General features: G+C 40.1%; 1 protein-coding gene across 4 annotated transcripts; it reads left to right on the forward strand.

The window, feature by feature from the left end:
• The first annotated feature begins 6,137 nt into the window (after positions 1 to 6,137).
• ANKRD55 (ankyrin repeat domain 55) lies at positions 6,138 to 53,030 on the forward strand. Of its 4 annotated transcripts, none has more exons than XM_019283502.3 (12): positions 6,138 to 6,604; positions 13,596 to 13,718; positions 15,581 to 15,711; positions 17,787 to 17,896; positions 21,553 to 21,613; positions 25,176 to 25,304; positions 37,788 to 37,972; positions 39,646 to 39,813; positions 41,137 to 41,801; positions 47,322 to 47,423; positions 50,079 to 50,186; positions 52,293 to 53,030. In XM_019283502.3, exons 1-12 carry the CDS (start codon positions 6,565 to 6,567, stop codon positions 52,544 to 52,546), a joined length of 2,076 nt encoding a protein of 691 aa, XP_019139047.1. In that variant the 5' UTR covers positions 6,138 to 6,564; the 3' UTR covers positions 52,547 to 53,030. The 4 variants fall into 4 exon arrangements, with proteins under 4 accessions (XP_019139047.1, XP_010393585.1, XP_019139046.1 ...); XM_019283501.3 differs by lacking the exon at positions 6,138 to 6,604 and adding an exon at positions 9,609 to 10,845; XM_010395283.4 differs by lacking the exon at positions 50,079 to 50,186 and having other exon boundaries at positions 6,140 to 6,604.
• Positions 53,031 to 72,089: the final 19,059 nt, after the last annotated feature.

The following is a 72,089-nucleotide window of genomic DNA, read 5'->3' on the forward strand; positions in this document are numbered from 1 at the left end:
TATCAGTTCTGTGTATAAGCCTTTTGCTTTCTACGAATAACCAATGAATATTATTACAATATTATTTCCAGTAAACTGGAACAGCAGAGCCTGTGCAAGCAGACTGCAGAAAAGCAGAACAGTCTCCCAGTTCAGTGTTTAACCAGTAATGCCACCTTGCTCCCACAGCTAGGATATCAAGGGACCGAGCACTCACCTGGCACAGCCATTTGGAAGACCTCTGCTAGTCCCAGAACTGCTAGTCAGGTGTGTGACCCTGCTATGGCTTTCCAAGTGACCTCTATATTGTACTTGACCTTGGCCACTTTTCCAGACCTCTGTATGTCTTCTCTAGGTGGACTGGAAAATCTTGGAACCTCAAGAGTTTCAGGCTGGGTTTCAGTCCTGCATGTCACCACACAGGAGCACAATGCCTGCTTGGGCCTCCCAGTACCACCAAAATTTCACCATAACTATAGAAGTAATTGTTCAGGTGAGGGGGGGTCCATAAAGAGGTCTTGTAAGTCTCAGAACTATCATGACTACCTCAAAGCAATAAATGCTTCTGCAATCTAGATTCCTAACGGGTTGCAAATCTGATGCCCCTTGGTCATAGTATGAGTCTTCTAAAGGATCAGGTTGTTTAGCCCAGTGTACTTGGCTTTCTCTGGAACCTGCCTTTGCCTCCTGAGCTGCTTGACTTCAGCTTCTGACACTGAGTGCACTACATATAGCAAGATACCAGTTAAGTGCTGGCGTTTTTGTTTGAGTTTCATTGGCACATGATTAAATTGCCACTTCTGTGTAAGTGCAACAATGCCAAACCACAGACTTGCATGCTAACGCACTTGTCACCTTGCAAGCCTGAAGTAAAGCTCATGATCTTGGGTAAGGTATCCGTAGGAGTCCCAGGTATGCAGGGAATGCAGGACTAAATACTTTGTGTCATAATTTACAGTTTGCATGTTACGGACACCTTTTTTCTGTTTGTTTCTCGTATCTTGGGCTCTGGCATAACTTGACAGTGAAATGTAAAATATTCCTAATCAAATACTTTAATGGCCACATACCTTTAATTATCCCAAACACAAAGAAGTAAAAACACGTTAAGCTTTTCCTGTATTTTACCAGTGCAAATCTGCTATCACAATTTTCAGCAAGGCTCTCAAAGCTTACCATTCATAGATGATTAGTCATGCTCTATGCTGTTATTTGATACCTGGAATGGGACTTCATTAATTTTCAGGCATTCTTAATGCACTGCATAATGTCAGAGATTACTGGTTCCTCATACATGAACTTTTCTTCCTCCATTTATTTAATGGATTTAATGGATTTAATGGAAAGTAATATAAATGTTTCTACTTAAGAGCTGCTCCTACTGGTTCGTGAAGCCAAGTGCTGATGCCAGCCCACCACCTTCTGGAACTCTGCAGAATCACAGCATTGCCTCAGAAACTGCTCTGCAGGAGTCTGAAAAGGACTGGAGACCAGGGGAAATGCTCAAACGAAATGTCATTCACTGCACACTCGTCCTGCAGATTGCCAGACAGCTGCTGGTGAGTGCCATTCAGACACTGGTTACCTGACTAGGAGAACCTTTGATCTGACCTGGAACAGACACTGAATTTTTTCCTTATGTTATCTTGTAGAATAAACAATAAGAGAATTTAAAAATAAATAAATATAAAAGTGAGGATTTGCACAGAAATTTCTCTTTGTCAGTGTAACACCACGAAAGTGATATGCCCCATCTCCAGCTCCCTGGTGTCACAGACATGGTGTGTACCCGGGAGAGACACACCAGCACCCTGACTCAAGGTCGCCACACCCACCCCATCTGCTCCTCCACAGGCATGTCTGGCTCAAGCACTCTGACAGGCTCATTAAACCAGCCTCACACCATGCCAGAGGCACTGAAGGCAGCTTTACACCTGGAATATCACGAGGAAGTTTTTGGAGGGTAAGAAGACAAAGCTAGAGTATGGTTAAGAGTATGATAAGCTCAGTGAGAGACTCCCCACTCCTTCTGAAGTGGGCACAAAAATCACTCTTAGATAAAAGCTTTAATTTGGTTTAGTTAATTATAAGCAGATTATCATTTAGGAAAACAATACCCGTCAACCCAGTTACTGTTTAACAGTCCATAGAGTAGATTTTCAAGTGTACTAGCTTGTTAGTAAATTTGTTTTACAGGGTGCTACTGATATGCCAATAAGTCACACCATAAGAGATGCCCTGATCCCACCGAAGTCAAGGGCAAAAAGTCATATTGACTGAGCAGAGGATGTATTTGGCCTTATAAAACCAGGAGCAAAGCAGACTAGGTCCTCACTCTGTCTTCCATTCCATGTGGGTACCTCTAAGACAGCGCTGTGACTTTATGCTTCTTTCTCTAGTCTCTGTTAATGTGCTGACATTTCAAGGGAGGTTTTGTTCATTTAGAGCATCCCAGTACCGTTCCCACCAGTGAGCACAGCTGACTCCTTCTCCCTGGTTAGTGATCTGACTTCTCCACACGTCTGAGCCTGGTGCTAACCTTCCAGACCTTGCAGATGGAGTCCAAAATTATATGAGGAGTTAGTATTGTACTTTAAATAGTACATAGTACTTAAAAGCTTAATAATCAAATTATTACTAGTGGATTTCAAATAGAAACTGGAAATGAAGGTTGCTGGTATCCCTGTGTTAATTTTGGCTTCCATTCCCTGGATTGCATGCTTACCAAGCAATACTGAGGGTGTGAACATTCAGGTTTGTGATACACCCGTGAAGAAAGCAGGGAAGAACAATTTACAGCAGGAGCTGCTGCCTCTGCAGTGCTGGCTGCTGGCAGAGCTCCTTACAGCCGGGGGCACTGCTGCTCCAGGCACTTTGCAAGAGGAGAGGCTCGTCCTTCCTCCAAAGCACGCAAAGTGTGATTGCATCAAATTGCAACAAAACCCCTGCCCACTTGCCAGTGTCCTCTCCAGGGGCAAGAGAAGATCTGCAAGCTGAGTGAATGTCTGCTCGTGATGGCATTGTGGCACAGAACAGGAGCTGCCAGCTGTAAGCACCGATGAGCTCTCAACCCCTGCGCTGTCAGTTTTCAGCCCTGCTCTGCACCCCAGTAAATACCATTTACATAGCACTTGAATATATGTTTCAGCCACTCTGCGGTTTCACCACAACTTTTGCATTCACCTAATGAACAACAATTAGAAGGAGGCAAGTTAACTACCCTACATACAGCAAAACACTGATGCACAGGCAAATGTGGGCAAACAAACATGCAAAAAAAAAGCGCCTGTGTTTCTGATACTCTCTCTTCCTCACTTTTCTGTACCACTAAAATTTTTTCCAAAAAACCTAACTACTTCTGACAGAATAAAAAGTCAGGGATACTTTGTTTAAATTAAAGAATAGTTAACAATATTAAAGCTACAATCTTTATCTGCTGCCTATACTAGCCTCTAACTCTTTTGTGGCTTTGTTGTCCGTAGACGGAGCTGCTTTCATAGCCTCTGCACACAGGAGGCCCTGAGGAATTCTGAGATATTTATTTCTTCTAAAGAAGCAATACAGAAAGTCAGTGACTCAAGTCCAGCTCCCATATCTCAACTTTTCTGGCAGCATCTGAGCTATGATGTATCTTCCACAGCTGAGGCACAGAGCTGTGTTCTCCTGGTGCTCAGATCTACATGGGGGAAGGTGTTTTGCTAAAACATTGGCCTTACTTCCCTTCTGATGCAAGTAAAGGGGTGAAGATGCCAGCTCTCAAAACACAAGAGACACCATGGTTTTCAATGCATGACACCACAGGAGTTGTGGACACCAGTCTCAGATGAGATGCCTGGCTTTCATGTTGCTGGAGGCAAGCTAAGCCCCAGGCAAATGTACACAATGCTATAGGGAATATTATGCCACATGTGGGACCCAGAAGGAATCAGCTGCCTTGTGTTTCTCCCCCAAATTCCCTGGCTGCATACCTGCAATGCACCTCATTCCCAGGCTAATGTGCTGCAAGAGTGAGACTGAACCAGTAATCCCCAAAGCCCATCCACCTTCATCTCAGGAGCAGAATGAAAGGACAGGGACCCACTAACAGAAAACAGGCAGGTAGAACTGTGAGTATTTAATTGACTGAATTAGGTAGAGGGGGGTGGAGGATCCAGCTAGCTGAGTAACCTGCACTGCAGCAGCGCCAGGGTCAGAAATCCTGGGTACACAGAGGACAAAGGGCCTCTTGCCACATGCAGAACGCAAAGGTCATTTTTGTGGTCTTTCAGAGATCACTAGGGGTGACTATTTGCAGGCCAAAATTCCTGACCAGAGACACATCTCCAGTGCCTCTTCCATGAAGTCAGCAGCCATGGCAGTTGTTTGAACACAGTCAGGGTATTAGACTGGATTAGACTGGACTTCACCTGCTGGTGCCACCCCTGGAGGCACCCTCCCACCAAGAATGTGCCAGTTAGCAGCTGACTGTCTGCATGAGCAATACTCTGCTCCCAGATTGCACGCACAGCACTTGCCACACGGTGGATCCCTCCTCAGTATAAAAAGGCTGGCCTGAGACAAAGCAAACCACAAAACAGTCAGCAGGAGAAAAAAGGGAAACAGCCTGTCGCTGGATCCTCTGTCCTACCACATGCCTTTCCACAATTAATCAGATCAGCAGGTCACACTGCCACATATTGGAGAATTTTAGTTCTGGTGTTTCATTTCAAGCTGTTGAGGCTGTGTTGCTTCCTGGACCATGCAATCCTTTCCCAAATACATAGTTTGAATTTATGTTTAGAAGCAGGTGCTTGGGATGTGAATGAGCTCCAGATACTACTCATATAGTGTCTATGTGTAGGATGTGCTGTAGTCACAGGGATTAATCAAAACACCAGAGCAGAATAAATACAGTAAATAAAGAGTAGGGGCTTCTTAGGCTGACCAAACATAGGCACAGCTTTAGTGTAGGCCCTGCCTGCATTTTTGGATCCAAAATATCTTGCCTTTCCTAATTGTCATATATTACATTGCCTTATTTAGCAGCAATGATGTGTCTCTCTCAGTGCACCAGTGCTAAGTAAACTTATTATACCCCTCCCATCCACCAGTCAGTGCTGGAATCTACTGTTCCAGGTCAATTCCAAGTCAGTACATTCATTATTATTTCTTTCACAGAAATAACGTAGCAAAAAGCAAAGCTCTTCTTTAAGGGAAGGATGCCCTTCCCTTAAAGTACAAGGTCTGGATTCTCAGCTTAGGAAGGCAGAGGCCTGGTCAAAAACAAAGTCTGAAGACAGTTTGGCAGATACTGGGTTTGAAGTTATGGACCCTGGGTCTGACAACATCCCCTGTTGCCATGGTTTAATCTAAGGCAGCAGCTCAGCCTCATGCAGCCCACAGTGCGATGGGGGAGAGAATTGGAGAAGTAAAAGCAAGTGAACTCATGGGCTGAGATAGAGACAGTTTAATAGCAAAAGCTGCAGGCACAAGCAAAGCAAAACAAGGGATTGATTCACCACTTTCCATGGGCAGGCAGGTGCTCAGCCATCCCCAGGACAACAAGGCTTCAACACACACAGCTGTGACTTGGGAAGACAAATGCCATCACTCTAAACATCCCTCCTTCCTCCTTCTTCCCCTGGCTTTATATGCTGAGCATGCCACTATATGGAATGGGATACCCATGTAGTCATTTGTGGGCAGCTGTCCTGGCTGTGTCCCCTCCCAACTCCTTGTGCCCCCCCAGCCTCCTTGCTGGTGGGGTGGGGTGGGGTGAGGAGCAGAAAAGGCCTTGACACTGCATGAGCACTGCTCAGGGAGAGCTAAAACATCCTGGTGTTATAAGCACTGTTTCCAGCAAATCCAAAACACAGCCCCATACCAATGCTTTGAAGAAAATAAATGCTGCCCCAGCCCAAACCAGCACAGCTGTGCACTGTATGTCTGCTGCACTGTGCTGTTGTAGCTGACACTGTCCACTTCAGCCGCAGTAGTTTGCTGTCCGTTATTGTCCCGTCATTGTACCTTAACTAAGCGTAACTGGGTAATACCAAACTGAGGTGGGAAGGCCCTACGAATTTGTGTTCTCTGCGCTGGTGCTCACTCAGGTGGTGCCTGAATGCATCATTTCACGAGCCGGGCTCAGGCACGTGCAGAGCGGACAGCGTGGCCGCAAGGCTGTGGTCAAGCACGGGGCGCCGGCGGCCCGCAGCACGGCGAGCTTGGGTGACCGCTGGGCCCCTGGAGCTCTGCACATGCTCCGTGTGCCAGCCCGGGCCGCTCGCGGAGCCCCGCTGGGCTGCGGGAGCTGCGGCATCCCCGAGCCGCGCGCAGGCACTTCCACTCGCTGCAGCCATGGCATTTTTCAGAATCTCAGAGAAGCTTCCAGCGGCACGTTTTTCAGAGAGTCCATAACAGAATATAATGTTTCCGTCAGGCTCTTGCCTTGCCTACAACCTGCAGCCCTAAGGCGAGTTTAATTCTCTAAGAGGAGGACTGGTGACAGCTGTCGTTTCACTGTGTACTGTGATATATGAGATTCTGCCCTTAAAACCTGGAGCTGGCATTTGTCTGGTCTGGTTGTAAATAATGACATAGATCACAATGGATTTCAGTTCCTCATCGGTGTTTGATCAGCACAAAGGTAAGTCACCTGCTACTAATTTCAAAATCCTGTGGTCCTCCAATGCGTCCCATGCAAATATACTGAGATTACTTGACAGAATGAGTAACATAAATTTTTGGGAAAGATCAGGTTTATTTTGATTTCATGTAAAGGAATTTCTTCCATCAGTTTTAGACTGGATGGATATTTCAGTCTATTGCTACAGTGATTTCTAAAATTTAATTTTCAGCAGAATAGCAACAGTGTCTGGCTACTCTTATGCTTAGCACTGAGAGATGTATTCTATATACTTATTTTTAGATTGTATATTGGTCTTATGGTTATAGACATTAAAAAGAGTTGTAGTAGTACCAAACAGAGCAGTTTAAAATGGAGTAAAAAATTTAAGAACAGCTGGTTTTCATAAGTCTACACTAAAAAGACTAGAAGCTGACAAGTGAAATACTTTGCTTTAGGAATTTAGCTGTATAGGGGAGTATTGCCATAATTGTAAATTTAAGATATCACTAAAATCCCCAACATAAAGATTTTCTACATTGTAAGGTTGGTATGGAAATAAAAATGTCTCTTTGTTGTCTATTTTGAAGTTAAATGTTAAATGTCACATCTTTATTTGCCAATACAATCTTCTATGTCTTATGGCTTAATCCACTGCAAGTGTAGCAGCATTCCTTTTATGTTCCCAAAGCAGGACACTGTCGTTTCCTGATTATGCATGTTGCAACAAATTTCTCCTTAAGCTGGTTTACCAAACAGTATGTGTGCAGTGGCCACAGTTTGCAGTGCAGACCTGAAAAATATCCGAGCTGACTTGGCCACGCTGGCCCCACAGTAAAGGGGGCTGAGTGTGGAAAAAAGATGAAAGCAGGAGGAAGACAAGATACTGCCCTTTAGGCAGCCGGGTGCCACAGGTTGTATTTCATGCTTGCCTACACTTCTCTGGTGAACCCGAAGTGAATACAGCCCCTATAAAGTGGTGGGTTTATGGCTGCCTTTCAGCCACAGTAGCACTCAAAGCCTGAGCAAGTCTTGGGAGCACTGCTTTACACCAACCCAGCTGGGACCCCCATGTAGTGGGGGACTAGTGGGAAGTAAAACTGAGGGACAAGAGAGAAAAAACTACTACCAGCAAGTATAAAGGAGAAAGGGAAGTGCAGTGGTAGAAGGGGGATCTGTACTGCAGGAATAGAGACAGGTACTCCTAAATCATGTGTGAATGATGCAAGGAGCACTTTTCCCAACAGGACAGACTTGTGGGGCTGACTGAGCTTCTGCAGCTCCAAACAGCCATTCCAACCTCTGCTTCTGCTGCACTATGAGTATGCTCTATGCCACATGCCAACCCAGTAGGGCTCAGAGTGGGGAGGCAGAGGGGAAACCCTGCATGCTCAGTGCCATCGGGATGGCTGCCAGGGAGCCAATGGAAGTGGTGCCAAGAATGAGGCTGGAATATCACCAGGGCTGGGGAAGGCAAAGCCAAGTCTTCAGATGGTTTAGGGGGCAGAAAGCAATGCAGGAGACTGCAGACCCTAACCAGTTTATCCAGATAGAATGGAGAGAGTTGGGAGGCAACATCTGCCTGTCACTCCCCTTGCCCCTAATCTGCACCCCTTCCTGCTGCCAGGCCACTCTCCACATTGACCCATCCTAATTCCTATCCAGCATCATCTGCACCCCATGTCAGTCTCCACCTACATCAACTCCCCAGCCAAAAGGTCTCTTCAGTATAAATTCATCATCTCTCCTTCACCAGCGCTGCAGGAATGCTTGCTCATTAGGTGATTTGTGACTTACTGCTTGCCTTCCCTGCTAGCTGCGTGGGAGGTGGATGGGGAGCAGGAGCACAAAACTCACAGTAATGGGATACTGAGGTCATTGGTTACCATGCAAAGAACGGTCTATTCAAAACTTACAGTATATAGTGGATTTTGTCTAAATACCATCTTAATGTCTGTTATTGATTTAAGCAGGCATAATTTTTTCAGCAAGGAAAAGGGGAATGTCTTTCATTACAGCAACTTATAACAATGGCGTAATACAAACTATCTTTCAAATACACTAAATTACTCTCTGTTGGTCTGAAAAAATAATTCCGCTCTCCTCCCAAACCTTTTTTGCTCCATCCCACACATCAGAAGACTCTCCCAACTACAAATGAAAATAAAACCCCGGCATTCCAAACTTGAAAATCACACAGTCTCTTTGCAAGATGTCTTATGGTACTGCTCAATAATATCTTATAATACTTACAATAGTAACAGCAATATGGGTGGGACTTAAAGAAGGCAAGCAGCACCAGAAACCCCTTCCCTCCTAAATGCTTGGTGCCGTTTAAATAAATGTGTGCTGTTCCTGGCTTCAAATGTTTATCAATTAAACAGAGAAGCTAGACAAAGGCCTGGTGCATGCACAGCCAGGCACACACAGGGATTACTGCTTTGTTAAGTGCTCAATAAAAACACAATAGTAGGGAGTAAGTTACAGTTTTCAAAAACTGCACTCATCCACCTCCCGCTGACCCTTGACACTGACATGCTGAAAACAAATAAACTACCCAGTATTGTATCCTGACAACAAGGTGTAGGAAATCACGTATGGCCTTTGGCTAGTGGCGGAGACAAGAGGGATTATGAGAGAGAGGGTTACATGCCTAAATATTTCTTCTTCCCAGTGAACGTGAATTATCCTATATTCCCATCTTCAGTTTTTAATATCTTGTGGTTTAGCAAGTCCTAAATCAGCCATTGTCAAGAGCATGTACATCAAGCTCCAGCAAATTCATTTAGAACTTAAAAATCCAATGCTCTAGAAAGCATGCACTTATGTGCCTCTGTTGTACACTTTGCAAAACAACACATCAGGCAACATCACAAATTGTGTAAAACATGCATTCTCCATAGTACAGTCAGAGGAGAATTAATGTCATGAGAAGCACAATTTCATTGCTCTGAATCCTGTGATCATTCTGTATCTCTCTTTATATACCCCCTTTTCTGACCAAAAGAAAACTACTTTGCCTTGAAGAAATGATGCATTCTTAAAACACTGCAGCTTATTTCAGATAGATTGGTGTTTAACTTTGATTGTTTCTGAGGATTTTAGTACCACCCTGTATGTCATTTAGTCTTTTCTTCCAGACCTTTCTATACCACTACTGTCAGCCTGCAGTTTCTCCCCTGCCTTTCTCTATACACAAGCTCCTAAATGGAACTTCTGCCTTTCTGAATCTGACAGCTTCCCCAGTAGCATAGCAATTCTCCAAAATAAAATGTAAAATGTATTTGAAATGGGACTAGTATCTACTGGCATTTATAGAACAGCAAGATAATGATGGAATAACTCTACCACATTAGAAGGTGAAGAGTCAGGCATTTGGCTGTTCACAATCCTTTTATGCCACATGGTGCTTGTGCCCCAGCCACAGCCAAGCTCCCAGCAGGGTAAGCTCACAGCAGGGGACACAAGTACTCAGTACTTCACTGTTGCCTTCTCTGAACCATTCCTCTTCTGCCCAGGAAGGTGTCTTCAAAAATAAATGTCCTACTAGCTTTGCGCCCATACTTCTTCATTCCTTGACAGGGTAAGCTGGAGGAAGATGAAGTGGTCTTGTTGTTCACCTGGAGCCAAGTGCATCCAGCACAAACAACATCCAAGCTCTCCCAGCATTTTCTGCTTCCTGTCATGTGAAGCATCAGAAGACCATTTATCTGTCTTCCTTCTCACTCCCCATCCACAGTCATACAGGCCACGTTAAAGACACCCCACTTGAAGCTGTGTCACCCTACAGAAATGGAATTTGTGTCAGTCTTCTTTATTCAGATGCACAACATGGGCACTCATCCATTCCTCCTGGCCCAGGCTCCCTCACCAGCAGGGTGACAGCCTGCTCCACCTGCATCTCCTTGCTCTGGCAGCTAGGACTCATGGGTGGGGAAGTGTGAATCTTTGTGGCCTTCATGCCACCATCGTTTCACAGGAAGGGAGCCTGTGTTCTGCAAGAAGGGGCAGGGGCAAAACTCCATTCATCCATCACTCCATCCATCCATCCATCCATCCGTCCATCCATCCATCCATCCATCCATGTTTTACTTCCTCTCCTCATACAAAAGGACAATTGCTCTGGGGAAAGCAGACTGAGCCCAGCACAAGCAAAGGGGAGGTGTCTTGGTTTTATCTAGGGGAAGAAGGGCAGAGATACTCAGAGACCCACATGAAGGAGCGCACCCTTGTCCTCATCTTCCTGCCACAGCGCCCTCCAGGTAAGCAACTGCTCTGCTCAGGAGATGGAGATTTTCCTTTTGTGGCTGGATTTCTCTGCTCCTGACTCACAATAGGAATACTTTACAATACTTACAAGGCAAAAAAAGAGTACAAAATTTACACATGTAATACATCAAAGGAGGTGAGGGCCCCTTTGATTCACTGTCTGCCTCAGCCCATCTAAAGATTTCTTTCCCACTGCCAGCAGCATCTTCTCTGTACCATACCCACACAAAACCTGCACAGCTGTACACAACAGCAGCCGTGAGAGGAGCTGTGCCAGTGCTCAGGGCTGGCACACCCTGGTACCTCCAGAGACTGGACAAGAGGCGCAACACAAGCAATCAACCACTCAGACCTGAGCTTGTCATTAATATGTTTTTGTTGAGTGTACCAATTGTGAGAGGCATCTTCAGGTCTGACATAATAAGGAAATATATTAACTGGACTGGTGGTAAAGTCACTTCTTTTTTTCATGTACTGGTCACTGATGATGACTCTCCAGAGGCAATGACTCCTCATCTCTCTGCATCTCCCAGGCCCACAGGACAAACCTTCTGAGCCAAATGAACAGTTGCCTTAGCAATAGATCCATCAACAGAATAAAAATCAAGTTAACATTTTTATTCACAAATTTAATGAGGTGTGTAATTTAAAATACCAGTTAGAAGAAAGAAAATAAATTAGATTCTCTTTAGTTGAAGAGCAATGGAGAGGAAATCTGTGACAAAGGCAGATTTAACATCAGCTTTTTAATTCTCCCAAGCCAACAAATAGAGTTCCAGCTTTGACAGACTAACCTATTGCAGGGTAAGAGCTGATTGTGTTTCCATGGCAGCCAAATTTTGAAGTCCAGAGTGCTGATTGCACCCAGTGAGAGAAGGTCATGTGGAGAATTAGGCTAGGCTGTAAAGCCCAGCATAGAGCTCATGCAGGTTCATCTGAGACAACATCTGATCACAACGTGAGTAGTGTGGCTAATATTTAAAGATCTTTTTTCACTAAAAAATATAATGACAATGTTTAAAATATAATTTCTACCAATGTGTTACAAATATAATTGATTATGGTTAATAGCTTTATACTAACTTTTCAAATGCTCTTTAAACTATCTCACCTTTTTTGCACAGCTTACAGAGTCATGCTATCTGCAGAAGTACAGATTTGTACAGTACAATTTGACAGTACAGATAAGTCAACAGTCACTAAATCTGTCTTTCCTTTGATCAACTCCCTAGTGTGATTTAGGCATTTTCTCCAGCTAACAAGGTAGTGCAGTGGCTGGACAAGTAATATGTTCTAAAGCTCTGACCCTGTCCTGGTGTAGCCTGGAATACAGTTAATTTTCTTCTTAGCAGCCAATACAGTGCTGTATTTTGCATTTAGTAAGAGGCTAATGTTGACAACACAGTGCAGTTTTAGTTGTTCCTAATTAGTGCTCACCCTAAATCCAGGACATTTCAGTGTCCTGTGCTCTGCAGCAATCAGGTGCTCAAGAGGCTGGGGGAGCATGGCCAGGAGAGCTGACCTGAACTGGCCAAAGGGATATTCCATACACAGACCAACATGGCCAGGGTGTGAAATGGGGGGAGCTGCAGGAAGACAGGCTGGGAGTTGGTCAGCAGGTGGCAAGCAGCTGTATTGTGCATCACTTGCCTTTCTTCGGTTTTATTCATCTCTCTCTCTCCTTTTATTGGAATTATTAATGATTATGTTGTTGTTGTGATGATGATGATGATGTGTTATTTCAATTATTAAACTGTTCTTATATCAACCCACCAATTTTACCATTTTCTGGTTCTCCTTCCCACCCCACAAGGGTCAGGACAGTGATTCAGCATTGGAGGCATCTGGGGTTAGACCTGAACAGACCCTCAGCCATTGTGAACAGTACAGCTCACTGCAGCTGTACTTCTTTTCGAGTTAATAGGGATCAGAAACATAAGACTGTTTCTGACCAACAATACATATCTAGAGCATTTTACCATAACATCAGATTTGACCCTGCACCAAAAAAATCTACTTTTTGACTCCTAGAGTTAAGAGGTCCACTTGAAGCATGTGGAGCATGGGATGACCAGTCTGAAAGGAAGTGAAAAACAAAGAAGCAAAGAGAACATCGCTATTATTTCCTTAGAAAGAAAAGTCTGAGGAATGTTCCAGAACAGGTCCTGCAAGGCATCTGCTTTAAATAATAACTTACACTGTAGCTGCCAGACAAAATAAACCTCTCCTGGGTTCAAAGCAATAGTCCACTTTTCCTTTTTGCAGGAATTATCAACACAAACCACTGCTGCCAGAAGCTTCCTCTCCCAAGAAGAGAATTCCCTTGGACATTGCAGGGAAGTGAAAAGCCTCAGTCTTCTGACTGGTGCAAGAATAACACTGAAACTGAAAACACCTAGGTCCTGATTTTGTCCTATCTCATAAAAGTGCAGCCAGAAATACTAAGAGCTAGTTCAGTTATTACATTTTTTTCTCAAGTCATGTTACATTAGTATGATTTCTTACAAGAAGTGGAAACTTTCCAGAATTTTTCTTAAGTCCTTTGAGTGTCTATGTTGGAAAGTTTTTGGAAGAAGTTATGATGAAAAGCAAGTTTCAGATGACTAACAAAAACCACAGTGCTGTTTAGATACACTTTGTTCCACTCCAAGTTACTCAGCCATTTAAACAAGTGTCATAATTTTCACTATTTATCGCTTGTACTTGCTCTCTGCTTACTCATGGACGTGCTCCTTCTCTGCAGCTGATGCAGCAGAAGAGATCGACTTGGCTGTGGTTTACCAAGCAGCAGCTAATGGGGATGTGAACACCCTGACTGCAGTGATCCGAGAGGATCCTTCCATCCTGGAGTCTTGTGACAGAGAGGGTAAATAAAAGCCGAACTTGTTCTCAGGAGATCTGTTGCTTCAGCTTGCAATTAAACTTTCCGGTTTTTTATTATGATTTTTGTGTTCAACAAATTATATTTAGTAGCAGAATATGGGAAATTTGAGTTATTCGTTGGAACATCCACTGGAAATGCACAGTTTGGATAATTCCTTCCCCCTATAATTGTAAGATATTTTTATATGATTACAAATAAGCTGTTCTGCTATAATTAGAGAGTACTTTACCATTAATTTAGTTTATCTTATTTAGGGAGATGCTGAGAAACTGTTGGCATTTCAGGGGAGGAAAAAGAATGTTTTTACCAATGCCAAATGACATACATTCTGCACATCTCTAAAGCAAAGGTTACAGTAGGTGTACAGTCACAGTATGAATGGTTTTGTCAAGTATGAATCATTTTGCCAAATGATTGGTTATACAGTCTGCAATGATCTAAATGATCTGTTTTATCTGTCGGGCTGTGCTCATTTTGTGTTCAAGTTACTGTTTAATGTTATTACAAATTATTGTACATTGGCTGGGTTTTCTATGCATCTGTTTCCTAAGTGAATAAGAACCACAGACCTCTGGAGGCTGTTCTCAAGAATAACCTTTTTTTTGTCAGAAGTATTTTTTTAATTGCAGTTTCTTATAAAGGCCTTTCTAAATTCTTAAAAATTCTTTTTAATTGCAGTGTTCTTCTATGAACACTGTCTTTTCTAATCTTTAACAGCTTCTACCAAGCTACCAATTTTTCTTACACTTTAAACAAGCCATTCTAACTGTTATCTTTAAAACATCTGCTGGTTAGTAGGGAAAATTTACTCAAGACAAAATGCTCCCAGTCCAGTTTGTTAATGGGAGAGACTAGGTATAAAAGGTGGGTGGAGTAGGTGGAGATGGATTGGTCAGCAAACAGAAGTATTCAGCTCCAAAATTAACTTGTTTCCTAGGTTGTCCATGCAAATGTAACTAAAGACCAGTTTTGCAACACAAAACATACAGCTCATATCTTGCACTTCTGTCAGGCTCTGCATGACCTCAGGTTGAGTAGCACATTTCCTCAGCAATCTCATTGAGTCCAGTAAGAATAATTATACTTCAACTATATATGAAGTTTCTAATAGTCTTATAGTTTCTAATAATCATGTTTATTCCCAGCTTAGTAATTTTAAATTGCTTTTTCAGATTCTGCAGGAAAATCTCTTGCCGTTTTTCAGCAGTTAACAGAATGGAAGGAAAAGGAAGCAATTAAATACTGTACTTCATGAAGAAATTTGATTATTAGGTTTAAATGTAGATTTCAGGGGTTTTACAAAACTGAAAATTTTTGCAGGATATTAAAAAAAGTTCTTATCAAAACAGGAAATAAAATGTCCTAGACCAAATCCAGACTTCAAATTAAGTTTTCTCTGCATAAAGGGCAACTCACACTTTTATACCTTTGCAAGGGACACCGCTTGATTTTGTAAGTCTTTTGAATACACAGACAGAATGAAGCTGGGTTTTGAGAAAATTAGACAAGCATCATCTGTCTACTAGTCATTCTGAAGAATATTAGCCTCCAGAATGGTGTACAAAACCAAAAGTTCATTTTGGGAACAGAAAAGCACTTTTCCCTCCAAAAGCACAGTTAATGAGGCAAAGCTTTTGCTAATATAGTCATGCTCTTTTTAAAATCAGTGGTCAGTGACTGGCATAGCAGTTACTTCCTGTCTAAAAAAAGCTGAGTACAACTATTGGACAGTTGTCAGAGAAAGGATTTGTTAACTTGCCAGTGTTAACATTAGAAAATAAGAAACTGTATCTTATAAACATGACAAAACAAAATTGTAAAATAAATGTGGCTCTCTTCCCCAGGTTGCACACCTTTGATGCATGCTGTGTCAGGACGCCAGGTTGATACAGTGAAGCTTCTGTTGAAGATGGGAGCCAATATTAATACTCAAGATGCTTGTGGACGTACCAGTCTGTCTCTGGCAACGTATTTGGTACCAAGACTTGGGGGACAAAGATGGAGGAAGGGAGTAAATGTGCAGACCAAATAAGATTTCTGCTTATGCTACAGAAAAACAAAAGTGCAAGACATTTAGTTCTAGACAACAGTGGAATTGGTTTTGAAACTCTACTGCGATGCAAACCTGGAGCAATGATTGTTACAAGAGGATGAGGACTCCTGTCAGATACTCCTGTCAGAGTGTCCTTTCTCTTTTGGGTTGTAAAATCAGTGCATGATATGAGGATGTCACAAGAAAAAATTTTTTCTATGCACTGGAAATTTCCCTCTTAATAGGCAGATTGACTTCTCCCCCTTGCATAGTCAGCATTAGATATTTATGCTCAGGTGAGGGCTTTCCTGTCTCAAATTCTGGTGATCAGCAGGCATGTGTTCCTGCACACCACATGAACCAGGGCATTGCTTCTTTTTGCTGTGGTCCTGGACTTTGGATGGCCAGGCTGAGAACTGAAGTTCAGGGTGTTGCAGGTGCTGCGGCACTTGTTCAGATCATAAACAATCCAGTCCCCTGATCAACCTACATGCAAGTGGCAGGAGGGGCAGACATCCCACCGAGACATTTGGGAAGGGAATTGTACTTCAGAATCTATCTGAAGCAACAAGGATGGTCCTCTTCTCCTTAGTCTTCTACTCCTTGCGGGAGGTAATTCAGGTTTCAGAGAGAGAGTGGGGACCAAGTTAGCCGAGCAGATTGGGCTTCCGTTATTAATCGGACAGAAAGGAAGGAGTGTCCAGCCATGCTGCATAGTATGAGTTAAGCTGGATGACTGCCAGCCCATTTAAACAGACACTGTGGCAGCCTAATTAAATGACATACCTTGCACCTAGTTTCTTCCTGAAAATTCAGGACAAAAACAATGTTCCTGCTTAGCTATGCAATATTCAGCCAGAAAATAAATGTAGAAAATAACAAAACAGGCAGTCCCATCCAGTGCAAGGATCATGCCCCACTTACTTGAGAACAAACATTTCCTCTGCGAGATATTTTTAAAAAATCCCATAATAAGTGTCATGCTCCTTTTTTCCTTCCTCTTTTCCCGGAGGGGAAAAAATATTCTTTGGAAAAAAAGAAAAGACTGGAAAAGATTTAAACCACCCAGGCTTCTAAATTTCCATTTCTGTTTCTCTGAGGGATGTAACCAGAGGTCCAGAGAGAATTCAGCTGTGATGTCTGTCCAAACAAATGAGTTCAGGAGAGTTGCACAGTCAAGACTGCGTGTGGGACTTGGTGGCCTTGTACTTCCACCAAGAACTCCAACAGGGATGTTCTGATTCCACCATTCCCCACATTTGCCCCAGAAATGCTCATAATGCCAATCCAAAATAGCTCATATGGGAGGGAATGATCTTTATCAATTGCCTGCTGAGGTTTTAACGAAACACTTAAACTCATGCTTGATTTTGTTTAGACTTAAGTATATGCTGAAAGATTCATGCAGTCACAACCAGACTGTTTACTTGCTTTTATGTGGAGGTGATCAATAGAAGGTTTTAGTCCAAGAACTGATTCATCCCAGATGTTTTGGTGCTATTTTCAGTCTAGCATTGCCACTAATACAAACTTCTGCAACAACATTTATAAGACCACACTCTAAGGCTTTTTATCATTGATTTGCCATCCCTGCTAAAATCTCACAAATGAAATGAGATTGAGTGCTCATGTTCTTGGTTTGATCTAGCATGATTGAATTCACATGTAAGAATACGTGTAGTATTTGCTAGCGATACAGGAATTACCAGATTTTTACACACTGTTAGTGCTTGCCACAGCTGCAGGGAAAAAAAAAAAAAACAAAACAAAAGCGAACAAACAAAATACTGTGTAAATGAAACACCTTTTCAGAGAAATGAACAACCAACATAGTTTGAGACCCAGACTACAAAGGGGAACTACTCTCAGTGCTGAGAACCCTCTACTGAGGAAAAAAAGTCCGGTTCCTCTGCTGCCAGAAATGGCTACAGTCACATGCGAATGCCAGCACCAACAAGAAAAGATCTGGCCTTACACATTTCACTTTCCTCTTTGATATGCTGTAATTTCTTTTTTAGGGCTGGCTAGAAGGCTGTGTCAGCCTGCTCAGGAATGGTGCTAAGCAGAACATACCTGACAAGAACGGGAGGTTGCCACTGCACGCTGCCACCGCAGAGCCTGATGTGAGGTATGTGCCTGGCTCCCACACCTTTTGCTGGCTGAATCTCACAGGTAGCCAGCAACCCAAGGAGACCCCACATTAGGAATAATAGTTGTGGCAGCTACACTTGTGACCTGCATCTTTGTTTAGTGGTTACCATGAAGCAGGTAGAGAGGAGGAAAAACATTGCACAATATTTGTGTACCAGAGGTCGATGTCCAGGTAAAGTGAGGAGCCTGGTTTAAGATTGCAATAGCTGGAGGAGTAAAAATAATTATAACAGAGGTTGAACCCCTGTGTTTCCCCTGCCCAACTACCTTTCTGTCACCTACCCACATGAAATATTTCAAGACTTCTTCTCTGGACTTCTCCTCTGAGTAGCATGGTAAATGTGAGAAAAGTTTTCCACAAGACAATCTCTCTGAAAACCCCTCCCATAAAGGGGAAGTTAAGGATTGGTGGTCTGGCTCATTTTTAACTACTGTTACTGAAGGTAGAGTAACAGCTACAGAGTGTCTTCACAAGAACTGTTAAGAAATATTCTCTTTGTCTGATTCCAGCCTGTGACAATAGGAAGGTTTAATAAATTTGGTTTGTACATTTGAACAAATTCACTCAAAAATCTCCCCTATAAGTAAATCATGCCTGAAGGTATAGGAACACTAAAATGCCCTAGGGTATATTACTGTGTCCCGCAGCCATAGGGAGAAGGAGAGAAGATCCAGCAGGCAGGAACTGTGCAGCAAGATTGATTTCTTTAATTATGTTACAAACTCTTTTATAGACTTTTTTCTTCATAATCTAATTGGACAAGGATCAGCCACTCCTTGGGGGTGATTGGCTAAAATCCTAAAACATCCATTGTCAAAATATTTTTCTACTGTACCATAAACAAGGCTTCTCAGGGTTGCAGGAGTTTGGTTGTTTACAGAACTCTGCTACTATCTCCTGTGAGAGAGAAAAGTCTCTCACGGACTTAGAAAACAGCAAGAAAATCCTTGCTAGCAGCATTTTTGTATCCACAAAGGAAGACATTAGAAATAGGTAAAACTTTCAGTACATGCAATATGTTCATGTGACTTAATCACTGAGTCTACAATTTTGTTCCTGTAACCATATCGGACCAGCCCAGACATCTGGCCATTTCTGCTGATCTTGTTCTCCAGCCTATTTTTATAGTTTTCTTCATTTTCCACATTATCTTTGCTTTTCATGCATCACTTGAAGGGAATAATTTGATATTTCTGCAAAAAAAAAGGTCACTATCATTAAACAAAGCCAACACAGAAAGAAGAGAATGTTTGTACAACACCACACATGCTGCTACTTGAAAGGGAACACTACATTAATCTACTCTACCAGGAGCACCCTGGCTCCCCTGAATGTTTTTCATGTTCTCCATGGATACAGGTAGACCTTTCTTTGCTTTACACAGTTTTGCTTTTCCTCTCTATTCCCACTGGGTTTGCCCCATGCCCAGACACAGGCCTGGAGCGCTGACGGGGGGAGGCTTTTCCATGGTTGTTGTCACTCCCTTGAATCCTATGTCATTGCCTAAAGAGAATATCCAATGGCCAGTTATGAAATGCTTTTGCAGCTATATTTGAAAGCTGGCAGTCCACTGCTGCAACCTCACATGCTAGATGCAGCATGGAAAGACAGAGACAGTTCATGTATCGATTTGATAATTGATTTATGTGCTCCAGTGCTTTCTATGGAGCCTAACAGGCAAGGTGGAAGGAGAATCAATTGCTGATCTATGCCTTTAAGAGTAGATATCAGAGAAACCTCAGCTGCATGGTTGGATATCTACATATTTAAACGGTAGCACTTAAGTTGCCATAATGGTCTAATGATGTAACGGAGTCAAAGTTTATCAGTGATAAAGATTCTAGTCAAATAATTAGATTTCTTTCACACACAGTGGTCTCATTGATCATATCTGGAGCTGAACCACAGAGCCCTGTATCAGATTATAAAACTATGTGATAAATGGGCTTTACAAGCATGATATCTCACTTTCGTTTTCCTCGCTAGTTGATATTTACCAAGACCTGTTTTCAGACACTGAATTTCTGAGATTCTGAGTAATTTTGCTAAATGACCACAGAATCTTTCTTCACTTCTACAAACTTTTACGAAACCAATCACAACAATTCTAGTGTCATCCTTTTCAGAGTTCCTATAATATGACTCAATTTAGAAAAGGAGGTATAACACCTCTTTTCTAGAAGAATTTGTATCCATACGCAAATGGATTTGAAATCAAAGCAAAATCCCTATCCTGGGATCTGCCCAATCATCACCCTCTTCATTCTGCTTTATAAAAACCCTAAATTTGGACTCTGAACACCTGAGGAAGATGTTACCTATAGATAAAATTTTCACCTGCAGAATTACCAAAATCATCCCTAAGCAACTGTAAATATCTTCTTTTGAATAATTTACATATCTAGTTCTTTGTTACCTGTAGGGAAGAACAAATTTGACATGCAGCATTCTCAACTTCATCTAATGCACACACCTGAGCACGGTTCAATCCAGAAAATACACTGGAAGTGCTTGAAGATAAAAAGCAGCAAAAGATTTTCATTCAGTCTCCTCTGCATGGGAATAAATGCAGGATTTTATACACTCGTTTCTGCATTACCTTTACATTTATCAGCTTTCCTTCCTTTATTCTTCATCATCTTTTACTTTCCTTGCTAAACAGCATGTGTTCTTAATGTCCAGGTTGTGAAGGTTTATAGCAAATTCACACTTTCGGGTGAGCCACAGGTTTGCACAATGATCCACTGAGGATACATCCTTCCTTTTGCTGGAATCATAAAAACTGTACATTCATGTTAGGATTGGCTTTGTTACAGCATGTGACTGGATAGTGTTTTTCATTTCCATCGTCCAGCCACATCCATCATCCAAACACTTCGCATCCTACTATAAAATACAGCCATCTTTGCCAAACCTATCGTGATTTCAGAACATCTTCACAAGATACCAAAAGGAAAAGAAAATCAAAATCCATGAAGTGTTAAAAATATTGTGCTTGAATAATATTTCGTTCATACTTTATTGTTCCCTCCACCAGAGGGGAGTGTTTGTAGTCCAATATTCTGTAAAATGTGAACACATGCATTTCTATGTTTTATGCCATAATAATGGCCCTATTCCAGCAGACATACTGTAAGGCCTTGTAAAATATTGGGGTTTGTGTGTGTAAACATCCAGCAAGCATGCTTATATACATATACACCCACACACCCACAATTGTGTACACTACATCACATTATTCTGAGATTTAAACAGAGTGAAAAATCCTTACAGAAGCTGGCATTTCTGTTATTTTAGGACATTATAAAATAGGTTGACAGTGAATTGCTAAGCTACCAAAAACTACACACACATATACTATTATACATTCTGATTCTAGCCTGGCAATCAGCATAGGAGTTATTCTGAGTGGATCTTCTTTTGATTCCAAGCTCCAAACTTCTCTTGTTACCATAAGCCATAAAGTCCTATTTGTTTTTCTCATATGACAAAGCTCAAAAGTAAGATACTGACCTGTGCCCGTCACTAATACTGATTTTTCATGAAATTGCACATTTTGGTTTTTAAAAAACTGTCAGTTTTTCAGGTTTAGTCAGGAGTACAGCACACTGATTATATCATTGCTTCCACAGGCTTCTGAGCGTGCTTCTGCAGCAGTCAAATCTTAGTGAAATTAATCATCAGGACAATGAGGTGAGTGAGCTTGTGCTTCAAGTCACAATCCCTTGAATTGAGGGCATAGAAGCCATTCAATTTTACAATGGGACTTCACACTACCAAAAATTTCTATAACGCTTTTGCTGAACTCTGCAAAGTACTATCTCATTTTTCTTTCTATACGCTATGTACCTGTAGGCTAATAAACCTTCTCTGTATTCAGCCATCTATGAGGTACCTTGAATCCATCTCTTAAATCATTTGTCAAGACAATAATTGCCCTTGATTCTTCTGAAGTTAGACACTGGACCAAATCTTCACCTTTACCAATCATAAGTGTTCAAGGCCCAGCTGGATGGAGCTCTGAGCACCCTGGTCTAGTGGAAGGTGTCTCTGCCCATGTCAGGCAGGTTGGAACCAGATAATCCAAGCCAGATAACCCAAGCCAGTCTATGATTCCTTGATCCTTGATCAGAGAGCCAGCATTACACAGAACAGTCATGGAAGCACAAAAATTTGTGCTGTTGTCTTCCATATGAAATCGTGTCCTGCATGTATATATAGCGTACATAGGAGAGTGTTAACTTCCCATGTTTTTCTCCAAAGAGAGAAGCCAAGACACAAGAGAGATTCTGAGTGTCTTTTCATATGTTTCTCTTCATTCTAACAGTTGCTCAAGAACGTGTATCTTTTCCACAGCGCCAGAATGGCCAGAGGGCTGTTAATTTGTCCTCTTTCTTATCCACTGAAAAGTTGTAGAACCTGCTCACAACACCCTAAACCAGATATATATGCTTTGTCTTGCTGTAGAAATATGTTGCTAATGAATTGCGTGGAACTGTGGATCATCATTTCATAATATTTTGCTGTAATGCACTGCTACATGCAATTTGGAACTTTTAGTCCATCTCATTGTCATTTGGCGCTGACAATGTATTTTTTCAAGTGTCAGTACTAAGCCCTGAATACTCATGTTTTCCGAAAAATGAGGATCCTCATAAATGTTTGAAACTAATAGAGCTGTTCTCTTGGCATAAGTAAAACACTTCTGTTTTCTCATCTGACACTTGAGAAAAACACCCTGATGAATGCATGAACACGTAAACAGTAAGAAATACACCTGGAGGTTTCATAGCTTCCACAACTGTGTCTTTCTGTGGGTTTATTAGTTAAGCCTGTGAGATGACAATGTGAAGAAACATTCCCTGTAAAAGCCTTGAATCTGAACAAAACAAGTGTCACACTATATTTCTCACATTCCCATTTCTTGGGTTTTGTCCTTTTATGTCCCCTACTGCTCCTTATTTTGTATGAATGTGCAATTGTTTGGCTGTCTCACCTCTTGTATTCTGCTGGACCTTCAGCTTTGACAGTTCTGATATCACTCTCATGCTTCCACTTACAAGCAGTAGTGCATCTACCAACGGATGCCACTCCAGGGTGGTAGCACTATGCACAAATGCTGTGGGCTAGGCAGTCATTGCCTGCTGCAGAAAGCCTACAAACGTGAGCTGCTGCTACAAACAGTTCAATGCTCTTTGCTCAATTGGGCGCTCCGAAAGGACATGTGGAATGTACCAATTATCAGACAGGAAATGGAGAAGAAAACAGGAAGCTCTCTCTGAATCCTTGGTGCAGCCACATGGCTACAAGAGTAAACTGAAAAAAGATATACAAGAAAAGGATTACAAAGATGATAATAGTTTTAGAGCAACTTCCTTACACGGGCAAGCTAACTAAAACTAACTAACTATAATAGGACTTTCAGCTTGGCAACTACTACAGAGGGATGATATAAACCCATGGTATCATAAATTGCATGGAAATGAAAAGAGAATTATTATTAACTGATCTGGGATTCTTGCATATGAAAATATGGGGACATCTATAAAAATTATCAGGCAATAGTTTCAAAGAAAATGAAAATAAATACCTTTTCAGAAAATGCATCATTACCCTCTGAAGCGCTGGTTGTCATAGGAATTCTTTAGTCTAATTACCAAATATTAGGTGGCAGTATATTGTCAAGCCTTGTTTCTTGTATTTTTACACTAAGCACCTGCTACTGACCTCGCTGAGTTTTATCACTGTACTATAGAGATCTTTGAAAACTATCAGCAGTTTTACATTCTATGTTACAGCTGATTTGCTGGCTACCGCAGTAGAAACAGAGAGAAAGTTGATTTTTCAAGGATTTTTTCTTTGGCCATACCAACAGACTGAGAAAGGATGACAGAAAGAAACCGTAGTTTCTCCTTCTTCAGGGATTTTTCTGCTCTCCAGGACTAGTGACAAGTACTCATTTCCCAGCTGGAAATCACTGAAGCCTTGTAGATAATGGCACTCACAGATAATGTGTGTCCATCAACAGTACTAAGTCACCCATGTCTACTGACATCAATGTCAGAGCTCCCATTAATTTCATTGGTGCAGGAGTTTACCCTCAATTTTGGTTTCACAAAACTGAAACCCCCATGATTAAGCTTTGCAAACGCTAAGTAAAACCAAAACTGCTCTCATTCAACTGCTCTGTTGTGTTATCACCCATACTTAAGCCACATGGGAACTTAGAAGTCTTACAAGATACGTGATGATTGAGAGAAATGAATGTAAAGGCATTCAAGCTTTTAGTCAGAAAATCACTGCAAATAACTTCCACTTTAATGCACTGATAAGCTGTCTGCATCAATACAGCTCATACTTTACCTGGGTTGTTACCAGTCAGCTTTATGGTGCTCTACTTCAAGTTTTAATTGCTTTTCCACTCAACCTTTTTTTTTAATGCTTCTTATCCTTTTGGAAATCAGACAAGACCCTTGAAATGCACTTTTCTGGTAAGAGAGAAAACAACACCTGCCCAAAGTGAAATGTTACCACACCTGAAAAACACCAGCAATTTTTTAGAAGCACAATAAATGACTAAATTTATACAGAGAATCTTAATCCTTATGGATACAGAGTAAAAGATAGGTGTGTGTAACAATGCTGAAGGTGCAAATATAGGCCAAGAATTCTCTGATCTAAGACTGATTGGATGCAGTTAAGATGGAATGAAAATGCAGGGGAATACCTTACCATTTGCTTTGCTTTCTCCCTGAAGAGTAAATATAAAATGTTTATATTGTGACTTTTTTGTGGACATCACTCTGTCAGTTCTTTAGCTTGCTGACTAGTGCCAGCTGCAATACTAGCTTATGATATTTATTTTGGATCAAAGATAAGATAAAACATAAACATCACTCTGTGTAATGCTGAAGCACCAGTCTAAACCAGTCTTTTCTCACAGGATCCAAGCTGAGCAGTGAGGAACTGTCTCCCAGCCATCGTTGCCCTCACCACAGGTTTTTTGTAACAGGCTATAGGCATGTATGGAGGTAGCATTTGTGTTTGTATCCATTTTCTATAATAATTCCAAAAAGCTAATTGCTTGGTTCCCCCTGATGACTCCACTAATTCAGAAGCTGCTACTATTTCAAATCAAGGTGACGAGGGAAGAGTTTGTCCACCCTGGATGGCTTAAGGGCTGCCTAGCCCTTAAAGACTTGAAGGGTGCTCCTGTGAGTGACAATAATTTGCCCTCTGGGTTTGTGGCTTACAGGGCATGACTTCACTCCACTGGGCTGCATTCCACAACAGACCCCAGCACACACAGACTCTGCTGCACAAGGGAGCAGACCCAACTCTGGTGGACAAGGACTTCAAAACAGCTCTGCACTGGGCAGTACAGGTGAGCCACACCATGGTCCCATTGGGATGTTTATTGAGCTGACTTGGCTATTGTGGTGTCCTAAATACTCCTAAGGATATAGCTGGGGATGTGGAACAAGGAAATTGGATGCTAAGAATGCCCATTAAGCCCCAGCATTTTGCCAGTGGGTATGGATCAAGGATCTAGCATCTTCTTCGGAGACCAAAGCATACTCAATATCGGCTTTGCCCTGTTGCCCTAAAGTTTTCATTCAGCTCAGTGGGACTATGTGTATGCTTCATATTGAACTCACGCCTAATTTTTTTTCACTAAATCAGGGTTTCAGAAACCAGCAGCTTAAATAGTCTTGCCAAAGGCCTTTGGGAATAAAATAATGTAAACACAAGTTAAAACACATTTAAAGAGATACAGCTGTGAAATAATTAGCTGAAGGGTTGAGACCCTACTTCTCTGGAGACTGGGGAAGACATGGAGCAAACACATTTTCTGTTGAGCTGTACGTTCCTATCTCATACGCAAAAAAACATTGTCAAACACTGAGAACATCATTAGAGAAACAAACCATATAGGTTTAATGTGACATTAAAAACTGTATTATGTAATTGTTAGTAAGTGATCTAAAGCACAGCATAATTTACTGGCTTTCGTAGTTTACTGCAGAAAACTGCCCAGATGAAATTGTATGTTTTAACTTGCTCACTTGCCATAGCAGCTTCCAGTATCGATGTTCAAATCACGTGCACAACAGATAAGCCAAAATAGAACTCACACAGAAATCCAGCAACATTTTCGTACAATGACCAAATATTTGCATCCTTATCTTTTGGTCTAAGTTTGCTCTTCTTAAAAGAGGTGTCAACAAAGAAATTTAAAATCTCTGAACTGCCATATACTATATTTGTTATGGGGGGGGGTAAGGACATCTGAGCAAATAATCTGTTCCTTCAACCACAGCCTCACAAAGATGGTTAATATAATAGGCCTTATTTTTTTTTTTTCTGAAGTAGAGGTATATTTTGATCTCTGCAACTGGTATTATTTCAAAAGTTTTGTTCTTCTTTAATCCTCATCATTCTTAAATTGGACTTGTTGTTTGCCTTTGGAGACTAAAGGTATCTACTCTGCTATCTGTTGTGCATTTTTACCAGGTTTATTCCAGTTCTGGCTGCTTCCAGTGGGAAATCTCTGAAACTCATGCAAACGCCTGCATGATAGCCAGTGGTCTGTATCATAGCTCTAGGGACAAACTGTCTGACAAACAGAAAGACAAAAGTGAATCCTCTTTATAACATTCAGAGTTCCCCTCCTTCCTTAAGCTTTCCCTGATTCTGTATTGTGTACGTTTCATTGTTTAATTCCACTGTTAACTCGCACCTCCACCCTTCTCTCACAAGTGTGCAGAATAACTCTTGAGAAATGGGGAGATGGAAACTGCAAAACCCACTTGGCCTCAGGTGGGGGACAAGTCACAAATACCCTCTTTTCCTTTAAGCTGCTCCTGGAAATGAAGAGGAAGTGTGCAGAATGACACACACCCACACCCACCCCTTTTTCCCTTCTTGTGAGATTTCTGCCATTAAACCTTATAAATTGCTTCTTCCATCCACATACTTCTCCACACTCTAGGTCCAGAAGGGGCAGTTGAAATACCAGAGCATGAAATAGATCTGTTCACATTTCTCTTACTCAAGAAGAAAACTCTTGGCCAAGAAAAAAAACACTTTCATGCAGTGCTCTCTGCTGCCCTTTTAGGCTCAGGAGATTTGGCTACTGTGGACAGGCACAACTTTTTCTGCTGTGACAGAGAACAGAACAACAGCTCTGCTGTATGGGATCATCATTATGTCTAATAGCCTCCTCCATGATTGCTGGAAAGGGAATATTTTTCCTTTAAGAATTGTATAAATATCTTTAGAGAACAAGAGACTCACAGAGCTCAGACAGTACAGCTGCAGGGGTTATTTTTGGCTGAATAGAGCCCTGTGTTTCTTTTTTTTTATTTTTTAATGCAGTACGGGGAAGAGCAGACACTGCACAGAAACTTGTTTCAGAGGTTGCAGGAAGGAGGCAGTTCATGCACACTGGGCTGAAACACAGAGTAGGACCATAAGAAAACCATTGCCCACCCTTCAAAACCAAATTCTTGGGCATGGGGCATATTTGATATGAAATCATTGTTCCATGCTGGCTCTGTCAAAGACTGCATGTTTCTGGCTTTGTCTTCCATCAGGCATCGTGGGATGATCAGTCCCATCCATGTACCCAGCAGACCTTGCCCACACCAAGGTCTGCCTCTTTTGAAAAGCTCAAACCTCCTGCCATTCAAGTTCACATCTTAAGTGCAAAGGTATCAGTGTCAAAAACACTGATAATTACTGTTTGGCGTGAGACTACCTCATACCACATTTTTCACACATGCAATATTTCTAAGCGCTGGTGCAGACAGGCCTACTAGGAGTGTCTCAGGAGGTATTTCTCTCATTTCACTGCAGCCAGCATTAATTACTGTAGTGAAAAGGAAACACACCTTTGAAATAAAAAACTGTTAACTGATACTGGGACAAAGGGTAAAGTCATTCTAACAACTCTAGATAATGGTATTATTGAAATCCTAGTAAAATATAGTATATACCACACAGCATGCACTATCCTACTGCACAGTACTAGACTATAAAAGTATTAGTAGTACCTTGGAAGCAGCTTGGGAAGATTTGGAATCCTGTTATGTTGCCTTGCCAGTTGTCATCATTTTTACCAGAATTTTCTTTGTCTCTTTCTCAAAGACTCTGGCTCCCAAAGACATACTATTATGTGAAAAAATAAACAAAAAGGATAAACAAAAAACAGTTGTTTTTTTTTTTTTAAGTGAAGAGGTACAAGCCTGTAGGAATAAAAAGAAAGCAACTAGAAAGAAGCTATTAAAAATAATATTCTGCCACGGGGACCTGTGCTTATGATTTTTTAATAGGCTGACTTGGAGTGCAAAGTTTTAAAAAATTAGAAGCCAGCGTATTTGTTCCATAACAACAATGCAGTTGTTTCATTCCCCTGTTTCCTGAGAAGAGTGTAATACCTGTATATATAAAACACACTGTAAAAGAAATACTTAAGTAATTATTAATTTGTGTTTGGCCAAGCATTGCAGTCTCTCTGTAATTACTTGGAAGGTGAAAGCACACTTAAATGTCAGGATCTGTGGGAAGGAATGTCTCCATTGCTGTAGGAGATCTCAAGGACGGAGCTGGTTATCCGGCCAGAGCAGAGGAAGGGTCCAGGGAAGGCAGTGGTGGCTCAGAATCTCTCCCAAGGGATCACTGCTGTCCTCCTCTCTGCCCTGCACCCCATTGTTTCATGTGGGCTCCATATGGTGGAAGAATTCAGAGAGACTTCCAAAGACATCTTAAAACCCAGTGAGTGTTTCTCTACTGCAGGTATGTCTGTTGTTGGACTGGCCAGAAAAGGTGCATTTGCCAGGAATGGTTCACAGTCTAGTTGGTTTCAGTCAGATTTCTTTCCCTGCAAAATTGTATTTCTTTTCTCCCTATTACATGCAGTTTTCTAGAGATGGCTTGAAAGGAAGAGTAGTGATTTCCTTTTTTATGTCACTAGCTTTAAAGATGATTTTGACTGTTAACAAACAAGTCAGAAAGATATTCAATTTTCATTTTTTAAGTATACACTTTAAAAATCTCTTTCTTGTGTAAATACTGTCATTCCAGCAATGGTACAGCTCTTGCTTATGGAGGCTGGAACATTGCATAGCAGCAGGGATCTACAGAGTGAGCTGTCAGGTTGCAAAACAAGACGGAAGAGAATTTGCAAATAGTTTTGAGGAAGAAATAAACTTGCTTTAATACCAAAGAGGATTTTTCCATAAAGTGCCCTAAATATTTGTGACACTGTCTGCAGCAGTGAATTAAATGTGCTTGAGTCTTGGCTCTGGCGCTGAGGTGAACTATCATGGGACAACCTGTGTCCCTACTGCTAAACTCTCTTATTCTCCAAAACAGGATGGCCATACACAGACCACCTACTGGGAATGATCTGGACCCATGCGAGCTCCAGGAACTGCTAGGGAAAGTATTAATTGACCCAGGCCAAGGGAGGATTTTTATAATTACATGGTACAGACAACCAAGTTCCAGTGCTGAAGGATGTTACTGAGTGCTACTTAGTTTTTTATATAACTGCAACCTATCACTTCACTTTTAGTTATCACAGAATCATGGAATAAACTGAATTGGAAGGGACACACAAGGATCATTGAATCCAACTCCTGGTCCTGCACAGGACACCCCAAGAGTCACACCATGTGCCCAAGAGCATTGTCCAAATGCTTCTTGAACTCTGTCAGGCTTGGTGCTGTGACCACTGCCCTGAAGAGCCTGTCCCTGTGCCCAGCCACCCTCTGGGTGAAGAACCTTTTCCTAATACCCAACCCAAATCTCTCCTGACACAACTTCAGGCCATTCCCTTGGGTCATGTCACTGGTCACCACAGATCAGAGATCGGTGCCTGCTCCTCCACTTCCCCTCACGAGAAAGTTGCAGACTGCAATGAGGACTCCCCTCAGTCTCCTCCAGGCTGAACAGAACAAGTGACCTCAGTTGCTCCTCATACAACTTCACCTCAAGGCTTTTCACCATCTTTGTTGCCCTCCTTTGGATGCTCTCTAACAGTTTAATAACTTTATTATACTGCAGCACCCAAAGCTGCCCCAGCACTGGAGGTGAGGCCGCCCCAGTGCAGAGCAGAGGGGACAATCCCCTCCCTTGCCCGGCTGGCGATGCTGTGCCTGATGCCCCCCAGGACACGCTTGGCCCTCCTGGCTGCCAGGGCACTGCTGCCTCATGTTCAACTTGCCACTGACCAGGACCCCCAGGGCCCTTTCCATGGCACTGCTCTCCAGCCCCTCACTCCCCAGTCTGTCCATACATCCAGGGTTGTCCCATCCCAGGTACAGAATTCTGAACTTTCCCTTGTTGACTGACCTTCATATGGTTGGTGAATGCCCATCTCTCTAACTTGTGCCTGGGAGGGAGTCAACAGCTCCTCCCAGTTTTGTAACATCTGCAAACATGCAGTATTGTATAAAGTATATTTTGAGTACAAAATCTCACCAGTTCAACCAGATCATGAGAAAAAGCGCCTTTACTGAAATAATAGACTGTTAAAAAGACCTTCAAGTATGAACATGCCAAAGATGATGTAATTTTTCATGCCAATCAAATTTCTGAGGTAATCAATTGCAGAACTCCCACTGAGCTTAGCAGGAATTTGTCTTGGGCAAAGACTGTAGGTAAGCACAGGATAATTGCCAGACCTCTTCCCAGCACACAGTCTATGTGTAACTCCACAGAGGATGCCAGAATATGAGTAATGTACATGCAACACACTTCTTGCATATCTAGGCATGAGTGATCTCCTATGCCTGACAAAAGGCACTTGAAGACAAATGTTTCCGTTTCTCTGATAGAATAAATCCTTATTCTACTTCAGATAATAAAAATTACTTCTTTTCCAAAGTATGTAAACAGCTTATTTGGAGAAATCAGTCCTTACAATAAAGCAATAGCAGGGGAAAGTTGCCAAGTGATTTTAGTCATAGTCATAGTCATTTACACAGTAAATCATATGCACTTAGACTCCAAGTGAAAATAAATTTTCAGAGAGACTTGGCCAGTGTTTCATGCAATGTTTTGTTTGAGCAAAGAGTGGGTAAGAGAGGCAGGGACATATTATAGCCAGAGTCATGCCTCCATGACTGCCTTTGTCATTTGGTACCTTTTTCCAACACACATTAAGGCTGCTAAAAGGATAAATATTTTAAAAACATCACGTCCCCTAGCTGTACCAGAGACAGAAATGCTCTGAGGACCACAGGACAAAGTTTCCTGTACAACAACACGTTCTCTTTCCAAGTGTACCACAAAGTCAAGCCAAGCTGGTTCACTCTGACTCTGCAGAGATGGTGTCTCTGTGGGTGTGTAAAGCTGCAGCACTCAGGTCAGGTGAAGACAAATGAGCTTCGCTCTGGGCTGAGTCTCACCAACATAACTACAGTGGTGTCAGTGGAGTTGTTACTCATTTGTATTGGTTTGCCATCAGAAACACACCCTGTGAAGAGCCTGGGCTGCATTCAGGGGATCTCTGGCACAGCTTCCTTGGCAGGAGGAAAGATGAAGCTGGTATTATGAATTGTTTCCCTCCTCATCACAGAGACCACTTTTCCATGTACTCTCTAGTGTAAAGAAACCACAGGGTGCTCTGAATTTTTGCTCACTTCTCCACTGCCAATTTCAGCCATCTAGCAGCCAGGAAATGACAGCAGTCAAGGTAGACTGAGTGTGTTTCCATTCCTTAGCTATCCCTAGTCTTGGGTGCGGAGGGGGAGGTGCTGGACGTCACCAGCACCATACATGGCATAAAGCTCCAATGTGTGCAAAACTCTTCAGCAACCCAAACTGCCAATTTAAGGACATTTCTCACTGCACTGTTTGCTGCAGACTAGAAGCCACATTATGTCTCTGCTTTTGAGTTTGGCATTCTCCATCCTTAAAACAGCAGACACTGCACCTACAACAAGATAGGCATATGTTATTCTGATACTGCCTTAATATCTGATTCCAACCTGACTTATCCTCACGGCCGATGCAACGTTTGTCTTGCTCTGATTCTAGGATGAAATTCTAAATTGTATTACAGTAAAAGTAATGATGTGATATAGTCCTACAGTGCTCTGCATGTGAATATGAGGAAAATGGCACTTCAGTGAAATTCATCACATAAGGAAAAAAGTTGTGTTGGAAGAATAGCTGAGTTTTGTCTGTATAGCTGTAACTAAACACAGTTTCTGCCACAATAGCCTTAAGTTAAAGATCAGAGCTTTTCAAGATCCAGTCCAGAGATCCATGTGTTAAAGGATATGGAATGGCTTCTGCTTTTGGTAAATACTGAATTTCAGAATAAAGAAAAAGGTTAAAAATGACTTTGAAGGGAAAGATGTATTTGCCAACATAATAGCTTCAACTAGAGTTATAAAGGAAAAAGTCCACAGACAATTTATTTGTTCAAATTTTGCTTTGGGTTGCTCAAAAAAATACTTTAAATGGTTCATGTTTATTTCAGCAAAGGAGAAAAAGATTATGTTTCGTTTGTCTGGTTTATTTTCCAGTGGTCCTGCTGGTGTTACAGTTGATTTCAGATTATTCTATGTGTGTCTGTTTGTGAAGGATAAGAGGAAAGACAAAAGGGATTGGATTTTCTAACATAAAACTCAAACAGCACCCAATGATGCACATAGATGGTTTGCAAGAGGAAGTTGGAAGTCCTTATGTAAATATAATTTATTTTGCTTTTTTATAAAAGTGAGTTATCTCCCAGAGTAGTGCAATGGTAATAGTATTTGTTTGTTCCTGCAGAAAGGAGTGAAATAATGCTTAAAATCTCAAGCCACTCAGGGATGGAACAGAAGACATCAAAGAAAAGGTCAAAGCTTTAGGTTCATATTTATGGAACTGAAAGATGAGAGAATGTAAGAGAGGAGAAAACACAGGCAGACTAAAGTGCAATGCTAATGATAAGAAGCAACATCAAGAGCTTCTGGTGGAGAATTTCCATCCAGCAAAGCTGGCTACAGATATAGGAAGGCTTTAAACAGCATGCTAATGCAAACAGACCGGAAATATAGGAGAACAAATACAACCTAACCACATCCAGAGGTATTTACTTGGAAGAAAATTATTTTATTCGGGTTTTGTGAGAACATTTAAGTGGTCCACAGCTTGTTCCTCTCCCCTTCCCACCTCTCCATTACTGGTAGCAGGCTTAGAAAACTCCTTTCATATGACTCCTCTTTGGCACCACCTTATCTAGTTTACTAGAGTATTCTGAAGAGGAAAAAAAGTTAACCCTCTAAACAATGCAGTGAACAAAATAAAACTTCTCAATATTTATGATTGAAGACCTGGCAGAATAAAATGCAATGTTATGGTAGAATATAATGTAAGTGACAAGAAACTTTCCAAGTAAAATTATTGTTCTACTTATCAGTTGGATATAGAGAGGTCTGAAGTATAAGAACCACAGCTGTAGTAACAATGAGATAAATTGAGAAGATATAGCTGAAAGAACTGTCGAAACCAGAAAAGTGTCACAGAGGTTCAGGATTCTCCTCATGGTACTTGATTCAGTAGATACTTCCTGAATAACTGGTTTTTTATTTGAAAAGCACGGAGAGATGCAACTCTCAGAAGTCTGACTTTTATTAACCAACCTATAGAAACCAGAGTTGTAATCAAGTGTGAGAGCTAGATACCCTGTTAGTGAATTGGCTGTTTGCCACTGTCTGGAGATGACACAAATTTCAGACAAAAATTTGCATAAAGCATTAAGACAGATTTTCTTACAGGGGCTCATGGATCCAGGCTTTAGGACATTTCTTCTTCATAAAGTAAGTTTAATTGAGATGAGTGATCTAAGGAAGAAAATTGCACTGAAGAGAATCAATAATGGGTAGAAGCAGATAAAAGTGTGAGATGACACAAAAGTGTAACAAAAACGGGGGGGGGGCCTGCAAAACTGTTTAGAAAGACATAGTAAAAATGACTGATAATCTCTGAGAATGTTTGAATCTCTGCTGAAAAGAATTTGAATACAAAAAGGGAAGCTGAAATTTAGTGATGCATACAGTAAGGTTACAAAAACACATGATTTTCCTATGGTAAATTTACCAGAGAACATCCTGGTCTAACAATAGTACTGTGGTAAATTTACCACAGGAACACTACATTTTTGGTGACCACAGCCCAAAGCTGTCAATCTAAGAATAAGGGGAAGTAAGCATTTTAGGAGAATTTTGAGTGCAATTTAGAAGAGCCAAGATGAATATAAAGATAAGAAGGCATTCCTAAGAAGAGAGAACTGGAAAACCACTGAGCAGTTGCCCAGAAATCTCGTTCAGCAGAAGGTTCAAATATGAGGAAATATTCTTCAGTTACTTAGAAAATGGAAGTAACAATTTGATTGAAATGTTAAAACAAGGCAGAATTTTCATAGCCATCTTCAAAGCAATTATTGCTTCCTCAGATGAGAAGCTCTTAGGTATAACATGTTTGAATGTCAATTAATCAGTTTAATCCCATGTAGTAAACCACAAAAAAAGCTGGAAAAGTGACAACAAGATAAAGTTCATCACATGGCATAGAAGCCTTGCTGAGCAAGTGGCAAATACAGTGATCGTTAAAAGTCTAATTCTTTGTTCCTTTCTGGTTTGAGCAGTACATGCAAGTTTAATCACATTGAATGACATCAATAGCACAATTTTTATAAGCACAACCTGCTGTAATAGACCCAGAATTCAGTCCAAGATATCCCAGAGGGGCAGAGTAAGGAGTGATGCCATCAAAATCAACCGGGGACTTCTACCACACATCATATATTCTCTATCAGCCACATTCAAGACAGTTCAATTAATCTTCGGAGGTGAATATCTCATAGACAGTCCAACCAGGGATGTATCATAAGAATGTTTTTATTTGTTGCATAATGAGGTGTCAAAATACATAACCCACAGTTAGAACCAAATTACAGGGACGCCAAGTATTTAATGGGTGAAGATGAATTTCAGAATTATTTTGATAAATTGTAGGAAATAAATGAAATTAATAAAATAACACTGTATACAGAATAATGAAAAACTAAATGGTTTTGTGCAAAATTAAGAGTAATAAACTAGCAGATTACAAAAGTGAATAGGAGTTAATGTTATGGTGCTGATATAAATCCAACAAACATAATTCTGGGACATATTAACAGAAGTATGGTATATATGGGCTACAGGAAGTAATTTTCAATGTCAGGAGAGAAGCCTCTGCTGGCTAATTATGTTGTTTGGAGTGCCATGGTTGAAAAAAGCTGTAGAAAAACTGGAAACAGGCCAAAAGCAAACACCAAGTATGATAAGTAGGTTGGAAAACTTGACCTGCACAGGGAGGTTGAAATGGTTTGTTTAGTCTAGAAAACAGAAGGTTGGTGGGAGACAGAACAGTCTATAAAAGTATAAAATGCCAGTAAGAACAGTGGGAAATTCCTTATGTGAGTGCTAAGAGTTGTGCAAGAACATTGAGGGACTGAAACTGTTAGCTGCAGGGTGTGAAATTTCGATTTAGCAAGACAGTGTAAAACTGGAGGAAAAGTAGAGTCAGTAGAACATGAATACAGAAGTAGTAAGGTGCTAATGTTAACTGTTTTTTATATCAAAAGTGACTTAGAGAAGGATGGTAACAGATAGGTATTTTTGTGGTAGTACTAGAAGTATGTAGTAGACTTCTAAGTTTAGCTAGCCCTGAATGTGACCAGAGATTTCACTGATACTAATGATGAAAATATGTAACTGGGAATTATACTAGTATGGAGGATGTTGGTATTTGGCATAGGGACTGGACAATAAAAACAACAACAATTCATAGGACCTCAGTATTCCTGAATGTGAAGATCAACACTCTTCTTTTCATTAGATATTCAGACAACTATAAATTAATAACAATTTGAACATGGTTAACTAGGATGTTATAAAATGCCTGGTCACAGCAAATAAGCTTCGATGACACAATCAAGATTAGACTCTAAATTAAACAAGTGAGTAAACAAAGAACATGCAAAACAAAATTCCTGATTTCAGGGGGACATGTTTTGATAAATTAAGGAAATTCTCAGCTGGACTGAGTAGCTGTGAGATCACAATGTTCCAGGGACCTGGAATGTATCCTCACAATGGTGCAAATTATAGCAGGAAGCTGCATCCCAAGAGCAGAGAGTAAAGTGTATAGAAGAGGCTTGAGATAATGGATGTCTACCCATCTTTAAAAGATATATTTAGAATAAATAGCTATCTTACAAAATAAGATACAAAAGTACAGAGAAGCAAAAGAAATTGTGTCTTAAAATCCAAAAGACAAGAGTATGATTAAATGTTGATTAGAGGCTGGAAGGAAATTACTTTCAGGGATAAGACTTGAAATTACTCTTGTTTAATATTTTCGTAATAACTTGGCACATAATACAGGAGCTTTCTGATAAAGTCTACCAATAATAAAAACTGAAAGACATTGACAGGAAAGAATGGGTATATCATACAGGGATATGGATCACCTTTAAATATTGTGTAATACAAATAGGAAAAAGTTGAATAGGATAAGATGTTTAAGTCATGCTCTTGGGTGCTAGTAACAGAAGGTTCTCCCCAAAACTAGAAACTCTATGCTTGGAAACAACTAAGGAAGAGAAGTAACTGAGGTGTAAAGGGTCATTCCAAAATTACTAGGATCTTCTAATGGGACACAGCTGTGACTGAGGCAAATGCTGTTCTATGACATACCAAAAGAGGTATTTCTGACACAAATAAGAGCAGTGTCACTGTACAAGATCTGGCAAAAACATCTTTGTATGACTCGTACAATTTTAATCACCCTTCTTCAAGGAAACACAACTAAAAGGAAAAGGGCTACTAGGTTAATGAGAGAAACAGAAAGCATATTTTACAAGAAAAACTTAAAAGACCATGATTGGTTAGAGCAGTAAGAGAACAATTCAAAAGAGATGTGATGATTGCCTAAAAATACATCTGAAGAACAAGTACCAGTAAGAGGAAAGAAGTATTTAATCTAAATAATAATGCTGGAACAGAAACAGAAGGATATAATCAGCACTGAGTATGAATAGGAATCAGAGATACAAATCATTAAAACAAAGGAGTTCTTGAACTGTGTTCCTTTGAGAGTAACAGGGGCAAAAAAACCCTAATTGCTTTTAATGGACAAAGTGAGTTTATGAGAGGGATGATGTAACATAGCTGCAAGTGATTGCAGGGATTGAATTTGATAATACAGAAAGACTTTTTCAACCTTGTGTTTCTGTTGCTATAAAAAAGTAATGAATTCTTTTGCTCAGTTTCTGCTAAAGTAGTATATAAAATGTTCAATTTCATTTGCAGGTTAGAGAACAATGTTGACTTTCTATTAAGATACCAGACACTGGAGCAAACTAGCTAAGAAAGTTTTCAAGAAGCACTTGAGCAAATATTTGACATTGCTTTTCTAGGTGTACTGAGACAAACTTACAGATATGGGTTGGTTCTCTGAGGTTCTTTTCAGCCCTAAATTTGTATGGGAAAATACAAGTTTGTCTTTCTGGACTCTGGCTTAGCAAAACAGCAAAAAGCACAAGTAATTTCTATTGAGTAATTTACACTCTGCAACTTCTGGAGATATTTGCAGTGCTACATTATTTATTATTTTTCCAGTGTTCAGAGTGTTTTAGAAAATTTCATAAAGTATGCACAGTTCCCAGCTGGAGATGGGAAGCTTTTGGCTTTCATACCTGGAGATTTTGGCATACATACTAAAGAACACCATTACTGTATTTAGCATTCTATAGCAGAGAAGGTGCAGCCTGGTGTGAGCTCCATTGTAAAACACTTTCCTTCTCTGAACTTCCTTCCAGAGCGGCAACAGGATTCTATGTTCCATCATTCTGGACCACTGGCAGGGACCATCAATAATAAATTATGATGATGAGAATGGCAAAACATGTATGCACATTGCTGCTGCTGCTGGCTACAGTGATATCATCAGTGAGCTGGCTAAAGTCCCAAAGTGCAACCTGCAGCCCCTTGATGTGGATGACAGGTAACCATGGAAACTCTGAAATTTCTGCTTCCTTTCTAATAACCTGAGACCCGCTCTGTTTACTAAATAATCATGTTTCCTGTTTCACAGGCCATGGCCTGGTTAATACCCTGCACTCCACAGAGAGCAGTACTTGCTCAGAAACACTGCAAACCAGTCCGGCTCACATGTATGCTACTTAATATCATAACTGACTAGAAGGAATGACATTTAGCTTTCTATCTGTAGGAGAAAAAAAAGATTATTTGTGAAAGGACTTTGCCACCACTCACTTTAGTTTCTTTCAATCAAAAGTGAACATTCTTTTCAAAACAATAGAACAGGATCCTGCAACTCGAAGCCAGGATCCTGCTGTTACTTTTATTAAAGAAATGGTAGTGTTCTCTTGTATTTAAGATGAAAATACCATACTCCTATAGGACCAGAGGACCCTCACCTTCCATTCTGAAAAGGCATATGATTCCTTCTGTGATTAAATCTCTATTTCATAAGTAGAGAAGAGTCATCTTTCCTCTTTTTCACCCCACACCCACCTCCCTTGGAACTTTCCTCATAATTTTATTTAATGCAAACAGAACCAGCTGGCTGTTCACATTGATTATTCTTCTCAGTGAAGCAAAAGCCAAGGTTTTCTTGGCTTAGGCCTTCAGGTACTTAAAATAATATCATCCTTCATGGAAAAGTGCAATAAAATGGAACAGAAATAAAATGAACAGGGTTCTGGAGCAGTTCCTAAACATCACTAAAATGTAGTTGAGAAGGCTGTGTTTCTATGGAAAGAAGAGCAAAGGGAGGAAGTTACCTGAATGAACTTCAACGTTCATTAAGACATGGCCACCTATTCCATGTGCCCAGGTATTTCCACAGAATGTATTATACTTGGAGAAGGAAAAGATAAGCTGTTCACTACAAACACATATCTAAGATTTTCATTCTACTGTGTTTCTGACTGTACCCATCTGAAATCACTGGGGCTGAAAAGAAATAGAAAGAAAATGTCCATGTCATTTTTTTATTCTTGAAACACTTTTCTTGTGGTGTTGTCTCTGCTTTCAGGTTTTTCAACAAGAGCAAAATACAATTTGGAAACTGGACAAAAGTTTTCAAATACAAGATGCAAATTTTCTGCCAAGCACAAAATCAGTTTGATTTTCCCACAGAGATTCAAAACAATTATATGTGCTCTGTTCTGTGCCTATCATAGAACTCAGAAACTGGCAAAGTGGCAGTGGCAGTCTGGTAGATGTGTTCAGTCTTTCTCATTCATCTAGGAGGAGCTTCTCTTATTACCTTCATGGAGAGTCCCGTGCCAACCATTGCTAATTGTGGTTGGTGTAAAGATGAGAAGAGTTTTTCTCTATCCAGTAGACCCCATAAAGGCTTTTTCCAAAGTCTGCTCTGAAAACTTCAGCCACTTCTCCTACTCTACAGTTCCAGCTGTGGAAAAGATGCTATTATATAGTATGTATAGGCATTCTGCAGCCCATATCTACTTTACCTGCAGCTAAATAGATGCACCTACAACAGTGTGGAAAAAGTTGCAGGAGAACTTCTTAAAATGTATGTTTTGAATCTGTACAAGTAGCATAACCTGTGCACACCTCACTATGTCATTAATAGTTTCAATTGTAAATCTATTCATCTATTTTAATGATACTTCTCCTTTTCTGTAGGACTCCTTTGCACTGGGCTGCAGCAGCAGGGAAAGCTGACTGTGTGCAGACACTGCTAGAACTGGGGATAGACAGCAGCCCTCGAGACATCAATGAAAACACTCCTCTGACGTACGCAATATACTGTGGGCACACAGCATGCATCAAGCTGCTGTCTCAGGAGAGCAGGTAAAGGTAAAGTTCACATCTTGCTCACATGTTGCCACTGACTAGAAAACAAATTTATTGCTTTTTGAATGCTACTGAAGGGTTTGAGCCCTGGGTGGTGGTCTCTTTATCCATATGCAATACTCAGTTCATTTCCCACCAGTGTTGCAATATTACAATCAGTTACCTACTGAAGACTCTTCACTGAGGTTGCAGTACTACTCTACCAAGCAGCAGAGGGTTCTGAAGAAGATAGGACTATAGCTCTTGCTCAGTCACCTTCAGGTAGAAAATTTGTATAACAGAATAATTTCAGCCCTCTTTCAGCCCTCAGATACACATATCTTCCACTTCTTTGAAATCCCTGTGCACTATCTGTGTGCTCATGTAATCAGACAGACAGAGAGACTGAACGCAAAAGCAGCTTTGACAGACAATAAAATAAATCTCAAGTTTTCATCCTCAGTGTAAGGGTTTGGTAGTATTATCCTAGCCTTCCTTAGTTCTCTGCCTTGATGTCTTTTTTTATTCGGAGTTCTTGTTTGTTAAAAAGTATCACAAAATAGTTACTGGTTACAGTCTTCTTTTCTTCATATTTTTCCTTTTTCAGCAGCTGTTATGCAATTAGTTTCCATTCTTCGATTTTGAGTATGCACTTACATTTATCTTCCCATTTCTTTGTGCTTTCCCCTCCTTTCTAGTCAGAAGTTAGTATTATGTCCTATGTTCCAAATGTGAGACATGGGTAATATTACCTCTCCTCCTGCACTCTGTCTATTAAAGGAGGTCAGAGATTAGCCAAAATTTCATCTTAAAACCACAGCCATACCAGTGTAGATAATTATCTTGACCAATCTGAAACTGTGCCAGAGCTCTTTAGCACAAGCAAGACAGGGAAAGGGCAAAAAGGGAAAGGACAAAGAGGAAAAAGGAAAGGGAAAAGGGATGGTAGGAATGGTGAATTAGTGCCTTTTGTTACAGTGTTAGCAATGACTGTACTGTTGGAAATACCATTTTCCAAATATGACATAATACAAGGACCTCTTGATTTAAAAGATCACAGCATGCTCTTCTCATTGTCATTAGATCTTTACAGCTGGTAGATCCTGAAGCCAGAAAAGTTTGGGGGTTTTTTGCCAGATAGCTGTACTAAGTTACATTGAGATGATTGTAAGGCAATTCACCATAAGAAAGTGAAGTAAGACAGTAGTATTTTCAGTCTTTGTTAATTACAAATTTGGGATCTTAATTTTCTTGAACCACGTATGCAAATATATCTGGACAGAATATTGCTTCTTTCATGGAGTAACACAGTTGTTTTCACATTTTGTTTTGTATTTCCAGTAGATCTGAGTCAGTTCATCAGTTGCCCTCCCAGAACAACAGACTTGTAAAGAAAGAAGAAAGATTCAGTATGCTGAACCAGATCTTCTCTTGCAAAAAGAAGAAAGATGACCAGAAACCCAGCCAGAAGGAGAGAAGCAGGGATCAATATCCTGGAGAAGAGACCTCAGAAGTAGATGATATCATCACCCATTTTGATTGCATTATGAGAAAAAATTTCAAAGACATTCCAGATGAGTGTAAGACCACCCCTGACTTTAAAAGAAAGAGCACAGACACTAAGTACCTTATAGCAGAAAAGAATCAAACAGCAAGTCAGGGACTCCCGCCCATCAGCACCCAGAGCCTCCCCCCAGTCACTGCAGGCAATTCTTTCCTAACTGCTTCCCAGAGCACAATGTCAAGTTTCTCCTCCAGCTCCAGTACCCACCATTTTCCACACAAGTCTCAAAAGAATAGGAGTGAGCACAACTTGCTGGACCACACAAGCAGCTGCCAGTCTTTGCTGGATGATCCCTGGAACACAGACTCTAACCAAAGACTTTCTTACAAAGTCTGTACCAGGACTTCTTCAGACAAACTGATGAATGGCTTAAACTCTGATAGATCTCACCGTGTGCTTTTGTGCCCTCCCTGCCTTCCCTCACTTCCCAGTTCTCCATCAGGTAATTTTTTTTCCTTCTCTATATCCTAAATCCTATAATACCTACTGATGTGGCAAGCTGATTCAGAAAAAAAGTAGGTACCAATAACATTTCTAATTTTTTAATATTTTTTTCAGTTTCTCCTGTATGTAGCTATCACAGAATGTGGGTGGGACATCATTTGAAAGCTGAAGCAAGGTGCTTAGGTGTGGGAAATAAGAGATTTAAGTAGGTCTGATGAGTAAGCAAAAATGCTGGCATACAAGGTACCTGAGCAATAAGTGCCTCCGGGTTGTATATATGCTTTCTGAATTGCACATTAACGCCCACTACCACACCTGCTGCTTTGTGTTCACATCTAGTCCTGGAAGTAGACATGCAAGAAACAGTCCTGCCCTCAAGTCTGTAACTGTGCTGAGAACTGCTTCTGGATCCAGCCAGGTCCAGTGCCATGCTGGACAGCTTCATGCCATGCCGCTTTACCCTTGTAGGTGTATTCTGACCCCAGGCTGCAGTGGCACCCCTTCCCAACCTGAATGCCACCCTGAATGCCCGCTTTTTGGTCTGACATACTGTTCTTATGGTTTCTCCAAAGCTGAATTCGGGTTGCTAAATTTACAGAGATGGGGTAAATGCTCTTATTCTGTGGTCTGGAAATTGTAATGCAACAGTAATGAAGCAGAGCATTAGAATTCTAAGGTGAACTTGATACCAGAGTTTGGCTGGATTTGGGATCTAGTATTTTGTTTGACTCACATCCATGTTTAAATGAATCTGGCTGGCTGGCCTGCACTCTGGAGTTTACTTTAACATATCAGTGTCTCCAAATTCATCTCCTTTGGGATTAGTCCCATGCCAAAATTAAACACATCTAGCATGCCTTCCAACCACTGCAATATCTAACTGAAAATGAAGCAAGCAAAAGCAATCCCCAAACTTACCAGTATACCATTAAAAGGAGTAAAAAGCCCAAAAGACAGGAGTCATTACCCTTCAGTGGAAAGAGTAGTGAACAGAAAGCCTAAGAAGACCCCTCGGTTAGCTGCATGATAGTGCAAACAGTATTAAAATCTAAGTGAAGGGAACTATAAAAAAGCAAATCTTTGCACACATGTCTGACAAGCAGAGCAGAGAGAGCAATTTCAGAATGACAGGCCATTCTACATACATTGTGCAAATAAGGGCTGGAAATAGTTTTTCAGTGTAAAAAGAAACTATTTAAAAAGTTCCACTTCCTGAACATCAGGCCACATTCCTGAAAGCTTAATAGAACTGTTCCGTAGGTGTCACTATTTTTTTATTATGCACTCTTCAGCTGCTCACTCAACCATACAAGCCCCAGACTCCACATGCCCAGCAAGGATTGTTTCTGCACAACTCCTTCTACACTAAATTCTGCAATTCTGTGAGGTTCAGCTCACATGTGGAACACAAGAATACCTCCAGGGCTACTTTACAACCTCACTGTAATAGGGTACAGTGAGGTTAAGATATGTGAGATCACTGAACTTGACAGCAGTAGCAGGAATGAATTCAAACTGGATAAACCAAACTGGAGGACAACTATTTCTGGGAAAAGTTTCTTGTTGGAATTTGCTAGACTATTAATACCTTTGATGTGGAAGTAACTAGGTTAAGATATTTGAGATCATTAAACTTGACAGGAGTAGCAGGACTGAACTCAAACTGCATAAATCAAACTGGAGGATAACTATTTCTGGGAAAAGCTTCTTGTTGGAATTTGCTAGACTATTAATGCATTTGATGTGGAAGTTATTTAAAATGTGATTATAGATATTTCTTAATATTGTAGTATACTACATTCCTAATAAAATGTTTAAATCCTTGTCTGCTCTGGACAGAAGGATAGGTGGTTTTCCTAGGAAAAATATTTCTGTGAACATCCTATGACAAAAATCTAGTCGTTATAATGGGAGCCATTTTGCATGCCCGAAGGAAAAATGAGTAATCTTATTTCTGACAGTTTATTATCTCTCTCAGAAAATAAAAAGCCTGAGTCTTCTTTAAGCCCCATTCTCTTTGTACCAGCTCCCTTTAAAAAAATTTTCCAACAATAAAATGATTCCTGGGAAAAAATGATAAAATGATAGCTGGGAAAAAGGACCTTCCTCTGAAACATGTGAATTAAAATCCTGTAAGGAGGAAGAGAGTATCTGACAGGAACACATTGCACAACACAGATATTGTCTCACATTTCTTCATGATAAAAAGATCTACTTATCCCTCTTCATGCCTATGTGTGTGGTTAAATCTGTCTGCCCCTGTAATTAAAGCCACCTGACTTTCTCTGAATTGGAACTGCATTTACTGTATGAGCTCCAGGGCTTCCAGGTCTCCAGTGCACTGTGCCTGCAGGACTTACAGGGATCAGAAGAAAAGTAAGTCTCATTCCAGCCTAGCCAGCAATGCTGTGCAGGCAGCCCTCTCTCTGAGGAAAAATGTCTCTTGTTGGCTTTTGTTGGATTTTTTTTGTTTGTTTTGATTTGGTTTGATTTTGGGTTTTGGGGTTTTTTAAAATTGATTTTTCTTTCCTTCTGCAGCAGACTTAGCTGAGGGGAAAAAACATCTGATTTTCGAAGACACTGAAGTGTTAATACTTAATTTCTAAATTCATAAGTGCGGGGGGGCTACATGTAATCTCCTAATCACAGAATATCTAGGCTGGGATTATAGGTATAATAATCTAAGGGAACTCAATTTTAAAATTATTTTCTCTGTTGACACACAGTGTTGATTGTCTTGCATGACCATGTCTATAGTCAAAGTCAAAGCTAATTTTTGTGCTCACTTGCTACAAAGGCAGCTGCCACATGTGTGTGCCAAAGTCTTTGGAGGTTTTTTGTTCTGTTTTCTATTCTCCTGGGAATGAAAGATGAGTCAATTTACTAGCTGAGCATTAGCACTTACACAAAGGGGAGAGGTTACTCTGTGTAGCAATGAGAATTACCTTACTATTATGCCATTGGTTTCTCTCAGAATGACTGCCCTCCACTGAGAAGGGCAAAGACAGTCTATACTAAAAACTGTCAATATTTGAAGAGTGTTTGCCAGCCACAGTACTGAGCTGGCATCAACAATCTGAAGCATTTTGTACTTAGGAGCTTTGCAATCATCTCTTTTTGCAAAATGTACTGCCAACTACATTCTACAGGGAAAAATGGTTTAAGTAGAGAAACTCCAAGTGATATGGGTAACATGGAATCTGTCTTGAGTATAAGGCAGCTCTGAGATGCCTTTCACCCACCCACCTTTTGGATTACTAAACTTCCAGATGTAAGATGATACTTTATTACAGATTTTATTACAGCAGCCCAGTACCTTCTATTTGCTTGAATAGGTAATATGAAAAATGGGCCATTATTAAGTTTATGTTGGTATAAGCGGTATGGTGTAGTTCAACAGGAAGAATTTCTTGGTAGGAAAGCAGAGAAAAGCTGACTGGTGTGGCTGTCACTTTCTCAAACTGAAGAACAAATTTACAGTGAGACATTCATCATTACATTAACTACTTCTACACAAAACACACCACTATGTGGTTTACCTTCCTAAATGCAAAGGAAAATAAAAAAGAACAAGCTGTAAAAAAATCCAAATGCAGTCTTGCATTTTATAAGAATGCAATTGTTTCCTTTCTATTTCAATCAAAAACAACTGCAATCATAAATGTGCTCTTGGGGACAGCAATGATGATGTCTTAAAGAGAGAAAAACTGTTTTTTGAGATATTATGTGAAACAGATAGAAAGGAAGAGTAGAAGAATACCTCCACTTAATGCCATAACTTTTAACAAGGATTCTTTTCCAAGCATTCATATTATCCTTTGCAAATAGGATTATGTTTTGTACTGTTGTTTTGCAGACAGATATCTCCAATTATGAAGTGAACATTTCTTATCTCTTGATAGCAACAACTTCCCGTCATCAAAGCCATAATGGTACATACACAACAAGCCATTAGTTCTCAGCATAAACATCACAGAAACCAATATAACTTGAATTGCACTAATGAGAGCAACAAACAATTCTCTGCTATACTGGAATTGATATATTTAGTTCTTTGTGCAAAGTGGATGCAATGTCTACAGAAGAAATTTACCAACTAGACACTAGAGATGTTAAAGAGTAAAACATGGGAAAAGCAAACTGAAGTCTGTTTCTATTAAGCACAGCTCACCCATACAAGATTCTTCATGCTTTAGCTCAATACACATCAGCTTAACCACAGGATCCAGCAGACTGACCCAATGTCTATCAACTGTTGTGGTTTTTGGACCAGGACCTTGCTCCATGCTGAGCTGAAGGCTTCATTGTAACATGGTGGTTTGCCTGACAAACACCACTGTAATTCCTTTCCCACAGAATCTGTTCAGTCAGCAACAGTTACAGCAGTCTTGACAGCTCCTTCAATGCACCTTTAGAAAACTGCTCTACACTATTTTTCTATAGCTTTATCTTGCACAGCCCAACAATACAGGTATTTTCAAGTACCAACTGCAAAGCCACAAAGGCAATTAATATCATTCAATCTCTTCCTCCTGCTTAGGATGTCCTGCTACATCCACCCCATGTCTCCCCTTGTCTCTGTGTGTCGACAGAGCAGATGCCTGCTCCTCAATAAGCTATGTTGCAAAGCCATACTGGATGAGCAGCTGCTTGGCAAGACAACTCATTACACGGCTCATCGCAGATTTGGTGGTAACGAGAAAAATAATTTGAAGGACTCAAGCATCACAGAGTAAGATCAGCTCAGGAAAAAGATCTGGGGAAAACATTGACTTGGTGCTTGAATTTCTACTTTTATCAATATTAGACATGTCCTTTATGTGATGAAATGCATTACATCATCTAACATACTGTCTTTTTTAACAGTATTAGACCTGAGTTAACTTTAATCTTAAACAGTTTCATGCCAGAATTAAGCAATTAACCTTTCCTTTTTCAGTATATATTCTTCTTGGTAAAAATGATACTGCCATAAACATAGTTTAATAAGGATCAGTATCACCTTATATGGGTTCTGATATGCTTTCATCTGCAACAAAATGCTCTCAAAGCTTATTTTTACTACTAATAGACTTCAATCTCCTTTTACAACCAGCAGTTGAACTCTTATTTGTGTTCTAATACTAACAAAGGCCCTACCAGGGTATTTTGCAAACTAAAGCTTCAAATCTGAAATAAAATAATCTATTTGAATAATATTTTACAGATTTAGAGTCTAAATGTTCTTACAGAGACCTAGCTAATAAACTGTGACCATTTTAAGACCTATTGCCATATTATGTGAGAAGAAGTCATAAGGGTTTATGTGAAGGTTATAGTAAATCAATCAGTCTTTTTTATGAATGTAAAGTAAACTAAGCAACAGCTCCTTTTTTTTTCCTTCAGTGGTTCCTTGCTATTACATATTTCTGAGAAATACTAAGTAAGTTTTCCTTTCTTTTCTGGAAGCCAAAAATGCACAGTGCATCACACTAGTTACAATTATTTCCATATCAATTATTATCTTTTTCTTTCACAGGTAAAAGTTTTCAACAAATGTCCATAGGCCAACACAAACCAAAAAATGTTATTCCTATACGGAACAGCCTAGCTCCCATATCCAACCACAGTGCTCACAAAAGTAAGTACAGACAAGTGCTAGTTACAGTATCATATTGCGTGCCTCCATCACTGGCGTCTGAGGGCTTGAGAGAGGTTTCATGTTTGTTTTTCACAGCATCATAGAATGGCTGAGGTTGGAAGACACCTCTGGAGACTGTCTGTCCAGCCCCCTGACAAAGATGTGACAAAGAAGTCACCTACAGCACATTGCCTAGGATCGCACCCAGTTTTGTTTTAAATCTCTATGAATGGGGATTGAAATAAGACAGTTTCTCTGGGCCATCCCTTCCAGTGTTTTACCACCCTCAGAGTAAAAAGTTTCTTCTTACTTATTTGTGGCTATTGATTCTTTTCCCTCCGTAGGACTCCACTGAGAAGAGTCTGTCTCCTTCTGCATTACTCCCCACAATCAAACATTTATACTTATTGACAAGATCCTTTGAGCTGCCTTCTCTTCTTGAGGCTGAACACTCCCAGCTCTTTCAGCCTCCCCCTTAAGGCTGACACTTCAATCCTTTAGTCATCTCCATTGCCCTCCATTGGACTTGCATCAATATGTCCCTCTCTCTCTTGTACTGGGAGCCTCAGAACTGGACTCAGAACTCCAGATGTGTTTCACCTGAGCTGAGTAGAGGGGAAGAATCACCTGTCACAATCTGCTGGCAGTGCTCTTCCTGATAGAGCCCCGGACGCTGTTGGCTGTAGTTCTGCACAGGCACCTTGCTGGCTCACGTTCAGCTTGGGGAAGCAGTTGTCCCAAAGAGCAGGAGAGTTTCAACCCACTCCCAGAGCCCCAGCAGAGTGTCAAGACTTAGTGATTGTTCCAGGCTGGATGAAGAACTGGGGTGTTCTTCACACATAAACACCAGCCCTGCTCCTAGCAGTGTCCGACCCTCACATTCTTATGCTCCACAAAGAACAAATCTCCATTGTATATTGGATGAGGATTTACAGTTTACTAATTGTAATCCTGCAGATCAGCCAGGTTCTAAAGCATTCACATTTCAGACCTACATTTAAGATTCACCGCCTCTTATAATCTGAATTTCAGAAGCAATTCTGCAGTTACGGCAGTATTACTAGAAATGAAACAGCAGAGGTAGCCTTACAGGGACCATCAGATTGGGTGGGGTTATACAGAATCCTGAACTGCTGCTGTTTTGTACATCAGACAGGAAGAAGAAAAGATGTTTGAATTACTGAGGTGGTATTCTCTGTCTGCTCAGAGGGAAGAAAACAATTTAATTGCTTTTAATTGCTTTTAAAACCCCAGGTCCAGGTGTTCTGTATTTTAAGCTTTCTACTAATGTTCTCTGTGTCTTCTAGTTAAATCATAGTTGTAAGGAAAATCCTTTAAAAATCATTTCATAATCATTGTTGTTCTTGCATTAATTCATATAAATGGTCAAGAATTTAGTTCTAGTCTTATGCTAAAAACTGTTTTACAAATAAGATACAATTGTCACAATTAAGAATCATGGTTTAATTAACTAACGCAGCACATTTATCCAGGTACCATTACTGCTTGAACATTAGTTCAAGCCAGTAAGAGAAAAGCAGAATTATTTGCAAAATAGATTGTATTTCTTCTTTGTTCACACAAATTACATATTTGCTCCTGAAGGTTTCTAAAGAACTGTTTCAGAGCCAAGATCTCACTCATCCTTCACCCAGCCCCAAAAATATTACTCTTGTGGACGTAGCCTTTATCCAGGCAAAGTGCTCCAGCAACAAAGACTGAGTATAAATATTTGTGTTTGTCTAGTATTTTTAATACATAAGACGTGTGTTAAAAATATGCTAAGGGGAAAAAGAAAGTTGCCAAGAAGCTGAAACAATGAAATAAGCACAAACTAGAATGAGAACTGAAACTACTCAGAGACTAACAGAAAGAAGAAGTATCTCCCCCAGAAAAGGAAGGGCAATGAAAAACAAAAGGAAGAAATTATTAAATCTCTCAGTAAAAGGTTTTAAAATACACATTAGAAAGAGGAAAATAGGAATGAAACAGTAGCCTAGGAAGAGTACTTGAATGACTTTAAACCATAAAATCTCACCCTTCAGATATTCCCAGGGCCAGAGATCCTTCACCTGGCTTCTTGAGTAGCCTCAGCACAGACTGCATCTCCTATTCTGCATGCTGCTGCTTCATCCCCAGCACACTCTTTCTATCTCATCATGCAAACGCTTCCAACAACCCCAGAAAAAAGGCTGTCACACACTCACAAAATGCCAGAATAATTTTTCAAACAAATATGGGACTTCTAGAGAGCTCTCTGCTGCTCTCACTTCTTCATGTAGTTTAAAAAGCCTGATGGTTCTGGAGATGTCAGAGGAGAAAATGTGTCTGATGGCCAAAAAAGTGACATTATAACTTGCTGGAAAAAAAAGCACAACAACAAATTCAAAAAAAAATTTTTTTATATCTATTTCTACAGGTCATTTAACAGTGTTTTCTGGAGATCTGTGGTTGTTTTTTGCCAATATTCATCATGATTTGAAGTTTCTTCTTTCCCAAGTTAACAGCAAAGCATTCCACAAAGCACCCACATCTCTGCAGAAGGCCACTGTGGTCCACTGCTTGCAAAGGAAGGGAGTCTAAGAGCCATCCCTCTGCTGGACTCCATACTCCTTGAGCAATGCCTTTCTGACAGCCTTATTTTTGCCTCTGCAGTTTGTAATAGCAGCCACTCAAGAGTCTCTACCGAGTGGAAAAGGCTTCCTGAACCAGTAGCTCCTATTGTACCACTAGGTCTTCGGTGGCCGACTCTGCCCTCCACATGTGAGTCATTACTGGTGCTTTTGCTGTATGTAGCTCTGGGGGCCTTAAGGGCTCTGCCTCCCACAGATCCCAGCTCTGGGTCCAGGCTCATGTGTTTCAATACATGTACTAGTACTAGTCATTATATGCATTGTTTCAGAGCCATCCATGTACCAGTCCTGAAATCCTAAATCAAATATCCTAAAATAAGCACAGTATGCGGGACTACATGATGGCTGCTCTGTCATGGGGGTGAAGATAAGCTACAGTGCTTTTGGCCTACTTAAACCCATCATTAAAAACTTTTAATGGTGTATATAAAGTACAGAAAGCTTTATGCATATTTTTCACACAGGTGTGAACTTTGAATATATTAACATACGACTATGTTCCAAAGAGGGAAACAAGTGAACCTCGCAACATTTGGTTTGCACACCAAAATTTCAGCGAACTCAAAGCATTCTACCATACAAATGGACTCATTTATTGTATTTAGCCCTCCCAGATTCACACAAATTCAACACCAACTAAAGCAAAGTATTAATGGTTTGGGGTTTTTCATGGAAAGGAGAAGTGATTTCCTGAATTTCTGAACATGAATGAATCTTAAATATGACCCATGAATTACAGTATACTGCCAGAGGCCAAGCAGTTGTAGTAAACACTGTCTGCTCAGGTAATCACAACTTGAATAGGAATTGAAATCAGCTCAAACGAAAAAAATCTACCAAGTTTCTAAATCCTCTCTATAAAGATCCTGCTTTGCCCTAAACCCATACCTGATAAGCTTTAGAAAATTACTGCTCCTGATAAACAAATAGTCAATGATTTAATTAGTATAAGGTGTATGCTACAGGGGATTATGACAAGAACTTCAGCCTCTTTTGCACAATATGTATAGTCAAAATAGATAGATATAGATAGACAAATATATGAAGTGAGGGCCCACTGCAGACATAAGAGAGGTAACATTGTTTTCCGAAGGGCAAATTAAATAAAACACAAAATTTCCAGCTAGAACACTTCAGAGGAAAGTGTTAATAGCTTCTCAGATAATTCATCACAAATATGCAGATGGAAGGAAATCACAAATGCAATGAGAACGCAACCAAGAAAAAACTAATGTAAAAAATTGCAAGGAAGATTCTGTAGCCAAAATGGAGATGGTGTAACTTCAGAAGGAGCTCTTTATATGCTTAAACTGGAAAAAACTAAATTATTTGTATACAAAGAGTTTGTGAATAAAATGGAGATAAAATGAAAAGAAGCTAATGTGATTCACAAAAACTTTACAAGCACAGAAAAGTAGGTCTACAATTAAGTTTTTGAATTCTCCTTTTAAAAGATCAGGAAATTAGTGAGTTGTCTGAATGAAGGAGCCTGAGGATTTCAATTCAGAGAAAATACAGAACTGTATTAGCTTTAAAGCACAAACAGGGCTTTAAACTGATGAATGTGAGGTAGAAATTAAAGATTATCTTAATCCACAGTTTCTTACGAGACAACAATAGAGATACATAGTGGGTGTGCCTCAGGTGTTTTGGTGTGTGTCTTGGTGTGCTACAGGGTAATGGGCTACTTTTATAGCCTGTGAATACCAGAGCATGTGTGGACTTACCTTTATGATTGACTGTGCTTAGAGAAACCCAGACACAGCATCTCACATTCTTCCATTTCATCTTCCTTAAGATTTTGATCAGCATTTATCTTCAGCAATAGAATGTTTTTGTTAGAAATAATATATTCCCATGGGACATTTCTGTTACAGTCAGCCTGTGGTTTTGGATGAAAAAATATATTGTGAAAATTCCTCCAAGAAGACCAAGTCTCCTTCAGACAAACTATAGGTTCTCTGCTTATCAAAAACAAATTGTTGAACTTTTCCAGATGTACTGCTCACTAAACAAAAAGTAAATCACTTAGCAGTGGAGCTGTTTTCTTCAGATGAAGATTAGCCTTGCCACGGTTACACTATTTTTTATTAATATTTTGATCACATTTTTCAAATGCAGGCTTGAGTATGCACAATAAGAGACAACAGTTCAAGGAAAGTAGCAAAATCATTTGTAAAAATGCCATGCTTTTCACTTCCTGTGCACTCTTTCTCTTTTCTTCTTTTTCCTCTAGTTCAGCTACCATCTCAGGATGCTAAGAAGTTTAAGACCCTACAAACTGATGTAGTTATTCTCCCACCAGCTCCAATCTCCAGATCTCAGAAAAAAGGACATTCTCAGAGTCATATTCTCTATTCTCTCTTGCCTGATCTATCAGGAGAGCATCTGAAACCAAGCTGTGTCCTACCTGCTATCCCAAACCAGAAGAAATCTAATCCTGCAGAAGAGCTTGAGAAATCACTCACCAAATCAGATGCTGAATATTAACTCATTACACTGGCCTAAATTAGTTGAAATATGTCTAAGTGGTTGTTAAAAGATAACTGTACAGTTAAATCTCATTATTTGCACTAATGATACTCTTGTGAACTGGAGTGTAACAAAAACCAAGATAAGATAGCACATCACAAAAGCTGCACTCTGTGTGTGTGTGTGTATATATGCATTTGCATTATAGTTTTCATTTATGATGAAATTGCTAAATCAATATTTAATGTGCAGTAAATTTATTTTGTGAATGGAACCCTCATAATGCGTAATTTTGTTGCAGCAATGTGCTGTTAAGCCTTTCATAGAAAAAAGGAACAAAGAGTAAGGTTTTCCATGTGATTTAAAAGTCAGAACTAGGGAAACAAATTGGCAGGGCTTCTCGGTAGTTTGTAAATGCAAAGGTGCTGATTCTGATGCTGTGTGCCATCAAAAAAAATATTTTTAAGATAAAGAAAATAAACTCAAAAGGCAGTTTTAACAATTGAGGTCTTTTGTCTCTTTCTTTTTCACACATTTTCTAAATTGTAAGTTTGTGGGGTTTTGTGAATTCAACAAGCTAAAAAAGTACAACAAAACACTAATCCCTGTGGAACAGACAGGGCTTTAGCATGCACTGTTCAAAACTGTTCATTTCACAGATAGACCAATGTCTTATTTAATTCTTCATACTCCTCAGTGACAAAAAAACAATTGTGTACTGTTATCTTCATAAAGCAAGGATTGCACAGTCCTGAGTTTTTAGGCATTGTTTCACTTTGATCACTGAACTGAAGGAAATTTAACTAGATTGTTGTTCAGTCAAGAACCTTTACAAGTGGTATAAGCCTTTGACTAAACATTGCACAAGACTGTCCTTTCGTAGAGGCTAACAAAGACGCCAGACTCTGCTTGCTTTAGGGTTCTTATCTAAATCTTGCTGCAATTGATTTAGAGGCTTCTCCACTTCTGATTATAGAGGGGCTGTTGACTTGGGGAGATAGTCCCCTTTTGCCACTCTTCTGTATCACCACTTCTAGTAAGCCGGTCCAAAATTAGCTCTACATCAGCAGCTCATTCAAAAAGGACATGCCACTTCTGATTATCTCTAGATAAATGTCTTATTAGCTGTACAAACACTTCTTTTGCTGTGTCACAGTAAAAGACAAACCTGACATGAAGACAAAGATAATCATGTTCCAGTAGCTGCAGTTTCCAATTTCCTTGTACTAACAGATGTAAATAGGATGGCTGGTGGCTGTCACAGACAGTCCCAGAAAGAAAAAAGCAGAGCACAACAGCTGCTCTGATGCAACACAGGGAAGAGGGAACTTTTGCATGCAAATAAAAGAATACTTTATTTTTAAACATCTCACCTAAATGTCAGGGTATAAAGCTCAAATTCAACATGTAAACATCTAGCTTCTTGATGAAAAAATGTGAGACTAAAAAGCTCATGTACCTGGACCTCACAGACGACCTACTCCCTGAGGCTAGATGGAAAAAACACTGCATGACAGATGCATGGTCTGGTAAGGAATCAATTCTAGCATGCTCTGTCTTTGCACCTGACTGGTCCTGTTCAGTCCAGCCTCACTGAAAAGTCCAGAATCTTTCCTGCAGTGTAGCAGACTGGTATTTGCTCCATGAGGTCATTGCCTGAGCTACTTTCTCTGCTCTACAGAGCCCCTGAGCTTCTGTGCTTGAAACTCCACCTATTGCAAGTCCCAAAATCTCTATCCTGACTTATGCCACTTTGTACCTCTCCCTGAGGCCTCACACAATAAACAAATGGTTCATAAGTCATTTCCTAGAAACATTAAAGCTTCAGTGCAGACTTTGCCACTATCACTTGGTATAAAGCAAATGGTTTTGGTGCAGACTGCACAGAAGGGAAGAGAAATCTAAATCCTACAGCTCTGGCCATCACAAGAATGAGGTTTGTCTTCACAGAATGAAAGCCTAAAGTAACCATTCTGGAAGAGATTAATTATCTTTAGTTCAACAAACTGCTTGGGAATGGGTACAGCATGTGGAAGAAAGGGAAGACCAAATGGCGTAACAAGGAAATCCTAGTGAGGTCAAACATTTGTAATTCCATTGCCACATTAGCCCTTTTCAGTGGGTATGGAAACCATGCCTTGAGCTATCTACTGGGATGCCTCAAAAGAGGATAGTCCCATGATGCAACTCCAGTTTTTCCTGAATAGAAGGGGATCCTCATTGCTTCTGCTGGATTTGAGAGAGGAGGTGAACACCTCTCATTTCTTGCATTACCTTGCCTCTCCAGGGTCCAGAGTCCTGGGCCGTCTATTGGCAACTATAAAAGCTGTGGTGGCACTCATTTTTTTGCCAGCTGCTCTTCTATGCTGGAGAGAAAGATAGAAGAGCAGTCTGTGTTGTCTTCCCATAGAAGCTTGAACAAATTTTAAATGGTTCCAGTATTACAGCAAGAGAGAAAAGGAGAGAAATTCCCCCATGCCTTAAGCTAGACACTTCCATTCCCAGAAAGGAAGCAATCAGATTTCTGGTTTTCCTGTTCAGCAGTACTTTTTTAAGGCAGCATGGGTTAACAAGGCTGAATAATGAACAATTTCTGATCAAAGGTAACACTGTCTTTCAAATTAAATTCCTTCCCAAAAAATGCAGAATTCCAGGTGCAGTCACTTGTTACCATATACGTTACCACTCTCTACACAATATATTTGTGTGACAGAAGGCAGGTGCTAGGTGAATTTTTCCTATAATTTGTCCCTTTTTTCCTCATCTTTTCTAGAAATGAATGTTTTCTTCTGTGGGTCTGCAACCAAGAAAAGTCTTTTTCAGGAAAGGAATGCAAATCCAATTGCCTGTTCAAAGGTGATCATAGTTCTTACCTGAACAGAGACAGTCTTAGAAGCTGGTAATCTGAAATAAGATCCAGGTCACTTTTCTAATGTGTTTCTTCTGTAGACTGTCAATAAGGAAGTAGTTTGTAATTAATCAAATATAGATCTTTCAAAAATTATTGCTTATAGAAAGCATTAAAAATTATTCTCAGAAACATTTCCACCAGAAACTATTCTTATCTTTTGAGTTTGGTTGCCAAATTCTACAGTAAATGAACATGACATATTAAGGTGAAGTATTTCACCTTCAGCGGAGAGCAGACTGTTGACGGCAGCATTCTGCATGAAAGATAACAAATGAACCAATACCCACTTAAGCTGCTCTGACCTCTTGCTCAGACCTTTCCTGGAAGATAATGGCAGGAGAGACAATAAAAGGCTAACACTGTTGATTAGTAATTGCCAAGAAATGTCTGGTCGGTAGGTCATGACAGAGATTTTTTCCCTCTCTGTCTAGAGATTAAATAATCCTGGCACATTCTTCTCTGACTCTAGTTGAGTGTTTACTCACAGAGTGTGAAGTATTCAGGTGTCTGGGGAGTTCAGCTTGGCACAGGGAGCTAAGAAAATATATACACAAAAAGGATATATTTTCTGAACAAAACACAATATATCTCCTCACTGGCATACGCTCTACATTCCTTATACCAGTCCTATGAATATAATTTCAAAAAGCTTTTAAAAGCAGCCTTTATTCCAGTGGACCATTTACTTATACATTGATACTGAATGGACTGGTCCACTCTTCCAGTAAACTGTGCAGGTGATTAGCCTTAGTCCATTATTTAAAACAGGGAAAAACATTCACATGTAAAACAAAGGATCACCCACTATTATGACGATCTTTCAAAGGCTACTCTATTGCTGAGCAGAATATCTGATGAGCAGGCTAATTTTCTTGTATAAATACCTACAGTGGAAGCTATATCCTCTAAAATTCAGTCCTAATAAAGCATTTTAAATATCCCTACCGCTGCCAAAAGTGGAGATCTCTGTCCCCTCACCACTTAATAGACTGCATTCTGCTACCATCACCAAAGGATTGTCTGCACAATCTATATGTTTTTCCACAGCAAAACACCAGAAGCATCATAGTTAGCACTTGGGGCATAAAAACATATCAACTTTTCAAACAATTCTAAGAGGGCTTTAAGAGCTCATGTGATCATACTGTCATCATGACTTACTGCACCTCTTCCTCTGCATCGGCATCATCATAATGATTTAGAAGAAATATTGAAAGTATACATTATTTGCCTTTGTATGTTAAAGGTGTACTTTTTTTCTCATTATTTTCATAGGGTTTTCTGAGGATTCAGAGAATCATAGGAAGTTCCTTAGATTCTGAGATTTTTCTGTGCTGGCCCTATTGATGCAAAAGCTCACCATTATAACAGAGGCAGTTTAGACCAGTTTGTCCAGTGTCCAGCCTCAGAGCCAACTCAGACCAAGGGCACAGAGTAGTAGTTGATGTGAAGCAGTTGACACAGAGACAAAAAATTAACTCTGTGCCTGTCAGAATCCTAAAGTCCAACTGTTCCTCACAGACAGCCAACACTGACAAGGCCCTGCCTCATCCAGCTGCTACCGAGCTTAGTAAGGTCACAGAATCACTGAATGGGCAGGCTGGAAAGGACCACAGTAGGTCATCTGGTCCAGCATCTCTGCTCACTTACATTGTACAGCCTTCTGCAGTTAAGTTTCCATTCCCATCTCACTGTTTGTGGCACTTTAAGGTACTTGGCATCATGGTGTGACTTTCTGTGGCTATGGAAATGCCAGAAGAACCTGAAGAGTCAGGGGTATATTCGTACCTGTCTAAGAGTATTATTTGACTCTACACACATGTGCCTTCCTGACCTTTGCACATAGGCTTCTAGGCTCAGTGCATGGAATTCCGTCCTTTAGAAGAATGTGGCAGAGTTCCTTGTATCACACAGGAACCGACTGAAACTGAACACATTAATGCACTAAGAAAAGGCTTGGTCCAGCTCTCCCAATGTGTCTCTGTAGCTATCAGCACCACTACAAAAGACTCCAAAGTCATAGCCTTTCCTATCAAGATTACATAAGGAGGATTAGTTGGTAAGAGTAGAACTGAGAGGAAAGGTCAGGAGAAGCAGATCCCCTTCTCACACACAGTGCCACAAACTTCACCTGTACTTTCAGCTTGCCAACTGAGCTGAAAACTGAGCATACACACTGAAAAGATGAGAAGGGAGACCTTCCTACAGTGCATGAATAGTTGGCTGCACTTAAACAATTGAAGAGAAATGGCCCTGTATCTTTCACATAAGAAGCTGAGGGTAAATATAATCTGAGGAAGGAAGAAATATAAGGTCTGACCAGAAATGCTGGTTATGCAATACAGTTGTAAAGACAGCATTTTTGGTTTCTGAAATTCACCTGAAGTGATTCTTGCAATAGACTCTTAGAAGTAAGAAGAGATTTATTAGCAAGGACAGATAAACCAAATATAATATTAAATCATATAGTATTAAATAATATATTAAAAATTAAAAATTAAAAATTAAAATATTAAATAATATAATATTAAATAATTATGTGAACCCAGAGAGAGGCTCTGCAACCCCTTCTGTTCAATTCCTAGCACCCAAGAGATGTAATTTTTTCAGATCTAGAGGTCTGGAGCTTCTTAAAGATGCATTTGCTCTCCAGACATCCTGTGTAGGCAGTTTATCAGAAAAGAGTTGGATGCTTTTGAAAATTCTAATACTTGAAACTCTAAAAATATTTTTTGTGCTATGACCTCTCCTGTTACAGCATCTAGCATTTTTTCCACAGTTCACTATGTTGTGATCTTATAAAGATTTTCTTCCCGTTGTTGATTTGAGCAATTTTTCCATAATGTCCTAGAAACTACACACTGAAACCACTTGAAGTTTCTCATTGTCTCTGTAGTCTTTCTCTCTCAGCGATATATTTTGAAAAGATTGATTTTCCTGTAAATAAATCTGCCATCTTATTTTTTTCGTAGACTCCAAGACATGTCTTGGGAAAGCTGCCTCTGATTTGTCACTGCTTAGGTTTCTTCATGAAACACAAAATCATGTCCACTAAGAGGGTTCATTATAATTAATACACATGGGAATTTCCATGTAATGACTTCTCAGTGCCATAGGCCAAGAGGAGCAATTTGTGCCCTCACTGTCCTTCTATTGCCTTCTGTTCTGTTGTGGGTTTTTATGCCAGATAAAGTTACATCAAGATTTTATTGTTTTCACTCCTGGACACATACCTCCTGTACAGTTAATCAAATGCTGCATTTATAGGCACTTTAAAAGGACAGCTCAAGCCCTTCCTACACTGTTCCTGATGCAGATCGCATACTACTTAGTTTCAGAAATGCAAAAATCAATGTGTCAGGACTTTCAGCTATATTACTCCTTTACTGTAGTAGTTATTCTTAACTCAGACACCACCTTCTTAACTGAGGCAATTGTTACACACAACAGAAAAAAATACTTTTCCAAATTCTTTTTCACAATGAAAATTTCATTTTACTGTCAGATCTATCAACACTAGTTTTCAATGTTATTTTTGTAAATGTAAGATCAGCACATATCAAAGGTAAAAAGCACACTGTAAAACAGTGGCAGGAATCAGTGTAAGTTCTTTATGCAAATAAAAAAAAGCAAGTACCAGGTTTTGCATGCTTCTGGTGCTTTCTGGTAAGGTGGCAGACAGGAAGATAGTCTGCTTTCACAGAGGTTTTATTTTCCTCTCAGCTTTTATGTGATGATAGCAACTGGTTACTAAAATCCACACGGATCTTGTAGCCAACTGGAGGATATATTTATGTGTTCTAATGAAATTTAACACTTAACTAAAAAGTAATCATTCCATCATTGAAAACTTCCCAGTAGGTTAGTATTAACCCAATGTCACATATGAAGAAACTAAGGCAGAAAGATTAGAGATTAAATTTCCAATAGTGGCTTCTTAGAACTGGGGCTAGTGGGAGCTAACTTCAGTGCTCAGGTGTTAAATTTTCAAAATGTGGTTTATATATTCCCTCCTTACAGGAACTTGCTTTGAGTGTTCTGTATTTATGACAATCAGATGAGGAATGCAAGAAGCAATTTAACGGGTGAAATGTAAAGATGATAAATGGTTCTTCTCATGGCACAGTGCAGAGAGTCAGAGTCTGACAGCAGATCCTGGCCACTGGCCTATGCTTATTCTTCACCAAAAGCCACCTTGGCCAGCTCAGCTGAAAGGCTTCTGCTGGGGAATATGTAGTAGTCACAGTGCTATCACTGACAGACTGGAAAGTAACATTACCCATGGCTATGGACAGTTCACTCAGGACACTGGTAATCTTAGCCCAGAACCACAGCTTCAGAGCAGTAGCAAAGGACTGGAAACAGCCTGTATCTTCAGAAAAATTAAGTGGAACCTCCTCTTGACAGTTACTTTGTGTGATTACTCTCTGGGCTAGGAAAGGCGCAGAATCTCTGCTGGCTGAAATTAGCTCTTTGTCTCCTTGATCCTCCTTGTCCTCTCATCTCCTTAATCTCCTTAGATGATGGAAGAGAAAAGGCAGAGGTTTTGGAGTCACAGTACCACTCTGCTCTCGCAAACTAAAGAAAAGAGATTAAACAAACTAATCCATAAAAAGTGCATTCCAGCTGCTCTCCTGACAAGTTTTGTGAATTCTAACTGAACTCATCACATAATACTTACCATCACAACGGACGGTTTTGTTTCACATTCTCTAGCTGATCCAAATTAAAATGCTGCTGCCTTGTAGTACCACCCATGAAGGAACACCAGACATGGTACTTGTGGTCAGCACAACCTTTCTTGGGCAGCACCCTTTAGTAAGCACCTCAGCACATCATTTTCCCCCAAAAAAGTTGATGGGTGAAAAGCACTTGAGAATGCAGAACTGTATTTACAGGTTAACTACAGCAAAGGGATGAGGGCATGATGGGGTTGTCATGTTCTCCGCTTGTACCAAATGGAAAACTCTCACAGTAAATCTAAATGACAAGTTAATTTGTTCTTTAACTTGTCTTTAAGATTAAAAAGGCCAGTGGTAACAGTGCTTACAACTGGCTTCTGTGAGCTGAACCAAAATCATCAATTCAAACCACAGAGGCCACTGGAAAGCTACAGGATGAGTTCAGTTCTTACTGACACACTCTGCTTTAGGCAACAGGCTGGTCTGAAAAGTTTCTTGTATTCCTGCGCCAACCAAATGACATGCAAATAAAATCCACATTAGCTAACTCCCTTGTTTAACATTCTAAACTCCATAATACAAGTTTACTAACCCAAATGTTGGGCTAAACTCAAAAACTGGGACAGTTCAAAGCAACAAGTATGAATTGCTTCAAGTGATGACTTAAACTATCCTAATTTAAAACATGAACTTTTATCTCTGCACTAAATGTCACTTGTTTATGGTTTTCTTTCAATATGCTCTTACACCAGTAGAAGCTTTACTTATCTCCTGGCCCATCTTCTCAACTCTGTCAAACCATCAGTTCATATGCATTTCTGCAACTTTACAATCTGCAAGAGTGTGATAAATTCTGCATTCCACACAACAGTTTGGGAGGCTTTTTCTGTTGGTTGCTATGCATTATCACATTGTATTATTTAACTATGTAGCAATATTACATTAGCAGCCAAGTTGATTTTTTTTTATTCCAAACATTTTTCAAGAAAAAATCCAATCCCTCAGCTGACTAAAGCTGAGAGATGTCTGAGATCTGTGTCAAAATGTTCTCTAAATAAAAAGACTTTCAAAGAAATGCCACCACAGGTGTGAACTACTTCCTTTCAAGCATATCTACCAACGATTTCAACCCTAGAGTTAGTCTGAGAAACTATCTTTCAAGCTATTTTAAAGTATATTTTCATAACAGAAATCATGTCTCAGCTCAAAAGAGAATTTTTACAGAGAAAAACATCCTAGCTAAGGGCCAAAGCTCAACAAAAGTTTAATATGCCTATGGCCATAAAAGACAGTAAAAACTGTTTCTATAAATATACCAGCAACAAAAGGAGAGGTAAAGATAATCTCCATCCTTTACTGGATATGGGGAGAAACATTGTGACAAAGGAGAAAACAGATGAGGTACTTAATGCCTTATTTGTCTCCATCTTTAATAGCAATACCAGTTTTTCTCTGAATACCTAGCCCGCTGAGCTGGAGGACAGGGATGGGGAGAAGAATGAAGCCCCCTTAATCCAAGGGGACATAGTCTATTACCTGCTACCCCACAAATTTATGGGATTAGACGAAATCCACCCAAGGGTACAGAGGGATCTGGCAGAAGAGCTCGCCAAGCCACTTTCCATCACTTACCAGCAATCCTGGCTAACGAGGCTAGTCCCAGTTAACCAGAGGTTGGCAAATATGATGTCCAAATACAACACAGGCTGGAAGGAGGATCTGGGGAACTACAGGCCTGTCAACCTGACGTTAATGCTGGGAAAGTCATGGAATAGGTCATCTTAAGTGTCATCACACTGCATTTGCAGCACAACCAGGAGATTGGGCCTCACCAGCATGGACTTATGAAAGGCAGGTTCTGCTTGACCACCCAATCTCCTGAGGAAGAAGCTGTGGATGCTGTCTACCTGACTTCAGTAAAGCCTTTCACACCATTTCCCATAATATTCTCATGGAAAAGCTGACAGCCCATGGCTTGGACTGGTGCACTGGTCACTTGGTAGAAACTGCCAGGATGTCCAGGCCTTGAGAGTGGTGGAGAGTGGAGTTATATTCAACTGGTGGCCGGTCATGGGTGGGGTTCCCCTATGCTCAATACTGGGAGTACTTCTGTTTAATATCTTTATCAGTGATCTAGATGAGGGGATTGAGTGCACCCTCAGTCACTTTGCAGACGACACTAAGTTGAGTGTGAATGCTGACCTGCTGCAGGGCAGGAAGGCTCTGCCGAAGAATCTGGACAGGATGGATCAACAGGCCAAGGCCAATGGTGTGAGGTTCAACAAGGCCAAGTGCCAGGTCCTGCCCTTGGATCACAACAGTCCCAGGCTTGGGGAAGAGTAACTAGAAAGCTGCCCAGTGGAAAAGGACATGGTGGTGCTGGTGACAGCAGCTGGACATGAGCCAGGGTGTGCCCAGGTAGCCAAGAAGGCTGATGGCATTGTGGCCTGGATCAGCAATAGTGTGGCCAGCAGGACCAGGGCAGGGATTGTCCTCCTGTACTGGGCACTGGTGAGGCCACACCTTGAGTGCTGTGTCCAGTTCTGGGCCCCTCACTCCAAGAAAGGGATTGAGGTACTGGAGCGAGTCCAGTGAGTCCAGAGAAGGATAACAGAGCTGATGAAGGGTCCGGAGCACAAGTCCTGTGAGGAGTGGCTGAGGGAACCAGGGTTGTTCAGGCTAGAGAAAAGGAGACTCAGGGGTAATCTTCTCACTCTCCTCAACTGTCTGAAAGGAGGTTGTAGCCAGGTGGGGGTCAGCCCCTTCTCTGAAGTAACAAGCAATTGGACAAGAGGAAACAACTTCAAGCGGCACCAGGGGAGGGTTACGTTGCAAACTAGGAAAACTTTCTTCATGGAAAGAGTAGTCAAGCATTGGCACAGAGTGCCCAGGGAATTGGAGGGTTACCATCCATGAGGTTGTTTAAAAGACAACTTTGATGTCGCACTTCATGACATGGTTAAGTGGTGGACTTGGTAGTTCTGGGTTAATGGTGGGACTCAATGATCTTAGGGGTCTTTTCCAACCTAAACAATTCTGTGATTCTATGACATTTTTGATTTGACAACCATCTGGATTTCTTCAAGAGTCTGAATTTTGCAGGGGACTATTCCTTTCTTCTCTTTGTGGGTGACTCCTGAAAGTAGCCAGCACTGATCCTCCAGCTACATGGGTGAAGATCTACGTTGATCTACATGGTAGGATGAAGAGTAGTAACCCCTTAATGCCAACAACACAGAGTAATAGTGAAGTATTATTGGAAATGATAACATGTGAGCTCAGTAAAATAACCATGTCACAATATCAAGCACCTGCACTTAGCTGCAGTACATCAGGGTATGGTGTACCACCTCCCTGTAACAACAGGCATTTGTTCAAGCATTATATTTTTGGACTAAAACTTTCAGTTTGTCATTTTTAAACTGATTACCCAGTCTTCCTGGGCAGGTCTCCAAGAGTGTGTAGTTTTGTCTGTACAGTGACTAAGAAAACACTGAATATGAATACTTGGTGATGTGTGATAGTTGGGTGTGGTTTTGTTTTGTTTTTAATGGTAAAGGAGTGTCAGAATGTTGAAGTTCTAGGAAAATAGAAATGGCTATCTCAGATCACCAGTTAATTTCCACTGTGTACTCTGAAAAAAAGTCACTTTCTTTATAAAAATGGTATATCACATTCACTTATTTTAGTGGTGTTTTTAATGGATTAGTAAGATACATTTTTTTAAAATCAGAACCTGCTTCCTGAAATTTACACTTCCCAGCCTCTGCAAAGAGGAAATTGTAGGGCCTAGTTCAACAGAATAGAGCAGCAGAGCAATAAAATGGAACTCAGTGTTGAGCTGTAAGTCCCATATGTCCATACAGCAGCATGCTGGAAAGCTCTTGCAAGGGGGAAGGAAGGAACTGAGGAACAACCACATGATGCCCTGTTTCCACGGTGAACCTCACAATGTGATTTGAGTTAAATTAAGAATTTGCAGGGAGGTATTCCCAGAAGTTGTGAGAGCAACTATTGCATGGATCCTATGTGACTAGCAAATAAATCTAAATAAGATATATGAAAGGCAAGCAGCATGGTCTCTGACTTGGTCTGATTATTTTTCAAGAATATCTGCAGGGTTATGCTTCCTACATACAAAGAAACAAGCACTAGAATCAAGTTTCTGGTTTTGTATTCAAAAATGGGAACCTTCTTTCCAGGCAGAGCCAGAGGAGCTTATTGTTTATCTTCCCATTGTCATCCTAACGGTGTCTCTCTTGCGGTGGATTCCTGGCCACCTTCTGCTGTGATCCTGCACAGATTTTCACATCACCTGTTCATACTGGCCAGCACCAACGTAGCTGGCTCACACACCACCTCAGGAATGTTTTCTATATACACCCAAGCTGCTCAGCATCATACCGCTATGCCATAAAATGCCAGGACTATGCTAACAATTTTGACTTTCTTTTCTTCTACCCAGTTTAAATTAAGATCTCACAGGTGAATACTTTCAATAGTCTCTAGCAGGAGTTTAAGAAAGGAAGCAATAAATTTCAGTTTATGAAAGAGCTGAATGTCACAGAGAAGCAGGGGACATGACAGCTATCTGTACTGTGATTTATAAAACAGCAACCATTTTGGGTGTGGTTCATGCGGTCGGCTTATACAGAAAAAAAAAGGCGAATTCCATTATGCAAAATATTCTTTCACTTTGCAGTCAGCCTAACTGGAAATACAGCTTGTGGCAGAAGCCAGCATTGTCTCAGACTGCATCTGTCCTCTCCCAAGCTGCAGGCAAATCTTTTGTTATTCATTCTTGTTCCATTAGACTCAAATTGCACTAAAGAGCATCTTTTATACATAAGATGTGACTACCTATTTAAATGTTTGTAATTTATTTCCTCATATCAAAGTAGCACCTAGACATTCCAGTGAAGATTTAAACCTCATTGCGCTTCTTACTTTGCAAATACATTATAAGTAGACCCTTTAATCCCCAAATTTATAACTGAAATTAGCAGGCTACACAGAGAGGAAAAATGAGGCTATTTTGGTCAAGGTGATACAGCAAAGATATCTTAGTTGGTTTCTCGTTTCAGCCATGCACATCAGTAGCAGCTTTCTGAAATTGAAAACATGATGCCCATTTGCAGTTAATTACTGAAAATGGTGGTATTGTCAAGTCACCCATTAATATCAGTCACTCTGGTTATCAGACACATAGAACTCTTTTAAGGCTGATAACCCCTTTTGAACCGTCACTATGTTTCACCCTAGGAGGGGGCTGCATTTTAGCAGTGGATAAAGCATAACTCTCATATATGCATAATTCCTTAGACTTTCTCTAACTATTAACTATTTTTAAATTAATGGTAACAGCCTGTGCTCATTCAAATATGTCAGCAGTGTATATAAACTAAGAAATATACACGTTCTTTTAACAGCTACATAGCTTCATGCTTTTGAAGAATCTTTTACAGAGTGCTCTTTAGTCTTCCTGCAAAGCATTTCTCACCCTTCACCTCATTCCTGCTGCTATTTTTAGAAGATGGAAATGTAAACATATTGTCTAAAATTGCAAGGCCAGTTGAAAAGTACAGCTGTTGGAATTCTTGCATATGCTAGTGTAAAATGATTGTAGAAGAACACTCAGAATTCAGAAGGGGCCAGTCAGAATCAAACAGTTGTGACTCAGCTTCAAATGTTCCAGTCAATTCTAAAACAATGTTTATAGAGCTCTGGGACGCTATTGCACTGCATAACATACTAGTAGATAAGTGCAACAGGACTTTCAGAACCCTTTATGTCTCATGCCACAAGAGCTTCAAGAAATATTTAGTATAAGTTCTTCGTGTTTTGTTAGTAATTTAAAGCATTTTTTAGAATTTTACAGTCTTTTTTTTAGGCTCATTTACACTCCTGAGGTGAAGAGAAAAACGAAATATATGCTAGACACATTTGCTGCAATGCTTATATGAGTGTTTCTCTTAGAGAACACTACAAGAAGTAAAGAGGAAATGCTGTAATCAGCACACACAGGCTTCGAATGATTTAATACAGAAAGTGAAAATAGAAACACAAATATCTTTCTTCCCAAGTATTTCTTGGCTTCCTTAAAAGAAAGTCCAATTTGTGTCTGAACAATACTCCAATGTAGTTCAAATGTTTATATTTTTTAAAAATCGCCAAAAAAATATATTTGTGTTCCCTAGTGCTTTAGAAAAAAAAGTTTCTCTGTCACAGGGTTTGAGGCTTAAGGCCAGCTAGAAAGTGTGGCAGCTGCTCAACAACTATTTGAGGTGAATTGTAGACAAAAGTACTTTTATACATGGAAATTCACTCCTCCCATCTCAAACTAGAAAAGCAGGCAAAATGCCAGGAGCTACAGGCTATGAGCATGTTTTGAAGAGGGAATTCACCTGCCAAATCATGAGCTTGTTGAGCACTGCATGACTTTCTACACCCACTCTTCCAGAATACAGTTTCTGCCTGTGTTGTAGCCTGGAAATATTAGAAACTCTAACCTACTCCCACGATCCTTCCCTGGACTTTTACCACCAATGTTATTTGAGTGTATTCTGTGTCCTGCATAATAATTTTTTATGCATACAGAGACTCCTATCACACAGCTACACTACCCACAGCCTTTCTTAATGTAAGATTGAAAAGTTTCAGAAATCTCTATTACAGCTTTCTAAACTACATTGACTTCAGTCCATTCAAAACTGATTTAAGGCCTGATCTAGATGAATCAGCTGATGAGTAAAATGGGAAGGCAGACTTCTTGCTACCAATAATTTTTTAACCACAAAGTTTAGATCAATGTTTCTATTTCATTTCTTATCTGTGTTTCCAGGGCTTGGAACTGAATTGTTACAGTGGAAATGTAGTAGTCTATCTGCTGAGAATATTACCCAGGTAAAACTTGAGAGTGAGCCACGAAATATGCAAGTGGAAAGAACCAGCTTTTCTTTTTTCTGACAATACATTACACAAGTGGAGTAAAGCACCATCCTCATCGCCCTTAAAAGTAAACCACATCAGCATAACTTCATCTTAGCTTTACTGGTTTCCCAACACTGCTAAAAGTGCATGAAGAATGTGTGTGCTTTCCAGTCTTGTAGGGGTATTGATCACTATATTTAGAATATGAACCCTGTATATTGAACAGAGGCTGGGGAAGCCATGTCACTGGCATAAAGCACTACCAAAATCACTGTCTTTATAACTCAAAGCTTCTACAAGTCTCCATAGCATGCAAATATAGCACTCTCAAACCAGGAGAAAAACTACAGATAATATTGCAGTGGGGTTTTTCACTTTTTTAATATTCTTATCTTGGAATTGAGGACTATTTTGCTCTTCCTGTAATCTGGAGCAGCTGTTTGTTTTCTCAGTTTTAACTGTCAGCCTCAGTTAGCATGAATACAGAGCTGTACAAAGCAGGGGAGAAGGCCTGGAGTACTTCTTCAGAGCAGATTCATTCTACAGACTATGCTTCTTCGGTTTTCATGCCACAGTCAAAGCAACACAAGGCAAGATGAACAGTGGCCTCTAAGAGATCTCTAGGATCATCAAGAAGTGCAACCATGAAAGAAAATCCTTTTGAAACATATTATTCCAGTGGTATCTTGTTCCACTATAGCTCTAAAAAAAAAAAGAAATCGGCATTCTTTGGAAATGTGCTGAATGTGAGGAAAATGGAACATTCTTCCCCATCTGCTGGAAATACTCTAAAGTAAACAAGGGTGCTAAGTACTGGGCAGAAATACTGGAAGTAATTTTTAAAAATAACAGAAAGGCAGACGCCAATGGAGGCCCCTGGTCATCTGCCTAGGCTTAGCACAGTTTGGGAAACTAAATCTAGAGATAGCTGCCAGATGGCTAATCATGGTTAGTGGAGAACACAAAGGGCTTTTCTTGATGATCAGGCTTAGCAAAATAACAGATGTCCCAAAAAAATGAAAATTTTACAGATTCTGAAAAGTCTGGAGTCAGTAAATTTATATAGTCTGGATCACAAATTCAAACCCTCCATTTAAATGCAAGGCCTTGCTTAGATGTTGACTGTTGTCTAGGAAAAACAGGCTTCTAGGAAAAGCTTTAACAAGCTTACCTGTACCTGAGGGGAATGGTGCAGGGTTTCACTCTCCTACTAGTATACCACAATCAACATAAGACTAAGATGATAAAATTGTCCAAACTCCTCCTGGTGTTATTAGATGGGCTAAGAAGCATTTCCCACACCCACATTAGACAACACAACACTTACTATACCTAATACAGTCATCTAATATACTTTAGAAAAGTCAGTAAGAATCCAAAGAAGTGAGCTAGGTAATATAACACATTCGTGATAATTAGTTTTGTTGGGAGTTGTATGGCCATTGTACCAAAGTAACCAATAGAAACCCCAGAGGTCCTGGTGTAAGAAATACAGAAGATTAAAGGTTGAAACTTGGTGGGGCTTTAAAGAAATCTATTGCTTAAAGCAATTTATTTGAAGCATTACTTGTGTAAAGTAAACAATAGAAGATAAATTCCCTTTTTCTTGCAGTAGCTAAAATTTATACAGTACCCCAAATATCATTGACAGAGGCACAATGTCCTCTGTATCTCTTCAATAATCTTGTTACTTGTGTTTTCCTCCTTTTTACCTTGACACTTTGTGGCCCTTTTCACATAACTTACTTCGTTGATATTATCAGTGATTCTTTTTTTAGCACTAGGGTTTGACTCAAACAGGAAGTGTATCCACCGTGCTTCCTTTCCTTTCAAGCTGTGTGTTGGTCAGTCAAGCAGTTAGCATCCTGTTCTTCACTATTACGCTGTAGTTTCATTTAATAAAGAAATTGACACTAGTATTGTCTTGCCTGATTCAAAAATAAAGATGTGTTTCAAAAATCAACTGTAATTGAAAAGATACATACTGTAAAAAATGTGCCATTAAAGGCTGAAAATGTAGATTACCTCTATTACTGTGACATTTCTTTACAGTTTGGTTAGGTTGCATTTACTCACCTGGATAGTCCATTTTTGGAAAACTGAGGATGAAAACTGACCTTCTAGAAGACAATGGAAAAAAATTTAACTTCACTGAGTACAGAATTTCCTTTACTTCTTCTTCTTTTCTATATTAAGCTTTTCCAAAACAGGTTGTTTTTCAGTCTCCATTTGTACACAGGCAATGTCACAAAACATTATTTGGGCATTACATTTTTTGTTCACAAAACAGATTAAACTCCCTTGCAGAAAATCAATTCTGTCTGCCAGAGCTGACATCTTTTTGTCTGCATTTTGGACTTATCTACAAAAAAAAAAAGTTCTACAAACAGGCACAAATAGATCAAACTCATTTAACACAGATACACTGCATTAACAGTATCAAGTCTTATACAGCTTAAGATGGCTCCTGCTGAAGATTCTTTTACCTGATACAGGCTTTATGTATCCTAGAAAACTTTTCTTCCTCAGTTAACTTTAACAACATACAAAAAGGAAAAAAACATTACCACTGTATCTTGAAAGAACTTTACTTTTGTACCAATATTTTATAAAGTTTCTGAATAGTTCAAGGTACTTTCATAATGATCCTATTTTTCTGTAAGTAACTCAAAATGTCTTGCCTGTTTTACTAAAAATTGGTATTTTCTTCTCATTAATTTCTGAGTACCAGCTTGTCTTAACAGCACAGTGACAGATTTATTTCCATTCTTTTTTAAGTCTGAATTTCATCTGAGTCTGAATTTTTAGAAGGCAATATTAACATCACTCTAAGTATGGGCTATAACCTCTAAAATCTTTTAACTTGTGCATTAAGTCAAATTTGAAGTTAGAGCTTAATTAGGATAACTCTTATGAAAATTCATTCTCGAGTGTTTTCTTGAAAATCTTTTCTCATTTATGGTACTTGTACCTTAGGTTCCATATAAACAAGAGGGATTAGCAGAGGTCAGCTGAATCTTGCAGAATTCAACAAGGAAGTCCAGTCCAGCTGCTACTGAACTCAACAGCAAACATCTATTTATTTTTTTAAAATCAGGATTAATATAAAATCATACTTGTGTTTAACTTTCTAAAAATGGCTGAAGATTTAATTCCTTGGAGAACATCCTTACCCTACAGGATCAGTAATAAAACACTCAATAGCTTTGCTAGTCTAGATTTTCATCAGTAAGTTTCACTTCACAGTTCAGGAACCAAATCTGCGAGCCCTTAATATGATGAAAATCTAGCTGTGATTCTTCAGCATAATCACACCACCAAGATAACATCACATTACTACAAATGAGAACACTGGAAACATACTGGTCATGTTGACCCTGACCATTTCGAGGGGGGGAAAGCAAAACCAAGGAATCCTAAACCATGACCTGAGAAGTTTCTACTTAGATATTTTTTTCAGTAAATATTGGTATTTATTTCAGTAAATATTATGTTAGCTTACATTCCTTTTCTCAAGAAAAGTGTAATTGAATAATGAACAGGCAAAAAGTTGTTTCTTGAGCTGGCTGGAAAAACACCTCCTTACAGCATTGTACATATTTACAAATGATATTTTAAAAAGTATGTCAGTTACCACTTTAGAGCTATCAAGTTTACAGTGTGTGAGCCAATAAACCTAATCCTGATTTGGATCCAGCTTTAAATAATTAACTTCTTCCTGCCTGCAAATTCCCCCTACAGAATCAGCTGGATATAATTTAAGACTTCACATTTTTAAACAATTGTTACATTCACTCCAGACACAGCTGAATTCAATCATCTGTAAAAGGGATTTCTTACACAGAGAAATGAGACCGAACCGTCTCCAACTCAGACTTTTTTCTTAAGGCTGAGGACAAAGAATTGCTGCTTACAGAGAAAAGAATTGTGTGAACATAGATAATAGATTCCTCTCATCCCTCAGATACAAGGGTCAGCAATTTGTCAAGGATTATATGTCAGATTGTGTTTTTATTTTCTAACTTAGTGGCTGGACTTGCTGGAAGGAACTCAGCAGGAGCCAGGAACTGCTGCTTCCCAGGAGACAAGATCCCACCGCCATACCGTCGATAGCTCATCTGTACGTGAGGTACTAGTTTTTCTTAATCACAGAATCACTTCTGTTGGAAAATACCTCTAAGATCATCAAGTCCCATCTTTGACCAAAAACCACTAAGTGTTACAAGCACTACATGCCACTTCTTCAAGTCATTTCTTGAACACCTCCAGGGATGGGGACTCCACCATCTCCCTGAGCAGTCATTCCAATATTTAACAACCCTTTCCATGAAAAACTTCCTACTGATGAACAATCTGAACCAACCTTGGCTTGGTTCAGATTGTACATCATAATCTTGAACAGCTTGAGGCCATGTCTTCTCATCCTGTCACTGGCTGCTTGGGAAAAGAGGCTGACCCTCACCTGGCCATGACCTCCTTCCAGGCAGTTGTAGAGAGTGATAAAGTCACTCCTGAGCCTCCTTTTCTCCAGGCCAAACACTGCTTCTCATAGAACTTCTGCTCCAGACCCTTCCTCAGCTCCATTGCCCTTCTCTGGACTCACTCCAGCACTTTCAATGTCTTTCCAGGAGTCAGGGGCCCAGAACTGGACACAGCACTCAAGGTGTGGCCTCACCAGTGCTGAGTACAGCCACCATAAACTCCTAACTCAGGCACTGAGAATAGCACCTCGTTATTCACAGCTTCCTTTTCTTCCCTGTCTGTACCTGCTCCTAGTACTTCTATCAGTAGCCTGATCACAGGCTGTGATACCAATCTACCTAATCAAATTTGCCTCTGGATGGTGAGACATGCCCTGGACAACACTAAATAAGTCCAGATGCAAAAGTCAAGGAAAAGAAATACAGTGGAACAAGAAGATTTAAGGGAGACAAGGAACGAAAAGGACAGCCCAACACTTGAAACACTGCAGGAGATCAGACAGACAGCAACTACCAGGTCATTCCTGAGAATATCAAGTGTTCTACAAAACCCTGAG

The sequence above is a fragment of the Corvus cornix genome, chromosome Z (assembly GCF_000738735.6).
Source record: "Corvus cornix cornix isolate S_Up_H32 chromosome Z, ASM73873v5, whole genome shotgun sequence".
NCBI classification, from domain to species: domain Eukaryota; kingdom Metazoa; phylum Chordata; class Aves; order Passeriformes; family Corvidae; genus Corvus; species Corvus cornix.

Bases quoted from the DNA above. Each gene is read 5' to 3' on its own strand.
- ANKRD55 (XM_019283501.3), top strand. From the start codon at position 10,797: ATGAAGGAGCGCACCCTTGTCCTCATCTTCCTGCCACAGCGCCCTCCA. The intron at 17,897-21,552 runs GTATGTGCCTGG...TTGCTTCCACAG, and splicing joins ACCGCAGAGCCTGATGTGAG to GCTTCTGAGCGTGCTTCTGC. The intron at 39,814-41,136 runs GTAAAGGTAAAG...TTGTATTTCCAG, and splicing joins CTGCTGTCTCAGGAGAGCAG to TAGATCTGAGTCAGTTCATC.